Source organism: Solanum dulcamara, chromosome 2 (assembly GCF_947179165.1).
Source record: "Solanum dulcamara chromosome 2, daSolDulc1.2, whole genome shotgun sequence".
In the NCBI taxonomy this organism is placed as follows: domain Eukaryota; kingdom Viridiplantae; phylum Streptophyta; class Magnoliopsida; order Solanales; family Solanaceae; genus Solanum; species Solanum dulcamara.
Genome location: NC_077238.1, coordinates 17812229 through 17884317, shown reverse-complemented (window position 1 = coordinate 17884317; position 72089 = coordinate 17812229). Strand labels below are relative to the sequence as shown.

Genomic DNA, 72089 nt, shown 5'->3' with positions numbered 1-72089 from the left:
AAAACACATTGATATAAAAGAGCACTTCATTCGTAATTTGATTTAAAATAAAAAAAAATAGTGATTAGTTATTACAAGACTGAAGAAACAAATTGCTGATATTTATACAAAATCATAAAAACAAATTGCTGATAATTCGAAGGTCTTGATTTAAGGGAGGTTATATAGAAAATAAATCAAGAGTAGAAATTCTAAACTGTTTAAAATTTATTATTTTTATATTTATTTAATTAATATCTAATTATAATTTGTTTGTTCTAATATGTATTCAAAAAAGTTTTATAGTCCTAATCTGATTTGATTCCTTATAGTATTATAAAAAAGTCTCTTATCACATATTTTTATGTTTTGAAAATTCAAGAGCTTTTGAATTATTGTGTAAACTCTTATACCTCTTCTCTCTAGTTTAATCCTTTTCTTCGATCTTTTGTGCATATATTATTGATTTGAATGCTTTTACTTTTCTTTAATTGAACACCTATATTAGTCGGCACATATACCTATTAAAGGCAAAATGGTCACATGGCAAAAAAATGGTCTAAACTTCCCTTGCGACGTACATGAACTTTAAATAATAATTCTTTTTTTTAAGAAAAATTATACTTTTCTCTCCATTTATTTAAATATAGAAGAAAATATTTTTCAACTTGAGAGAAAAGAAAAAAAACTTTCCCCCCTCCCTTGCAAGTTGTCTTCTCAAAATTGCCCTCTTCATTAAAACCACATTCTGCAATTGGATTTTTTGGAGAGCACCGACACTCTTTTTTCTTCTTCAATGGAATTTTGGAAGTCAAATTTGGGGGAAGAAGTTGTGGAGAGGAAGGGAGATGGGAGGGTTTTGGGAGAGGGAGATAGGTTTTTTCTTTTGACAAATGTTTTATTTTGGATTATTAAATAGGTTTAAAATAAATTTAGTTTTTACTTTGTATTCAAAATTCATTTTTATAATGTATATTTTGTCCCAAGTGCCACATGTCTATCATTTAATTTCTCAATCCACCACAACTAGGAGTGTAATATTAAAATATATTGAAATAAAAATCGGATTGGATCATGACTCGTCTAAATTTACTTTGGGCTCAATTAGGCAAAATCTCAATAATTTTAACATATTATTATTTACTTTTTATAATCACAATTTAAATTTCAACTCTAAAAAAATCAAAATAAAAATTTATAAACTGATAGATTAATCTTAAAAGATATAAAATAGATAGTAATTCATATCTTTAATATAAGAACATACATTACACCAATGTAAATAAAGAGCCTTAAAATGGATTGAAATAGGAGATTAAGTTGAGTTCAATTGAAGATTCTTTTAAAATGGATTAAGACTTGAATGGGTTGAGACTAAATCCAATACAAATTATCTTGAGCCAAATCCATAAAAATTTAGACGGATTGGATGAATTACCTATATTTAAAGAGTCGATTTTCATCTTTTTCTGCTAAAAGCCTCATTTTGACACCCCTAACCACAATATTGAGTTACACCCATTATATATTTTGCATTTCATTTTGTCTTTAATAATACATATGAAGATTGGAATGTCTAATACTTTCTCACTTTCTATTTGTTTGATCTACTTTTTCTTTTAATCTGTTTTAAAAAATAATTTTTTCCTCTTTTTAACAATATCTTAATTTCAACTTTCCACAACTAAGACTACAAGATTAATGATTTTTTTGAATACATTTAGCATATATTTAAATTAATATCATAAAATTTAATTTTTAAAAAGATTGTCCTCAGTTGTCAAACTGAAATTATGGAACAAGTCTAGGGGCTAGCTCACCTATATATTTGACCTTTTCTCTATTGTGACTAAAATGATACTATTGCTATACTAAATTTTATTGCAGAGATAAGTTTGTAGCTATTTATATAATTATTGCCATGTTTTGTAAATATTGATGAAATTTTAATTTTGTGCCTATTGTTATATACTAGCCACAATTTTTTAAAATTCGTAATAGCTATATATGTGCATAAAATTGTAGTGAGAATTATGGAATTGAAATTAGCTAGTGTTTGACCTATGGGGAGGAGGGGTTGTTCAAGTTGCTATAGTCAAAAGCCAGGCACATGGCCAAATTTCTAGTTGCTTGTGGATTGTAAAAGGTGTAACCTTTGTGTGTGTTTATGGTTATATTTGTTTAGCTGGCACGAGTTGATTTTTATTTTTTTTAGCTTTGTTCTTTTATGTCTTGTGTTGATGGGAACTTGCTTTGACAATTAAAATATGTTTGCTTGCGGATTGTAAAGTTAAATGAGTGTGGATGCAGTGATGTCTTCTTGATTTTGCACAACTGAGCATCCTGTTTTGACTAGTATAAAAATCTATTTTTATGCAATTCTTTATAGGTTAAGAAAATTTTATCCTTCGAGTTTGTGTGTTGTGATGGAGGATGTGATGCTAATATCTTGAGACAAGGTAATTAATTCTAATTTGAACCTAAGTTTAGAGGCTCTTTTTTTTTTGCTTGATGGTGCAACTTTTCTGTTGATATTTCAGGTTCTTCGTGCCATTGTTATGTTCGCGCTCTCCACTGAAAGGTGGTTGATAATAAACTTACTTGGGGTTCAGTAAAGCTTATTTGACTACTTTGGTTGTACTTATCAGTTCAGATACTGTATTTAAACATGAAGAGCTTTGGACGCAGGTTCGTTAAATTCTTGTGATCATACCAAGTTTGTGATATTGTTCTTGTCTGTTCCATAATAGTTTGTCTAATTCTTGAAGCATGTTCTGCAGTTCCAGTTCCTTAATGTCAGCTGAAACTATGAGGCTTATTTTCTCAATAGCTTGTGGAGTTATGTTTGGGTTATTCATAGGAATTTCATTTCCCAGTAGTTCATTAACCAAGGTATGCATAATGTCATCCTTTTTCATACAATCATATAGTGGTTTTATTTGTGTAGTTTTGTAATTTCATATGTATAATAAAAATACTTCTTTTGGTTCAAATTTTGCAGTTAAAGATTACAGCCAGTATTGTAAGCAACTTCCCAATTGCTAGAGACAGAAATAATATTGTTTCATCTCAAAATCATACGGATTCTTCGATCAAAAATCGGAATGCTACAGATCAATTGAAGGTATATCTTTCTAACAATACAAAAGGAACCCGTTTCTTGCTATTTCCTTTAGAAAGAGTTTGTATGCACATTGTATGACGCATGCTATTCGATAGATCCCTGCTCGAGCTGAACATATGGTTATCAACAGTATTTTGTTTTTTAGGGATAATACACAAGTACATTTCAACTATAACCGAAATTACTAAGACACACTTTAATTATACATGAATTCTATTACCTTCTGAATTATTTTAAAATGTAATAAACACACCATAAAACCTATATAATTACTCACACGAAGGGAGGTGTTTTACACTCGCCTCCACGTCAGCGCATCGTCAGATCTAAAAAAAAATCGTCAGATATAAAAAAAGAAATAAAATAAAAAATCGTCAGATCTTTAAAAAATCATCAGATCTAAAAAAAATTATTATTTTTTTAAAAAAGGAATTTAATTTAAACTGTGCTCACCATATATTGCCTAAACTAAATCTCTTATATGCAATTTTTTTTCTGAATTTCATGTTAAGTGTTTGAGTAAAAAAGAAAAAGAAAAAGAAAAATTCTTCCGATATTATACAAATTGATGAAATATATAAAACAAGATCACCGGCAATTTAAGTATGTTGTGAAAAAATATTTATATTTATAAAAATGATAAAATTGGGCTCTATTTCATAATGAAAAAAAGAAATTTTAATTAAAAAGATATCAACTTAAGTTTTAATGTTAACTACTAATGTGTATTAATTAATAATGAAAATGTCCAATTAAAAATGGATATATGTCCAAATTAGTCAGATTTAATACTTCTTTTTCATCTCTTACTTGCCTCAAAGAGAGTGAATACACTCTCTATGCCACCTCAGCACTAAAGGATGTGTTTATTACATTTTAAAATAATTCAGGGGTAATAGGACTCATGTATAGTTAAGGTATGTCCTAGCGATTTTAGTTATAGTTGATGAGGTACTTGTATATTATTCCTTTTTTTATATATCTGAGAAATTCCTAAGGGCCAATGACACTCAATTCCAATTCATGATGTCAGAATTCTTGAAGGCCAATCTACACATCATGCACTACATTGTTAGAGATAGATCAAAGTCCGGGGGGTTGTCATAAACATTCCGAATTCAACCTTATCATTTATAGCAATTGATAAGAATCTTCCATCCTTTTAAATTGAAGTCGCGATAGATGCTTTTACCTACTGCCCGTTAAATGTTATTCTCTCTTTGTCTTCTACACTTTTCGGGGACTTTCAAGTGCTGTCTAGTCAACCTTCTTCAACTTTATCTTCTCTACTTCTTCATGTGTGTGACTATGTGTTTGATATTTGAGATTATGAACATTTTTCATCTAATAGACATCCTTGGTCTAATCAGATTTGGGTCCCTTCAAATCCAAAAGGGGCAGAAAGATTACCTCCAGGGCTCGTTGTTTCTAAGTCTGACTACTATCTCCGGAGATTGTGGGGGAACCCCGGTGAAGTAAGTGTTTTGTTTCCATTTGCAAACCTTAAGAATGAATACAATTTACTGACAAATTCAGAGCAAAAGAGTTTGGGAAGCGGCACAGCTTCTTATCATATTTTCTCTGCAGGATCTACCAAGTAAGCCAAAATGTCTAGTAACATTTACTGTTGGTGTTAAGCAGAAGCATAACATTGATGCTGCTGTAAAGAAGGTATATCAGTCTCTTTTGCTTTTATAGGGTCCTCCTCTCCTTCTCTCTATTCCCAATTCCTCCTCATATTGACCATTTGTCGTTGTAGTTCTCAGACGACTTCACAATTCTTCTTTTTCACTATGATGGTAAGACAACTGAATGGGATGAATTTGAATGGTCAAAACGAGCCATCCACGTGAGTGCTCGGAAACAAACAAAATGGTAAGTAATATGATAGTGTAGCTTTGGACTGAAAAAGTGATCAACCTTGTTATTGACAAGAACTTTACATCTTCATAAGGTGGTATGCAAAAAGGTTTCTACATCCAGACATAGTTTCCCCATATGACTATATTTTTATCTGGGATGAAGACCTAGGAGTCGAGCATTTTGATGCAAATGAGTGAGTTTCGTGTAATTTCCTATCATTAACAACCCGATTTGATTCAATATCTTAGTTTTTTATGAATTGGTCAATCCCAGGTACATTACGCTTGTCAAGAAGCATGGTCTTGAAATTTCACAGCCAGGTTTGGATCCCAAGAAAGGAACAACATGGCCAATGACAATTAGAAGAGGTGATGGTGAAGTTCACACGTAAGAGCCAGGACAAATCCGATGATATTATTTATCCAAGAGTCCTATTTCACTCTCATCCTTTTAACTGTCATGTACTTTCTGATGTTTTCTCTCTGGTTATTCTTTTTTTCTGATCAGGTTAACAGAAGAGAAATCAGGCAAATGCTCAGACCCTCATTTGCCTCCATGTGCAGCGTATGAATAGTTCTCCTGTTTTTTCTATTTTGTTTCACTTTTTAAGTTGTCCTTACCCCAGGTGTATTTTCTCTGTTTTCAGATTTGTAGAGATCATGGCTCCTGTCTTTTCCCGAGATGCATGGCGTTGTGTGTGGCATATGATTCAGGTACTCCACATTAAACACAGAAAAATAAGGTCTGTAAGACATTGTGCTTTATAATTGAGATTGACTATGTTATTTTGTCACTTGTAGAATGACTTGATCCATGGTTGGGGACTTGACTTTGCGCTTCATAAATGCATTGAAGTAAGTTCAGCTCATCTATTGGATACTTTCTTTCACATGCATTTTGTCTTAGCACCAAATTATTCAGTGTACATTCTCTTTTGAAGTCTGCTCATGAGAAAATTGGAGTTGTAGATGCTCAATGGATTGTTCACCAAAGTGTCCCTTCCCTTGGAAATGAGGTAACATATGTAGCCGATTATTGATATGTAAAATATATGTTAATTGGTGACATCAACGAACCTAAAGCAACCTTTTAACTGTCCGTTTTATATAGGGACAAGCAAAAGATGGGAAGGCTGCATGGCGAGGGGTAAGCAATTCTCTATCGCGTTGGTCATATAACCTCATACCATGTCTGTTTAGCTACTTTGTGTTTGTGTTTATAAATTGACGTGTGATTAATTGAGCTTGTGTTTGGTGTGGCAGGTGAGAGAGAGGTGTGAAAAGGAATGGTCAATGTTTCAATCTAGGGCAGAAAATGCAGAAAAAGCCTATTACATATCAAATGGACTTGATACTTCCAATTTCACTTACAAGTCAAATGGAATTTGATCCTTCCAATTTCATATCTCACTAAGCCTTTCGCAATTTTTCCTATTACTAGTCACACTTGTTAAGATTCATTAAAAAATTTAAAATAAAGAATATAATAGACATTCTTCAGTAGAGTATTACATGATTACAAATGTACTTTTCTAAATAAGTTAAAGAAAATATATAAGGTCAAATTTGATTTTTATGGTTGTATATAACATATAAATCCCCTTCACACGACTTAGTAGCTTAACTCAGTGGTCAAGGTTGTTTAATTCTAATTCGTTGTAGTGTTTTTTCTTATTTTAAGCTATGGTTAAATTTCCATTTTTCAAATTTCTTCTAATCATTAATAAAACTAAAGTAAGGCCCAAGTAGTTATTTACTTTATTGTCCTTTTACATTTAGTTGCACGATTTTGCATTCAAATGAGATGATCTTTATTTTTTTTCTTTATCATTTTGGGTGTTCCTCATAAATTTAAGGAAGAATACATAAACCGACCCCTGAACTTGTTGAGTTTTTCCTTTTAGGCATCTTAGCTATGGCATCTTAACTATGTCATTGTCACGACCCAAATTCGGGTGTGATGACACTCATCTCAACCCACCGAGACAAGTCAACCTAATATCCAACGAAAAGTAGATGCGAAAGAAAACGAAATAACTTAAAATTTAACTTAATCAAAAACACATAAAACAAACTCAAATTCCCCCAAGATTGGTTGTCACGTATACAAGCCACTAATAAATTACCAAAATACAAAAGAAAATACAGTCACAATGTCTTTGTCTCTAGAGTAGGACTAAAACATAATAAAAGAGTAAGAGATGTCCGCTAGATGATGTAACAACTACCTCAACACTCGAAATGATAGCCTCAGATGTGATGGAAACACTAGGAGATCAAGCAAGTGCGGGTTCACAACCTACACAAGTGTAGAAGCAAGGGGTGAGTACCAAACAATATAGTACTCAGCAAGTGGACAACTAAAACTAAGCAAAGCTCAATAGATACAAGTACTCCTGTCCTCCCAACCGAACCTCCTTAATTACAGCCTGCATAAAACCAACTCAACTCTATACTTGTACAATAATAACAGTAATACAGTCCACGAATACTCATTAATAGTCTCATCAATGAATCATATCAAGTCAAGTTCAGCATATACAGAGCAATAAAGGGGTAAACACGAATTCACAAATATCAACAAAATGCGATGCAATGCAATGAGATGATGCATGTCTGTCCTATCGGTACACATCCACTGAATTACAGTCCGAAACCCATGGGGGATATTTCTGTCCATGTAACCTGCAACGGAGCGTGTGGCCCATCTCCTCAATATAAATATCCTGACACAGAGTGTGTGGCCTGACCCCTTTATTTTATAATACCTGCCACGGAGCGTGTGGCCCGACCCCTTTTGTTTCATATCATTTTCAGTCTCACACAATATGTCAGAACCAATGCAATCAATTCATGTTCATATAATTCACGAGAATAACATGACAACAATAATAATTTTTCCTATCTCACATCAATATAGTCATTTCACATGTCCAAAGTAAATCCATAATCACAACATATCAATCCCACCAATAAATGTCATTAGATCACCATTTTATACCCCTCATCTCCATTTTTTTAAGGCCAATCATACAATCAATAACCCAATCTAATTCTCATTACTCCCCAGTAAACATAACATGGAAATACAAGCATCTACAAGCTTAAACTGAGGTTTAGAAATTCATTTGCCTTAATTAATCAAGTAATCACTTTGGGACTTGAGCCTTCCCTTTTCGTTGGGCCTCCAATTCAACGTAATCTAGTCAAATAAATAATCACAATAAGATTTCGAAACTAACAACACCCTTATTACCATATGTCTAGCCTAGACCCAAAAATTTAAGCAAATCTATAAACACGTTCCTAATCTTGATGCCACTTAACATGTCAACTCTCATATTTTTTGAATTTCAAAACTAGGGTTAAACTTCAATTAAATTGAATAATCACTTTAAAACTTGAGCCTTTCATAACGCTTCCGAACGATCAAAATCTATTCAAATACATAATCTTTATAATAATACGAATCTAATGACACCCATATTGCTATATTTATTTTCGGATCAAAAAGTCATTCTGAGTCATTGAAGTCAAATCTGATATTTTCTTTCTGATTATGTTCACTCATAATAAAATAAACACACATGTCAAATTTCAGCTAAAACGGATCGTTATTCGACCCCCAAATCAAGATTTTATGTGAAGAACCCTAGGGCCATATTTTCTTATTTCAGCGTTATTTCTCCACCAATATACCCTAAAAATATGTTCATAATCACATGAAAATTTAATGTAAAGGATGAGAATAATTACCTTGACGCTTTGGAATAAAAATCCCTATTTTTTCTCTTCTCCTTTATTTTTCTTTTCCCCTTTTTTTCTTTCTTCCTCTGTATTTTTTTTCCAGTTTTTTTCGTCGGCATCGCTGTTCTCTTTTTTTTTCTCGTTACATCTGATGGCATTAGGCCATCAGATTATATATATATATATATATATATATATATATATATATATATATATATAATTTCTTTTATTTTATTATTTTTTTTCCTTTTCCAAACTAATTATGTATTAAAATTTACAAGTCCTACTAACCTATTTTAATAAATATAAGAAAAGTGGAATAGGGTATTAAATAAATTAACACTTTTGCCCATTAATTAAATTAATTCTCTAAAATTATCCCTCAACTAATTAACCAAAGTTACCGAATAGTCCAAATAACCCATTAAAATTTTATGGGAAGGATCTCGTATGAAAGGAGGAGGACTCATTCTCAAAATGACCTAACGGGTCATTACAGTCATCTTCCTATTGAACCCCTGAACTATTTATAATTTGTAACTTTTAAACACACTTAGCTGACATGGCACAAAACTTTAGCAAATATTTTTCTTAGTTGTGCGCGTTAAATCCACAATTTTCCACGTGGAAAGTGCAATCAATCAAAACAATCAACCCGTTTAAATAATTTACACACCAGCCAACCTGAAATAAAATTCAAATAAAACCTAGAAAACCAAACGACACTTCATCTTCCCACCAAACATACTTTGATCTAATCCAAATGTCCTTGTAGACGAGAAAATTCAACAAAATTTGTGTGATTTCAGTGATTCTAGTGACATATTTATGCTATTTACAACTAAAATTCTAGGATTTCAAAGTGATTTTGAGTGTTTTCTTGAAGATAGCATCGAAGATTAATCACGATATTGGAGTTCAATCTAGTGATGTAGTTCATTCCCTATTTTATATGCCATTTTTTTATTGTTGTAGCGTGATATATAGTGCATTTTTAGTATTATATTAATGTGGTGGTATGTTTTAAATATTTGAAAAGAGTTAGGATTTTTTGGGATTTTTATTATTCATAATGTGTCAGAAATTTTTGGGGCTTTGAAATTTTGCAACATAGGAACCTACGTTCAGTGTTCGATTGTGTCCATGGGGTTTTCATTTCCACTGTGGCTACACATTGACATATCACATTTGCTATTGAAGAAGAAGAAATTGATGAGGAAGATTTGGTCGACATTGATATTTGATGACGATGCAGAAAGATACTTTGAGCAGCTCCAACTTAAAAATGGCAGTAAGGAAGGTGAGAAAGAAAAGAAAAGAGAAATAAGAGACAGAGGGGGAAAATTAGGGTTAAATAGATAAAAAAAAAGGGGAAGATGACCTTTGTGGATTCCACATCAACTTTTTAAAAATGTCTTCACACGCTCAAGTGGCGTGAGAACATGTTTTGTGCAATGTTAGTATCATGCCCCGAATCTACACCCTGAACGTAACATGGTACCTGGAACCATGAGTGGCCCCAAGACAACCCTTGGCCTAACATAAAACATACAAACTCAAACTGAAAGGAAGCATGAAAGCTAATACATGTGATGAACTCATATAGCATAGACAAATACTAAAAAGATATTGTGACTGAGCTATACATTTATTTGAAAAGTTAATACAATTATTGACTAACTGTGTATGAAGCCTCTACTAATACTGATGAGTAGTTGAGACAAATCCCCAAGCTACTCTAAACTATAGGTAAGAATAATATAAACTATCAAATCTGAATAGATTTTCCCTCGAAGAATGAAGGCTAACCATCTACTGATTGGAATCGCTGCACCCCACTAGTCAAGAGTTTGAGAACAAGCATCAAAATCTACATCATAAAAAGATGCAGGGCAGAGAAAATATGTGTCAGTACGTGGAATGTATTGAGTATGTAAGGAACACGAAAATAATCATGAAAATAGCATAGTGAGGATAGTGAATAAGGTTTTCAAAAATCATATACATAGTGAGAGAACTTGAAGAGAAAATAATTAGAGTTCATGAATGTTTAAATACCATTAAAAATCTTTTTTTAAAAGCATATATAGAGATAAGTCTTTTTCAGAAATCTTGCATACACATATACATAACATAGCATACTTAAAAATAACCATAATATGTGAAAAATGTATCATAAAAATACATAACTAGGGATTTTCTTTGTTAGACCACAAAATTTTGAAAAGTCCTAGAACGAGGAACAAAAAATGAAAATGTAGAAAACTGGCACAAGGTATCGACCATAGGAGGTCATCACGGGCCGTGGTATGCACTAATCCTCGTGTGAGCCACCTTGGTAGTAATTCATAGGCTCAGACTAGCAGGAAAGGGACCACAACGAGGACCACGGACCATGGTGAGCACCACGGGCTGAGAAGACCTTCGTGGCGACCCCTGCCAAAAGCCCTCAAACAACATTCCAAGTCAAGGACCACAGATGACCACCACATACTGTGGAGCTCTTCACAGAACGTGGTGTGATTCGTGATGGTCTCTCCTGCAAGTCCTCCTGCAGGACCTTCACCACGGCCATATTTCACGGGCCGTGATACCATTCACCGACCGTTAAAGTTTCCATGAAGAAATATCAGAGACCCTCTTGCAAAATCCCAAAAATGTTTTCCAAGTCAATCATCATGGGCCCTCGCCACGAACCGTGAAGGGTCCCTGTGAGGGCAGTCCGATTAGGTTTTTAAAAGGGGGCATTTTAGTCTTTTTGTATATTTTAATATTGAAGAGTGGTCATTTTGGGGATTGAATTTAACTGTCTAAAAGCCCTAAACTCTTAGAAACCCTCATTTCTTTCACTTAGACTAAATACACACAAATTCTCTCCTCTCAATTTCTCCTAAAAGTTTCAAGCCAAGTTACGATTTCATCTCAAGGAATCTTCAAGTCTCCATTCCCTCTCAAGCTTTCATTAGGGATTGTTTCCCCACAATGTGGGATTTCACTGGGTTATTGTTATTGTTGTTATTCCAAATGCATAGATTATGATTTATTTGAGACTTATTTACCTATATTGATGTATATTGACTCTCAATTTCATGAAATAGATGATTTGTCAAGTTTCTTATATGAAGACATGAAAGAAGTTTTAAAGTATATGTGGTGGGTTGTTTTAAGATATTTTAATTGATATATTTCCATCACTCTCATACATTCTAGCATTATTTTAAATGTATTTTGAAGGTTGAACAAAATGAATCCACCTAGTTTCCTTATGTTGAAATGAAATTGGATTGAAAGCTTTGACTCCGAATGAAGGTTTATGAAAACAAATATTATGTTTAAGGGAGTCTTATGAAATGATTGAATAATGATGAAAGGGCATCTTAGCCAAAGAAATGATTTAATGTGATAAAGACAATTCTCACATCTTTGAATCAAATAAAATATTTTAATGAGCTATTCCACTGAATAATGATTTGATATCTAAAGTTATATGAATGCTTATGCTATATGATATTTAAATGTTATTCAATGGGATTGGCCTATCACTGAATGTAGCATGTAGATTGGGACTTGACCTAAGGGGTCCTTAAGTAAAGTCTCTTGTTGCATTAACTATGCTCCAACATGGGAGCCCTTGTAGGATATTTAGGCTAGTGGATTCATAATTAGCTCTTAAAGTTAAAGTTAAAGGAATGATTAAAGTTGACGGAGTTTCACCCGGCAAGTAGTCTCCCCGTGCCAATGTAGGGGGTTATGTTAGATTCTATATAATATCTCACATGGTCTTAAATGTTGGTTACGGTCATCTTCCCACAAAATAAATGTTTAAAGGTTACACATGATTATTTCTTATGCATACATTCACTTATGCATTTTGCTTGTAAATATCTTAATGTTCTTCATTGTATTGCATGCTCACATACTTAGTACATTCAAAGTAGTAATACATACTTTTGCCTATATGATATCACAATGTTGGGACCGACATTGCTCCACACTCTCCTCCTTATGGCTAAGGTCGATTATTTAAGGCTACTACTATTTTGGTGAGTTCCCATATTTCGAGAATAATATTCCTATCTTTTCTAGCTTATGTCATGTATAGACTATTTGTTTATTTTTGGTACTTTTGACTTTTCTCTTGAGGGTGAGCTATTGACATGTCTTAGCCCCCGCCAAGTTTGTGATGTATATGGTATTGTTGGACATAGATGTATGATATTTAAATTTGACTTTGATTTTCTCTTTCAAATGTTAATTCCCTTAGTCCCATTATCCCCTCTATTTTCGCTTGTTGTATTGGATGTCATTACCTATAAAAATCTAGATGCATGCTAAGAGGTTTGGGTAAGGTACCTCCGGGTGTCTCATTCTCCATGTCATATCTAGGCCCTAGGCTTGGGTCGTGACAAACTTGGTAGCAGAGCTTAAAGTTTTGAAATGGTCCTTAGAGTCCAACATACTGTATTGAATAGGGTCTTGTTCATGATTGTGAAGTGTGCTACAATGATGAATAGGATACTATGGGATGTTTAGGAAAATTTTCACTTTTTTGAAATTCATGTCGTGCCCTAGAGTCCTAATACTTCCTCTAACTAACAACCCATTTTGTGTTCTCTAGTTAATGCCTCGATGAAGAGAACCTCCAAGATCAAGGGTTGATGATGAGGACCAACCTCCTTTAGTTCTCGATGTCCCACACCATGAGGAAGGGGTAACCCATGCAAAAGTTTGCAATATTATCACATTGTTGGCTCAAGCCGCAGCCAACTAAGAAAATCAAGGCATTTCTCTTCCTTAAGTGCAAAATTCCTCTATATGCTTCGTGATTTCAAAAGAATGAATCCTTCCAATTTTGATGGTTCTAAGGTAGATGAAGACCCTATGGAGTTCATCGATGAGGTTTACCAAATTATGGCTATCATAGATGTACCTCTAAATAAGAAGGTCGAGCTAGTGGCCTATAAACTCAAGGGTATGGCCCGAGTTTGATATGAACAATGAGTTGTTGAGAGGTATGAAAAAGTTGGGCCGATTGAATAAGAATAGTTCAAAGTGCCTTCGTAGACTACTTCTTTCCATTGGAGCTAAGGGAGGCCAAGATCCAAGAGTTCATCAACCTTCGTCAAGGGAGTATGAGCGTGAGGGAGTATGCCCTCAAATTAACTAAATAATTTAAGTATTCTCCTTTCATGGTCTCCAACCCAAGGGCAAGAATGAGCAAGTTCATTTCTAGTGTCTCTATCTTGGTGTCCAAAGAATGCAAAATGGCTATGTTGGTTAAAGAGATGGACATCTCCTGACTTATGACATATGTGGAACAAATTGAAGAAGAAAAGTTGAGGGAGAGGTCAAGAGGGTTCAAGAAGGCTAGAGTGGATGGTAGAGGTTTTAATCCTCAAAGGTCCAGTTATGGTGGAAGCAGAAAGGACCAAGGTGGGTAACGATTTGTGGAAAAAGTTCCACCAATACTCGTTCTCCAAGGTTCAATAAAGATAGGGGTGTTAACCCAATGGTCCTAATAGAGAATATTGGTGCTCAAGCTTTCCCCGCTTGCAAGAAGTGTGGAAGGACATACAAAGAGGAATGCTTAGTTAGATCTAATGCATGCTTCAAGTGTGGTAAACCAGGTCATCATACTCAGGATTATAGAAGTGGTGGTGTTAGGCCTCAAGGACAAATTACTCATGGTCAATAAGCTCAAGTAGGTGGCCAATGCAATAACCGCTTCTATGCTTTATACAGGAGGCAAGAGGTTGAGGAAGCACCAAATATTGTTACCGATATGTTAAAGGTCTTTGCTTTTGATGTGTATGCATTGTTAGATACAGGTGCAAATTTGTTGTTTGTTAATCCATTCTTAGCCAATAGGTTTGATGTATTATCCAAAATGTTAGTAGACCTTTATTTGGTGTCTACCCCCGTTGGTGAGTTGGTTGTAGCTAGAAAGGTCTATAAGGGATGTCCCATGTCTATCTTACATAAAGTTGTTCCTTGTGATCTCATTGAGCTTGAGATGACATATTTCGATGTTATACTTGGTATGGATTGGTTATATGCATCTTATGCCTCTATAGATTGTAGGACTTGTCGAGTCAAGTTTCAATTCCCAAGTGAGTCTATTCTTTAATGAAAAGGTCATGATTCAGTAATGAAGGGTAAGTTCATTTCTTGTCTTAAGGCCCAAAAGTTGATTTCTAAGGGTTGCATTTACCACATTGTGAGGGTTAGGGATGAAGACTCTGAAAGTCATTCCATTTGGTCGGTCCCTATAGTAAATGAGTTTCCCGATGACCTTCCCAGTGTCCTTCCCAAAAGGAAAGTTGATTTCAGTATTGATCTCCTCCCCAATATTCAATCTAACTCTATTCCTCCCTACCGAATGGCCCCGTCGGAACTAAAGGAGTTGAAGGAATAATTGAAAGACTTGTTAGAAAAAGGATTCATAAGGCTAAGTATTGTTTATAAGGAAGAAGAATGGGTCGCTTCGAATATGCATACATTACCTTCAATTGAACAAGGTGACCATTAAGAACAAGTACCCAATCCCTAAAATAGACGCTTTGTTTGATCAATTTCAAGGGACAAATCATTTCTCTAAGATCGACCTTCAGTCTAGATATCACCAACTAAGGGTGAGGGAGTGTGACATTCCCAAGATGACATTCTAGATAAGGCATGGTGACTTTGAATTTATAGTGATATCATTTGGGTTGACGAATGTACCAATGATATTTATAGATCTAATAAATAGGGTGTTCAAATCCTACCTTGATACTTTTATTGTAGTCTTTATTAATGATATCTTGATTTACTCTCGGGGTGAGGAAGAACATAAGAATCATTTGAGGGTTGTGATCCAAACCTTGAGAGATAGGAAATTATTTGCAAAATTTAATAAATGTTAGTTTTGGTTGAAGGAGGTGGCGTTTCTTGGCCACATAGTGTTCGGTGATGAAATCAAGGTTGACCCTAAGAAAATGGAGACGGTCAAGAATTGGTGTAGACCATTGTCTCCTTCGAATATTAGGAGCTTTTTGGGTTTAGCTGGATACTATAGAAGATTTGTTGAAGGATTCTCTTCCATGTCATCTCCTATGATAAAATTGACCCAAAAGAAGATAAAATTTATATGGATGGATGAGTATGAAAAGAGTTTCCAAACTTTGAAGGATCGACTTACCTCCACTCTTTTTTAACCCTATTAGATTAGAAGGGTTTGTGGTTTATTGTGATTGATCAAAGATTGGTTTGGATTGTGTCTTGATGTAAATGGCAAGGTTATTGCCTATGCTTCTAGGCAATTAAAATTTCGTGAGTGTAACTACCCTACCCATGATCTTGAATTGGCGGCCATTGTTTTTGCTTTAAAGATTTGGCGGCATTATCTCTATGGGTACATGTAGATGTGTTCACCGATCGTAAAAGTCTTTAATATGTGTTCACCTAAAAGGACCTCAATCTAAGGTAAAGGAGGTGGTTAGAACTCCTCAAGGACTACGACATGAGTGTGCATTATCATATGAGTAAAGTAAATATGTTTTCCGATGCACTTAGTAGAGTGTCTATGGAGAGTGTGTCTCCTGTGGATGAAAGAGGGAGTTGGTGAAAGATATTCACCGGTTGGCCAGATTAGGTGTGAAATTGAGTGGTTCTGATGATGGTGGTATGTTTGTTCATAACTTTCCCGAATCATCCTTGATGGTGGATGTTAAGTCAAAACAAGACCTTGACCCTACTTTTGTAGAGTTGAAGAGATTGGTAAAATAAAAAAAGTAGAAGTCTTTTAACAAGAGAGAGATGGGGTATTATACTATCAAAGTTGGTTATGTGTTCCAGATGTGGATGGCCTAAGGGGTTTTATTTTGAAGGAGACTCATAATTCTTTATACTCTATTCATCCCGGTTCGACGAAAATGTATCGAGACTTAAAAGAGATCTATTAGTGGAATGGTATGAAAAAAGATATATCAAGGTTCATATTTGAATGCCCGAATTGCCAATAAATGAAGGTCGAACATCAAAGGCCGGGTGTCCTAGCACAAGATATTGAAATACCTACTTGGAAGTGGGAAGATGCGAATATGGATTTTGTAGTCGGTTTGCCTCATACTCAAAAATGTCATGATTCGATATGGGTAATAGTTGATAGAATGACTAAGTCGGCTCACTTCCTATTGGTCAAGACTTCTTATAGTGCAGAAGATTATGCAAATTTGTATATTCGGGAGTTAGTGAGGTTGCACGGTGTGCCATTTTCAGTTATTTCGAATCGTGTCCCCCTATTCACTTCTCATTTTTAGAGATCGTTTCAATGAAGTCTTGGTACTAGGGTGAAGTTAATCACCATATTTTATCCTCAAAACAATGGGCAAGCCTAACGAATAATTCAAATACTAGAGGATATGTTAAGGGCTTGTGTGTTAGAGTTCAAAGGGAGTTAGGATGATCATCTATCGTTCATCGAGTTTGCGTATAATAATAGCTACCACTCAAGTATTGAGATGCCGCCGTTTGAGGTTTGTGTGGGAGATGATTTAGGTCTTTGGTTGGTTGGTTTGAAGTAGGTAAGATGAAATTGTTGGGCCTCGATTTGGTGTTTGATGCTTTGGAGAAGGCTAGAGTCATTAGAGAAAGGTTGAAGAAAGTCGTCAAAAGTCCTATTCTGATACTAGGAGAAGGGTTCTTATGTTTAATATGGATGATTAGGTATATTTAAAGATTTCACCCTTGTAGGTATGGTTCGGTTTGGTAAGAAATGGATATTGAGCCCTAGGTATGTGGGGCCTTATAGAATCTTGTAACGTATTGGCAAAGTGGCTTAGGAGTTGGAGTTTCCTTTGGAAATGACTATGGTTCATTCGGTGTTTCATGTGTCAATGTTGAGAAAATGTGTGAGTAATCCAATTTTCATTGTGCCTTTAGAAATAGTGAATGTTGAAGAGAACTTGACCTATGAAGAGGTCCCGATTGAGATTTTGGACCGACAAGTTAAGATATCTAGGAACAAAGAAGTTGCATCCGTCAAAGTCCTTTGGAGGAATTAAGAAGTCAAAAGTGCTACTTGGAAAACGAAAATAGATATGATGAAATGTTACCTTCATTTCTTTCTTTCTACTCAAGCCTAAGGTACTAAGTTAATCATGCTCAATTGTTTAAGACTCCCATATTTCAGATTTTCCTCAGTCTTCATATGCATGTTTCGTGAAGTTGAATTTTAAAGTTATGTTTTATGCTAAGTTTAAAGATCTCATGCGTTAAGCATTTAAATTATCATTGTATTCATGTTGGGTTGCTATTCCTCATGCCATGTCCTTCTCAATGCTAACGATTCTCATTTGAGGAAGAATGTTCCCAATGGGGAGATTTTGTAAGACCCCAGAAATTTGGAAAGTCCTTGAACGAGGAACAAACAATGAAAATACAAAAAACTGGCACCAGGTGTCGACCACGGGAGGCCATCACGGGCCATGGTACGCACCACTACTCATAGTGAGCCACCATGGTGGTGATTCAAAGGCTTAGACCTGCAGTGAAGGGACCACAATGAGGACCACAGACCATGGTGAGCACTACGGGCTATGAAGCCCTCCATGGAGACCCCTCCCCAAAGTCCTCAGAAAACATTCCAAGTCAAGGACCACGGATGACCAACATGGGCTTTGAAGCTCTTCACGAACTGTGGTTTGATACGTGATGGTTACTCCTGCAAGTCCTCCTACAGGACCTACACCATGGCCATGTTTCATGGGCCGTGATGCAATGCAAGGACCGTTAAGGTCTCCGTGAATAAACTTCAGAGACCCTTCCTACAAACTTTTCCCAAGTCAATCATCATGGGCCCTTACCACGGGCCATGGTGGGCACCACAGACCGTGAAGGGTCCCCGTGAGGGCAGTCCAATCACTTTTTAAAAGAGGCATTTTGGTTTTTTTCCTATATTTTAATATTAAAGAGTGGTCATTTTGGGGAATGAATTTAACTGTCTAAAAGCCCTTAACTCTTAGAAACCCTCATTTCTCACACTTCAACTAAATATACACAAATTCTCTCCTTTTAAATTCTCCCAAAAGTTTCAAGCCAAGTTAGGATTTCATCTCAAGGAATCTTGAAGTCTCCCTTCCTTCTCAAGCTTTCATTAGGGATTGTGTTTCCCCAAGGTATGTGGGTCTTATTCATGGGTTCTTTACCCATGGAGCCCAAATATTTTCTCAACCTAGTATTTCAATTTTAAATGATGAAATCTTATGGGTTTTTAAATGATTATTCCAAATGCATAGATTATGATTTATTTGAGGCTTATTTACCTATATTAATGTATATTGACTCTCAATTTCATGAAATGGATGATTTGTCAAGTTCCTTACATGAAGACATGAAAAAAGTTTTAAAGTATATATGGTGGTTTATTTTAAGATGTTTTAATTGATGCATTTCCATCAGTCTCATACATGCTAGCATTGTTTTAAATGTATTTTGATGGTTGAACAAAATGAACCCACCTAATTTCCTTATGTTAAAATGAAGTTGGATTGAAGGATTTGACTCCGAATGAAGGTTTATGAAAGCAAATATTTATGTTTAAGAGAGTTATAAAATGATTGAACGATAATGAAAGGAATTCTTAGCCAAAGAAATGATTCAATGTGATAAGGAAAATTATCACATCTTTGAATCAAATGAAAGGTTTTAATAAGCTATTCCACTGAATAATAATTTCATGTCTAAAGTTGTATGAATGCTTATGATATATGATATTTAAATATTATTGCATGGGATTGACCTAGCACCGAATGTAGCATGTAGATGGAGACTCGACCTAGGGAATACTTATGTAAAGTCTCATGATGCATTAACTATGAGCCAACATAGGAGCCCTTGTAAGCTATTTTGGCTAGTGGATCCACAATTAGCCCTTAAAGTTAAAGTTAAAGGAATGATTAAAGTTGATAGAGTTCTATTCGGGAAGTAGTCTCCTCGTGCCAACGTAGGGGGTTATGTTGGATTCCATATAATAGCTCTCATGGTCTTAAATGTCGGTTACGATCATCTTCCTACAAAATAAATATTTTAAAGTTACACATGATTATTTCTAATGCATGCATTCACTTATGCATTTTTCTTATAAATGTCTTAATGTTCTTCATTGTATTGCATGCTCACATACTTAGTACATTCAAAGTACTAATGCATATTTTTACCTACGTGATATCACCATGTATGGACCGGCATTGCTCCACACTCTTTTCCCCGCAGCTAAGTTCGATCATTGAAGGCTACTACTATTTTGGTAATTTCCCTTATTTCAGGAATAATATTCTTATCTTTTCTATCATATGTCATGTATAGACTATTGGGTTGGTATTTTTGACTTTTATCCTGAGGGTGAGTTAGGGACATGTCTTAGCCCCCGCTAAGTCTGTGATGTAGAAAGTATTGTTGGACATAGATGTATGAAGTTTATGTTTGATTTTGATTTCCTCTTTCAAATGTTAATTCCCATAGTCCCATTATCCCCTCTATTTCTGCTTGTTGTATTGAATGTCATTACCTATGAAAAACTTGGTACATACTAAGAGGCTTGGGTGAGGTATCTCGAGGTGTCTCATTTTCTATGTCACCTCTAGGCCCTAGGCTTAGGTCGTGATATTGTTATAATGACATACACCATGTGAGCTCATGATGTCTGACAACAAACCCAGTTGGTAGGTCTTTCCTAAATTTTGTCAGGGTATAGGATCATATTATATCTATGTGGATCCACTAATCTGTGCCTCTCAGGGCCATACAGAGTTGTTCGTTTAAACGGTATACTCAAGCCTTATGGTGGCACATAGTTATGGTTCTTAGGGATTTCTACCAAAGGTCCATGGACACTAACAAAAACCTTCATCCCTAAAGTGCACTCAGTGCTAATAGTCCTCCCAAAATAACATAAATACATATAAATGCTCATATGTATAAAAACTGTCCATATATCTGAGTCATATGTGAGACTAATCTTAGGTTGTAAATCATATCATGCTTGCTATCATGTTTAAAAGTTTTAAATGTATAAGAGACCATATAAAATTGTGCTAAACTTGGAAATACTCAAAAGTAGCTTTCATAACTTCATAAATAATATTGACACATGCTTGGAGAATCATAATTATAAAATAAAAGATGTAGTTTATGGTAATTCATTGATATGCATGAGAAATCTTTTATGAAAATTCTAACTTTTGCATATAATTCATATCTTAAGAAAGATTGGGTAAAACCCTAGATTTAAATATTTTAGGCATGAGAACAAAAGGAATATTTTCATTGAAACCTCACATACCTGGAAGGAAAACAATGACTTGAAACCTTGGAATGAAGCTTAAAGGTGAAGAACTCTGGTTCTTCCTTGAGAGAACTTAGAATGTGAAAATTTGGTTTGTATGAGGGTTGGGAATGAATGAGATAGACTTAGGGAAGTTAATTGAGGGTAAAATATCAATAATACCCTTCTAGAAACATAAGAAAACCATAAAATATTTTTAAAAAATGACCTTTTAATGAGTCTCGTTGGCCAAATCGACAATCTTAAAGTCCCATATCATGAATTGACTTAGGGCCTAGTTGTAACACGGTGATCAAAACCCGAAGGGCTTCAACCAAGACTATTGACATATTATTAAGCATACATCAGGTAAAGTAAACATACTAAGATAGCGGAAGAATCAACTCAACATAGAAGTCAATGAAAGTAAATTCAATACCAATGTCCAAAATGGACTCACATCAATTTAAACATCTATACATGCCTCTATTCTAAACTTTGATGGGGGCTTAGGACAAGCTCCTAGATCACCCGAATCATAAAAGAAGTCAAAGTAGCAATATGAGGGAAAAATTCATTATCCGCGATGAATGAGGACTCATAAACTTTGGAGAAACTAAGCAACTCTAGCCACGAATAGGATGGTGGTCGTCCGCTCCAACATTATGAGACAATGTAGGTAAAATATGTGTTAGTACATAGAAGGTACTAAGTATGTGAGTTAGGCATGAACAAGTAAAGGAACGTGAGTAATATGACATAAGATGCATGACCAACATATTGAGCATGAATTAAACTTAAAGCATTTGAAATATCATGTAAACTATGGTCAAAGCATCATAAACTTCATAATACCTTTTCATCTTTGCATATAACTTCAATGTGGGATAAGACCTTTAACAAAAATCTTAAGACCATGCGAGCAATAATATGAAATCTGATGTAACTCCTACATCGAGAAGAGAGAGACTACTTGCCAAGGTAGACTCCGTGAAAAGAAACTTTAACCTCAAGAGCTATATATGGATCCACTAGCTAGGACATAAAGGTAACCTATGTGGGGCAACGTAGTTTGGGACTTTAGGTTGCTACTAGGATTCCCTTGGGTAACAAACTACGTTACCGAACTTCTTAGTCAAATCCCAACGGAACCCATTAAAACATGATCATAAGCATTATAGGAAAATATAGTAACTACCTATCAATCCATCTTTATAAAACATGATAAGAGTATCTCATTAACTTTAGTGATTCATAGGAATCCATAACTTCGGTGAGAATTGTCCTTATCACCATTTTAAACATGATTATATGAGAATTGTACTTATTAAATTATAATAACTTTATTGGATCATAATTGATCATCATCTTAACTTTAATCATTCAATCATCAATCTGATCTTCATTCATAAAAGCTTTTTTTTGAAAATCATTGAATTCATCATCAACTTATGAAAACCCTCTTTGAACTTTATAATCCTAATTGAAATTAGATTTATGCATGGGCATTCATAATTCAACTTGAAATCATTCAATTCATATATAAACATGCTTATAATGATCATTGATAACATCTAAAATTGAAATTTAAACAACCCAATATAATTCATCAAAATTAGGGTTAATAGACAATTGGAATTTAAAGAAAAACCATGAAGAAACCTTGGGACTCCATAGGGAAAGAAACTCATGGATCAATCCCCACATACCTTGGTGAATTTGTTCAAAAATATAAGAAGAATCTGATTGCTTTTGAAACCCTAGCTTGGAAATTGAAGAACTTTGAGAGAATTTGTGATCTTGCATTAGGAGAAATTTTGAAGAGTGATTTTGAATAGAGGGAATTTCAAAGGTTTGAGTAGTTATAGACTTGAACTTAGTCATAATAGTGTCTAGAAACATTGGACCAAACTTTGGGAAAAGACAAGATTTCCCTTCATTAAAACTTAGATTTAGGCCTACAAGTCGACTTCTACAACTCATCCTCAAGTTTACAACTCGTAGAATTGAGTCGTGCTGCAGGACTGAAGAAAGTCTGATTTCAGGGCCTCTGAAGTTGAGTCTACGAGTTGCGGTTACGACGTGTCGTCAGGATTATGAGTCATCAGCTCAACTTTTCCTGTAGGTCTGAGAAGACCCTGACTTTGGGGTCTCTGATATTTTCTTATGAGTTGTGTCTACGACTCATAAACTTCCTTCTGACTCATCAAAGTCATTTGTCCTGCAGGTTTGAAAAACCTACAAATATATTGGTCTCTAAAGTTTTTGTATGAGTCATCCTTACAACTCGTCAAAAGAATGACGCCTTGTCCTGTGGAGTGATAGGACTTCTCCTGAGGATGGTCCTGAACAGTGCCCAAGAGGTCACTCTATGACTCATCCCTACGATTCATAGAAGTGACTACGAATTGTCTAGGGAGTCATAGAATCAGAGATAATACACTTAGATAAATTTTTCTGTTGTTCCTACTTTCCAGGGTCTTACAATATCTCTCCCTTGGGAAATTTGTCCTTGAATGAGATTCAACTAATATAGAAAAGGCAAGGAAAGAGGGATAGCAACCCAACATGAATATAATGACACCTTAAAATGCATAAAACATAAAAATTTCAAACTTAACAAAAAATATGGCTTAAAATCAACTTTCTTGAACATGCATGCATATGAATGACATAGGAGGGACTGAATATGTAAGAGTTTAATCGATTTAAATAGGAACAACTTATTACTTTAGGCTTGAGTAGAGGAAAATATATATGGGTATCATTTCATCATATCCACCTCCGCTTCCCAAGTAGCACTCTCTACTTGTTGATTTCTCCACAATACTTTGACAGACACAACCTTTTTGTTTCTTATCTTCTTCACTTACCGGTCTAAGATTTTCACTGGAACCTCCTCATAAGTCAAATCCTCTTCAACATCCACCCCTTCAATGGTATAATAGAATTCGGATCACCTACAAACTTTCTCAATATAGATACATGAAACACCGGGTTAACCATGGCTAACTCAAATGACAATTCTAACTCATAAGCCACCTTGCCAATACGCCTTAATATCTTATAAGGCCCAACATATCTAGGAATCAATTTCCTTTTCTTACCAAAATGCATTACACCCTTCATGGGTGAAACCTTCAAATAGACCCAATCATCCACATCAAATTCAAGTTCTCTTTTTCTAATATCCGAATAGGACTTTTGATGACTTTGACCCATCTTCAATCTCTTCCTTATGAGTCTCACCTTTTCCATAGCATCTATTGTTGACAGACAATTTTGGCCCTCCAAAATGTAGGAACAAACTTTCGTATATTTTATTGTTTTCAAATCACGCTTGTATAATTATGCTTAGTGTGTTATTATTTTATTGTAGTGTCCAAATCAATTTAGATCTTCATTATTTTATAAAATATGAGAGTTCTATCTTTTTCTCACCAGGCATAAATATTGAGTAGTTTTATCTACTCAAACTTAAGTAATTGAAAATAATTATCATGTTTTTTATAGAAATTTAAATCCTATAATTTTCTACTACCCTTGTTTATGTGTATGCAAACTCTTGTCTTTATTTTTCCTATAATTAGTAGTATTCTAATTTATTTTTCTTATTCTTGCCGTATAATATTTTAAGACTACATAATGTAAAAAGTCACTTTAAGAATTGAATTGAGCTTGTTCTAAAATTGGTCATCTAAAATTCTTCCACTCTTTATCTCTGTCATCTACGACAATTTAGTAGGCACACTTTAGCTCTTCAAAGCGCACATGCACAAGAAAATATCGAACAATGAAAAGACAGTATGAAAACATTTACTTATTATTTCATTATTTTATTTATTTATATATATATAATTATATACCACTTCTCCCCTAGGTAAAAACTGCTACTATTAATATACCCATCTCCATCAACAATACCCATCACCCTTTGTTCCCTTTTCAATATATATATATATATATATATATATATATATATATATATATATATATATATATATATATATATATATATATATATTTACACATATATGTATATTTCATATATAACCTTTAAAGACTATACAATAATAAAAAATATTTTATTTTATTTTCTCATTTGTATTCATGCATTTATCTTTCTAGTAATCAAATGCTTTGCATTTACTTTCTAGTTTAATTTATATTTTTTTTTATTTTTGATAATGACAAGAATGCATCTTCATGTTCAAGATGACTTGTATTTTTAATTAGTTATTATTATTTGAATAAAATATAATCAAGTATTGTCTGCCATATAATATTTGTGACCCTCACAAGAATAGTTTTTATCTTCTCCACACTAACCAATCTACTGCACATTCCACTAAACTAAAAACAAAAATAAAAACCATATACCCACTAGGAGATGTTCCCCAACAATTTCAAATGCTGACAAGATCCCACTACACTTTTTCTTTTCTTTATAATATATCCGTACATACACATCAACGCTCCTTGATTTGATTTTAATTTTTATTATAAATTTTTTGTTATTATTTATTTTCAAGACATTCCATTTTTTTTATTACTATAATACCCTCCCTCGATTTTTTTTTTAAAAAGAGGACATTACAACAACTTCGAAAAAAAAACCCCTTTTGAATTCCTAGTTCAGCCTCTATAAATACCAACATTTTGTGCTCATTGAAGGGGGAGGATTTTTTTTTAATCAGTTTTCAGCCATCAATATACAACAAGAGTTGTCTGAAACACCCCGCTTTCTCTTAGAAATATCTAGTGTTTATTTTCTTTTGCATGTTTGAGTTCTAAGTAAGTCGAGTTTGAGTGTAGATTTGGTGATCAAAGCATTTCCGTTCACTGCCCAGCAACAGATAATATTTACTCCGTTTTTCTTTTATTTTTCGTTGTTATTATGATAAAAAATGTTGTACTAAAATATTATCTTGCTAATTTTGTCATTTTTTTTACTTGCATGAACACTTTGGGAGCAAAAATGGAGTCTTGATTTGGGACTTTAAGAAATTCGAGTCCTTAAGACTCGATGAAATCATCACTTCCCTCACATGGAATCGATATCTTAGACCTCTCGAATAGCAAATAAAACAAGATGATCTCACTCGGATCCAATTCCACTTGCTTATATTTTTAGCATTTTTATTATTTATTATTATTGTTATGGTTATTGTCGTTATTATTGCTGCTACTGTTTTTATCATTATTGTTGTTATTTTTTTATATTATTTGTTTTACTGTTTCATTATTATTATTATTATTATTATTAGTAGTAGTAGTAGTATATTTATTTACTGTTATTATTAGTATTTTCGTTATTATTATTATCCTTATTATTATCATTATTATTAGTATATTTTATTTACTGTTATTATCATTATTATTATTATTATTATTTTCGTTATTAATATTATTAACAGAAGTAGTAGTATATTTATTTTATTGTTAGTATTAGTATTACTATTATTATTGTTATTATTATTATTATTATTATTATTATTATTACTATTATTTTTCATTGTTATTATTAGTATATTTTTTTTACCATTATTATTATTATTATTATTATTATTTTCGTTATATTATTATTATTATTAGTATACATATTTTATTACCATTTTTTAATTTTATTTTATTATTATTATTATTCTTATTATTTTCATTATTAACATTATTAGTAGTTGGAGTTATATTTTTATTTTTTACTGTTAGTATTATTATTATTATTTTCATTATTATTAGTATATTTATTTACTGTTAGTGTTATTATTATTATTATTATTAGTATTATTTTCTTTATCATTATTATCATTGGTATTTTTATTTACTGTTATTATTATTATTATTATTATTTTCGTTAATAGTATTATTTAGTGTTACTATTATTATTGACAATAATAATATTTACTGCCATTATTACTATTATTATCTCTATTATTGTTGTTATTATTATTATTATTATTGTTATTATCATTATCATTATTATTTTATTATTATTATCGTTATTATTATTATTATTATCATTATTTTTATCACTTTTATTATTATTATGGCTATTATTATTTTATTGTTATTTTTATTGTTATACTATTGTTATTATCATTATTGTTGTTATTATTATTATTATTATTGTTATTATTATTATTATTACTACTGCTACTATTATTAGTACTATTATTGCTATTACATATTAAACTTGCATATATGATTTGAATATGTTCTCACTCTTGAATGCAATAGTTAACATTATATACATTGTTTGGGTTTGAGTACCTCTAATTAAAATAGATCATTATAATGACAACCTTCCATTTTTATATATAAAAGAGACCAATATTTTTAGGCCAGGCTACTAGTAAAATCATTTTATTTAAACATACTTATTTTTTGCGTAAAACAATATTCGTATATTAATTTTAAGTTCGAAAATCTTTTTTTAAATTATTTAGCTTTGTTTTCAAAATTTTGAGCAACCTTTTTCTAGTTTAATTATTTAACCTAAGTTTTTTAATGAATCTTAAAGGATGCTTAACCCCTTCCCTTTAGGATAACTAGAACCCTTACCTAGAATCTCATAATTTAAGTAGACTACTAATCGGAATTCATTTTTCAGCAGTAAAATTAGTTGATCATTTAAGTATCCTAATTTACCTTAAAAATAATTAGGTGGCGACTCCTTAAAATTAAATTATTTAGGAATCATCAATATGTTGTATACCGTTTGACCTCGAGTTAAAATAGGGTATAACAGCTTGGCGACTCCGCTGGGGACTGTAGGTTCTAAACCATAACAGACTTAGGTTAATAATTTAAATTTCTTTATATTTTTTAGTTTTTTTTAATTGTTTGATGATTTATTTTATGATTATTTATTTGCTATTGCTTGATATTAATTGTATGTTTGCAATTATTTTGTTGCTTTATATATTTGAATATTTGTTACTGCTTTATATAAACTGTCATTCCGTTCATACTTCCTCCAATTATGGAAATTTGACACTATCACACGTACACGTGAGGTGTGTTTTGCGCACCCATAAAGTTTTTTCAAAAATCCCAAAATTTAGGAGAGTTGGCGTATGCGCGGGGTGTCCGGATCTTTTTCCGTGTGGCCGCATAGCCTTCTCACTCGAGTTGTCCACTCGGGAACCTTTTTTCTAGTAAGCCAAATCTTAGAAAAAACATAAGATAAAGCTGTGCTTCCCTTCGATCTAAGTCATGCATGCATACGCCTTAGGTGGATTGAACCAAGGTGCCAATTCCACATTTAAGAAACCACCCATACGTCGACGGGTTTCATGATCCAACGATCAATAAGCATATTTTATGGAATGTGATAATGATAGACCGATCCAAGCCAATTTTGACATAATGAGTTTGGAAAATGTGTCCTCATTTTTATTAATTTGTATTGTAGGATGGATTCAACTCCTCAAATACCCAAAATTAGGATGGTCGAGGGTGTCCCGTACAAATTAAAGAAATGGTGGGAAAATTTTAGCCCCATCGAGAAATCAGCAATTATGAAAAAATTGGGCTTCCTCCCTATGCTATTTAAGGTCTCCCCGAATAATCATGTGGTTAGCGCATTACTTCCATTTTGGGATCCAGATCGTATTGTGTTCGCATTCAAAGACTTTGAGTTAACACCTACATTGGAGGAAATCTACTATTTCACTAATTTGAAGTATCGAGGAAGAAGTCAAATTATCCCACACGGTCAATCAGGGAAGAAATTTCTTCGATACTTAGGATTGAAAAACACTAGGGAACTTGGGTGTTTCAAACACAATTGGGTTTCCTTGGATTACTTATATGGGCGGTATGGATGTTCGGACAACTACAAGTTATTCAGAAAAGAATTCTCTTGCACCTCCACCCTTTGGAAAGTTAACCGTCCTATTGCATTTGCTATGGCTTTACTAGAAACCTTGGTATTTCCACAGGAGCATGGAAAGATTAGCACTTGTATATGCTATGTGGCTAAAGCACTTTTCAAAGGAATCGACGGAAAGGGAATCACCTTGGTTCCTATGATTTTGGCTGAAATATTTCGAGCTTTAGGAAAGTGTAAAAGAGGAGAAACAAGCTTCTTTAAAGGTTGCAATCTTCTTTTGCAAATGTGGGCGATGGAACATTTTTACCAACGTGATGACATGGTAGATGTAATGACCTTGAGGGTGATTTTCGTAAATTTGTACAAAACACGCGTGAACAGTAACACGCGTGAACAGTAACACGCGTGAACAGTAACTTTTTGGGCAGAAAATGCCCCTTTCTTCTCATTTCAATATTTTTCAACATTTGTTTGAGTTCTTGAACTCCTTGAGGTGATTTGAGAAGAGATTTTCGAGGCAAAGTGTTGGGTAAGTGATTTTTGACCTAAAACCTTCCTTTTTCATTAAGTTTTTGACGATTTTAACTCTTAAATTTTAGTTTCAAACCCCAAAAATCCTTGTTTCTTCCCTAATCCGAATTTAAGGAAAATTGTGATTTCCAACTCGTTTTGAGCTCTATTTTTATGGGTTTTTCAACCATGAGTTCCTTATTACCAATAGAATGGGATTGTTCAATAAATTTCCAGATTTGACCCTTTTCGAAAATAGTTAATTTTTGGACTATTTTACCCCCGGTTCCGAAACCTATCAATATGGGTGTCATTGGACTCCTTGTGACGTGTATGTTTCATTGTTGATAGTGGGTTGTCATTCCGGGCGCTGAATTCGAGAGTTGCTTGTCCGGTGGAGGTATTCGAGTGCGGTTTCGGCAATTGAGGTAGGTTTGGCTATCTTTCTTTGAGATTGAGATGGGGTAATTAGTCATTCATATGTTATAGACTTTGGGATGGGGTTGTAGTATGAGTTGAGAATGTTATATATATTGTGATGTCTGTGTGGAGGCTTATTTATTAATGTGTTGCCGTGACGGGGTTTATTTGTATTACATAGCCCGTGTGGGGACCTTATTTGTTATCTTATTTGCTTTGAGAGCATGTGAATTATGATTTGCCTAAGAGAGAGGCTTGAGTATATTATTTGACTTGTGATGCCGCCTGAGAGATTGAGTTGGGGTTTTGAGCATACTTGAGTATTGAAATATTGTTGAGAAAGGGGTGAATATTTAAATGAAAGTGTGTTTTTCCCGTTACTATTTATTGAGGGTGAATATCATGTGTAGGTTAAGTTTTGAGAACTTTGAGCCTTATACCACATGTGAGTTGATTATTACTTCCATGCATATGTGTTTTGATGCATTCATCCTCATTCATCATATCATGAAACATGGGAAGTTGAGAAATATGGAAATTCATTTTGAGAAAGAAAATGAAACACCTTTAAACCTTTGTATCTTGAGTCCCTGACCGAGGTAGTTTTCCGGCAGGGTAGTGGATGCATTGTGATCCCAACATTTGTATCTTGAGTCCCTGACCGAGGCAGTTTTCCGGCAGGGTAGTGGATGCATTATGATCCTAACCTTTGTATCTTGAGTCCCTGACCGAGGCAGTTTTCCGGCAGGGTAGTGGATGCATTATGATCCCAACCTTTGTATCTTGAGTCCCTGACCGAGGCAGTTTTCCGGCAGGGTAGTGGATGCATTGTGATCCCAACCTTTGTATCTTGAGTCCCTGACCGAGGCAGTTTTCTGACAGGGTAGTGGATGCATTGTGATCCCAACCTTTGTATCTTGAGTCCCTGACCGAGGCAGTTTTCCGGCAGGGTAGTGGATGCATTGTGATCCTAACCTTTGTATCTTGAGTCCCTGACCGAGGTAGTTTTCCGGCAGGGTAGTGGATGCATTGTGATCCCTTGACCACGAGGAGGTGGCAAGGATAATGAGATATTGTGATTGAGTTATATGGTCTGCAAGACCCCCATGTGCCTTGCTTGGTAGCACAGCTCAGCAGGTGTATACGATAGTCTGTGCGACAGTCTTGATTCCACCGTACCACCACATCATTGCATCATCATATTGCATTGCATTGCATTGATATTTGTGCTGCTTGAATTATCTGATTAATTGTGATTATGAGCTGTTATTATGGGTTTACTTTACTCGCGTCAATATATATATAAATTGGCAGCACCGATGCCGGAGTGGGACTTTTCTGTATGCAGGTGGATGCGTTCCTTAGTTTATTTCATAGGTTTGATTAATTCCTTATACTCAGTCAACTAAAACCTACTGAGTACATGTGAATTGTACTCACCCCTACTTCTGTGTCCCTTTTTGATGCAGATACTAGTCGGGGTACCCCACGTGGCAGTTAATATTCTAGCGGATTATGTATTCTCAGATTAGTGGTGAGGTTCCAGAATTCGGATCGTCACTAGTCTATCTTTATTTTTCAGTCTTTTGTATCATTCAGAGACTTATGTTGTATCTTCAGATTCGAACCTTGTATTAGATGCTCTTTATACTTATGACACCAGGTTTTGGGATAATTTCTTCATTGTTTTTTTTCTTCTTTTTATTTAAATCGTGGCATCACTTTCCCCTTTGGGAGTCTTGTATGAGTTTTATTTTTAGGGTTACACATCAGATTGGGTTTTGAGATGTGTGCCATCATAACCTCAGTTTTTGGGTCGTGACAATTGGTATCAGAGCACTAGGTTCACCGGTCTTATAAGTTAAAGAGCAGGGTGTATAGTAGAGTCTTGCGAATCGGTACGTAGACGTCCGTACTTATCTTCGAGAGGCTACAAGATACTTAATAGAAGAAACTCTTTCCTTTGATTCCTTTCGTGCGAATTATTCATATTAAGTGTTGTATACCTCTAATCTATTCCTTCCGCATTAAAAGTAACTGTCGGGTTCGAAATAGCGGCTCTTGCTTAAGGATGATTTAGTGATGCCCATTCGAGCCTGATTATGAGTATGAAGATGTGGAGCAAAAACAAAAAAAAAGTATGGAAAATGGTCGGTTAGACTTTGACGGTTAGATTTCAAATTTTAGATATCTAATTAGCCCACTTTGGATTCCTTTGAGATCTGTGGTTCCACCTATGTCTTCTAGCATTGCTATGTTTACTTAGGAGCAAAAGAGATTTGGAGAGATTCGTCAGGGTATTGTCTCCCAAGTTTGAGGTTATCACTGTTGAGAAGGCTTATATCTTTTTGACCAAGTGTCAGGACAGGTTGTTCAAAATCGGGTATCTTGAAGGCACAGTGAATGTCTTATTTCTCTTTATAATTGCGGGAATGGCTAAGAAGTGATAGAGGTCTGTTCTTGCTCATAAACCTATCGGTCCTCCTATGATGAGTTGGGAGTAGTTTACTTGGGTTATTTTGTTATAGTGAGTTTGAATAAGGGGAAAATATATAATTCTTCTTCTATTCAGCTAGGATCACAAGTTGTCTGCAATACACCAGTTTTAGTTGTTTGAGGTGCTTCATGGAGTACTCGAGGTGGTGGTTGTAGTGGTTCACAGGCTAAGGGTGACCATTAATTATGCTATGCTATACCAGGTAAATTTGAGGCAGAGGCCTCTGATGTGGTTATTACATGTATTGTTCTGGTTTGCCATCATTTTATGTTAGTATTATTTGAACTAGGGTCTACTTACTATTATGTGTTGACTTATTTTGATGTGGGTATTGATTATATGAGTGATCTTCTTGCTGTGCCCATTACTAATTTTACCCCGATAGGTGAACTTTTAGTGGTGGATAGAGTATATAGGGAGTGTGCAGTGATATGTTTGGGTAGAGAGACCCGAGTTGACTTGATCTTATTAGACATGCTTGATTTTGATGTGATACTGGGTATGGACTGGTTATCTCCTTATCATGCTATATTAGATTGTTATGCAAAGACCGTGACCTTAGCTTATCCCGGTTTACCTAGTGTGGTATGGAAAGGTAATCCGAGTTCATATCCTAAGGGAGTGATATCTTATATTCGTGCTCGTCGCTTGATGGATAAGGGTTGTTTGTCTTATTTGGCTCATGTACGTGATCTCACCACGGAGTCATCTCATATAGAGACTACGAGGGTGGTGAGAGAGTTTATGGATGTATTTCCTACAGACTTGCCGGGAGTTCCTACTGACCGTGATATCGATTTTGTGATTGATTTGGAGCATGACACTAAACCCATCTCTATTTCTCCTTATCGAATGGATCCGGCAGAATTAAAAGAGTTGAAAGAACAATTGGAAGATTTATTGAAGAAAGGGTTTATTAGACCTAGTGTATCACCGTGGGGTGCACCAGTTTTATTTGTGAAGAAGAAAGATGGTACTATGAGGATGTGTATTGACTATCGACAATTGAACAAAGTCACTATCAAGAACAAGTATCCTCCCCCTCGCATTAATGATTTATTTGACCAGCTTCAAGGTACATCAGTGTTCTCAAAGATTGATTTGAGGTCGGGTTACCATCAGTTGAGAGTTCGAGAATCTGACATCCCGAAGACTGCATTCAGGACTCGTTATGGGCATTATGAGTTTGTGGTTATGTCCTTCGGGTTGACTAATGCCCCGGCTACTTTTATGGAGTTGATGAACCGAGTATTTCGACCTTATTTGGACTCGTTTGTGATTGTGTTTATTGATGACATCTTGGTTTATTCCAAGAATGAGGCGGATCATGTTAGGCACCTGAGGACAGTCCTTCAGAGATTGAGAGAGGAGAAGTTGTATGCAAAATTCTCCAAATGTGAGTTTTGGCTTGAGTCCGTGACATTCTTGGGTCATATAGTGACCAAGGATGGTATTATGGTTGATCCAGCCAAAGTTGCAGCGGTTCGTGATCCAACCTTTGTATCTTGAGTCCCTGACCGAGGCAGTTTTCCGGCAGGGTAGTGGATGCATTGTGAACCCAACCTTTGTATCTTGAGTTCCTGACCGAGGCAGTTTTCCGGCAGGGTAGTGGATGCATTATGATCCCAACCTTTGTATCTTGAGTCCCTGACCGAGGAGTTTTCCGGCAGGGTAGTGGATGCATTGTGATCCCAACCTTTGTATCTTGAGTCCCTGACCGAGGCAGTTTTCCGGCAGGGTAGTGGATGCATTGTGATCCCAACCTTTGTATCTTGAGTCCCTGACCGAGGCAGTTTTCCGGCAGGGTAGTGGATGCATTGTGATCCTAACCTTTGTATCTTGAGTCCCTAACCGAGGCAGTTTTCCGGCAGGGTAGTGGATGCATTGTGATCCTAACCTTTGTATCTTGAGTCCCTGACCGAGGTAGTTTTCCGGCAGGGTAGTGGATGCATTGTGATCCCTTGACCACGAGGAGGTGGCAAGGATAATGAGATATTGTGATTGAGTTATATGGTCTGCAAGACCCCCATGTGCCTTGCTTGGTAGCACAGCTCAGCAGGTGTATACGACAGTCTGTGCGACAGTCTTGATTCCACCGTACCACCACATCATTGCATCATCATATTGCATTGCATTGCATTGATATTTGTTTTGCTTGAATTATCTAATTAATTGTGATTATGAGCTGTTATTATGGGTTTACTTTACTCGCGTCAATATATATATAAATTGGCGACACCGATGCCGGAGTGGGACTTTTCTGTATGCAGGTGGATGCATTCCTTAGTTTATTTCATAGGTTTGATTAATTCCTTATACTCAGTCAACTAAAACCTACTGAGTACATGTGAATTGTACTCACCCCTACTTCTGTATCCCTTTTTGATGCAGATACTAGTCGGGGTACCCCACGTGGCAGTTAATATTCTAGCGGATTGTGTATTCTCAGATTAGTGGTGAGGTTCCAGAATTCGGATCGTCACTAGTCTATCTTTATTTTTCAGTCTTTTGTATCATTCAGAGACTTATGTTGTATCTTCAGATTCGAACCTTGTATTAGATGCTCTTTATACTTATGACACCAGGTTTTGGGATAATTTCTTCATTGTTTTTTTTTCTTTTTTTTATTTAAATCGTGGCATCACTTTCCCCTTTGGGAGTCTTGTATGAGTTTTATTTTTAGGGTTACACATCAGATTGGGTTTTGAGATGTGTGCCATCATGACCTCAATTTTTGGGTCGTGACAGTAGACATATGTTTCAGTAATACAAATCATATTAACAGTTTTTATGATAGGATGAAAAGATTTGTGTGTCCAGTTGGTACTGATGATTGGTATGCGTTCTTGATTTCCCGCACTAGTGACCAAATTCAATGGAAATACCCACTACTCTCATGCCCTATTGCCTACATAAGATGTAGAGGGTTTTACTACATCGAGCTCATTATATTGGAAGGACTCCAGCCATATGCCCCGATACGCGTGCTTCAACAGTTCGGTCAAGTACAAATGATTCCTCTACAAGCGAATATGAAATATTCTGAAATTTCCTTTGAATCAGACTTTAAAGTCCCTAGAGTTGATAAGATTCTTCATGAATGGGATAATATCATCACACTGAAGGTAGGAGATGGACCAGCAAGAAGAACTCCAGAATATCAGGCATGGCTTCGAGAAGATCGCAATAGCATAAGCCCGGAAGGTGAATAAGGCTTTGAGGATATTAGGACGACGATTTGGATACGACACTGTCATCTTGGAACCAAAATAGTTCCACCAGAAATATGGGCTCAAATGGTGAATATAATACAGATTCTGGATAATGTGAGAGCAGGATCTAACATTGTTGGAGCATCATCTTCATCCACTTCACCATTTTGATTAAGAGCAAGAATTAGGCTAAGTCTTTGTTTCCATTTTTTGTCATCTTTCCATGTATTTTGTTGTTATTGTACCCTTTTATTGTTGTTTAATGAAAATTGGATCTTCTGTCTTCCGAACTCAAATTATCTCAAGTTAATGGCTTGGATCAACCTATCATAAATCTCGTTATTTGGCATTTAGGCCTCCTTTGGCATAAAAGAGGTCCCGTGCATATTAGGTCGCATTTGTACTATTAATTTCTCTTCTTACTATATGATTTATTTGCTATGCGGTACATGTTCCCTTATTTGCCAACACTATTTGCCTAATTGATTATTCGATTTATACTAATATATTTCTTTCCTTTTTGTTTTACAGAGGTTTCTTTTTTCTTTCTAATTTATTTCCCCAAAGGTTGATTCGTGTTGACTGCGAACTGGCGGATCATCCATACTTCACTAGATCAAAAGGCCGATCACCCGCCGATAGGACTGGTTCAAGTGCATTCGATCAAGATGGTTTAGGATTTATCACTATCCCAAGAGATGAACCTGAGGCTTCAGAGGGAAGGGATCCTATTCCTTATAATGAACATATTGCTAACCTGATGCAACAAATGGCCAATATGCAAGGAGAGATCGATCAACTTCAAAACCTTACCAATTTATCCATTAGCCTAAATACACCACTTCCCGAACATGGGGCAGATGCAACTATTCCACCTGTTGACTCTCCCTCGCCCCAAGACTTCCCTCCAAATCCTTCCCCTTTCAAAACCAATATGACTGCTCCTAAACAACCCGTCAACCAACCACAAGTCAATTTCGCAAATATCAACTCAGAACATACCAATCCACTACCTTTCACTAACCCTTATATTTCCCAAACTCCAGTCCTCCAAACTACACTTACCCAAGCTCCACTCACCGAAACTAACCCACCTACCTAAAAAGCCCCACTCACCCAAACCAACCCACTCATCCAAAAATACCAAATAATCCAACATATACCTGTGACACATACTACAACTCCTAACATACAATATGTGCCATAAGTATATGTAACATAAGCTCAGCCTTTTGTTACTCCAATGCCAACCGTGCCAGAAGTTGATCCATATGAGGAGATAGAGAGAAAGGCCAGATCAAAAACAGATGAAAATATAGCTAGGGAGATTCATAATTTGAAAGAAGCATTCAAAAGTATCCAACTTCACAAGGAGTGCGAAGGGTTTGAGTATGAGGATTTAAGTGTTCATCCTGATGTCGAGTTGCCTACAGGATATAAAGTACCAAAATTTGATGTGTTTAATGGGAAGGGAAATCCACGAGCTCATTTAAGATCGTATTGTGACAAGCTAGTTGGAGTGGGGAAAGATGAGGCCATTAGAATGAAATTATTCATAAGGAGTTTGACAGGAGAAGCACTGGATTGGTATACAAGTCAATATCCGAAAAAATGGCATAATTGGAGTATTATGACATAGGATTTCATGGATAGGTTCAAGTTCAATACTGAGGCTATACCAGATAGATTCTATTTGATGAAATTAGAAAAAAAGTCGACAGAGTCTGTTAGAGAATATGCCATGAGATGGAGAGCAGATGCTGCAAAAGTTCAACCTCCGATGACAGAAAGTGAGATGACCTCTCTTTTTATACAATCTCAAAAAGATGCAACGTATTATGAAAAGATGATAAGCGTGGTAGGACAAAAGTTCTTTAAAGTTGTAAGGATGGGAGAATTCATTGAAGAAGGTATTAAAACTGGGAGAATCACTAATTTGGCAGCCTTGCAAGCAACAAGTAAAGCAATTCAGTCAGATTCAATTGGAGGAGCCTTTAAGAAGAAGAAGGACAGAGTGTCCGCTTTCATGACCATCCAGGAACGTAGGCCAAACCAAATGTTAACATACCAAAACCCTTTACCCCAACCTTTATACCATAGTCAGTATACCCAATTCCCTCAGCCATATTACCAGCCTTCTGTCGCCCCTTATCCAGTTTACACCACTCAGCCAATATATTATCCATCTAGAGCGCCTACTTATCCAAATCCCTCACAATACCAACCTATATACCCACATCAATCCCATTATCAAACACAAAATCGCCCATCAAATCCACCTAGGCCCCGCCCAAACTTTGAAAGAAGACCACCCAAAACCTATACACCTTTAGCCGAACCTTTATCCCAACTATATGAAAGGTTGAGAACTGCAGGGATACTCCAACCAATCCAGGCACAAATTCCCAACCCCCTTCCCAGATGGTATGATGACACTAAGCATTGCGTCTATCACTCTGGAGCTGCTGGACATGACACCGAAAACTGTCTTACTCTCAAGGATAAGATTGAGGCATTAATCAAAGAAAGAGTTATTCAACTCAGAGGTGTTGCCCCCAATGTAAATAACAATCCTCTGCCAGATCATGGGAATGTGAACATTATCACCATTGATGAAGAATGTAGTTTGGAAGGGACCATTTTGCCAATCAAAAAAGAGAAGAATGTCATGGCATCAGCCTTTATTGCTCCCATTATCACAATCCAGGCGCGAGCGCCATTTGAAGTGGAAGTTTTGGTTCCTAAACCTACGATTATGGTTTTGGTTGCTCAATCAACTCATTTTGACACTAAAGCAGTTCCCTGGAGTTACTCAACTGACACAAAGGACAAAGGGAAAGGAAAGGTAGTTGTAGAAGCTGCTGCTGCCGGAATGACAAGATCGGGGCGATGTTATGCCCCTGAAGGTGTTGCACAAGTCGGACCAAATAAGGAAGGTAACCAAAAGAGGGTTGTGATAGAAGCTGAAATAGAGGATTTCTGGAGGAAAATGCCAACAAAAGAATATTCTGTTGTTGAACAGTTAAAGAAGACTCCCGCCCAAATTTCCTTGATGTCATTATTGATAAGTTCTGAAACTCACAGGAGCGCTTTGGTAAAAGTTCTAAGTGAAGCTTATGTTCCAGCTGAGATCACAAGTGAGAATCTTTCAGCCATGGTAGGACAGGTTTTGGAAGCAAACAAAGTCTGTTTTCACGAAGAGGAATTACCATCTGAAGGTTTGGGACATAACAAAGCATTGAACATTACTGTCAGGTGCAGGGATAAGTTTATTTCTATAGTTCTGATTGATAATAGTTCAGCTGTCAATATCTGTCCTTTTATTACCCTTCGAGCTTTGGGAATTGATATCGGGAAAATTCGTGAAAGTCATGTGAAGGTTAGAGGTTTTGATGGGACACAAAGGGGAGTCGTTGGCAAAATTGATTTGCCACTGCAAATTGGAACCGAGGAGTTCGTGGTAGAATTCCAAGTATTGGACATACCTGCTAGTTACAATTTATTGCTTGGGAGGCCTTGGATCCATATGGCTGGTGCGGTCCCTTCTACCCTGCACCAAAATTTATAATTTGTTTGGAACCACCACGAGATTATTGTTCATGGAGAAGGTAGTAATTCCATGTATCCTGGCAATTCAATCCCTGTTGTTGAAAGTATGGAAGAACTGGATGGGTTTGTGTTCCATACTAAAGAGATTATGTGTGTCCATCAAACTGAAAGGGTAAAGTTGCCACGTGTGCTTATGATGGTGGCTTGGGAAATGTTGAAGAATGGTTTCATGCCTGGTCGAGGTCTTGGAGTGAACTTGGGTGGAATAGTGGAACCAATTCAATTGTCGGGCCAGAAATACACCTTTGGTTTAGGATACAAGCCTACTCCTGAAGAAGTCTCATTGGCCGATTTCAAAAGGAAAAGTGACATTTCATTGCCCCATCCCATCCCGCACTTGAATCAGTCATTTTCCAAGGCATATATTATAAAGGAATTAGAGGAAGACGCTGAAGACACCCTCGTGGAAGGACTCAAAAACTTATTTATGGAAGAAGTGGAATGCAACATGATCTTGGAGGATTGTACCGAGATTCCGACCATATGGGATGTGGACCCTGGAGATGCTTTGAACAATTGGACTTGTAACCCATCCCCGTTTTCTCGGAAATCTTGGTAGATGTTTGTATTAGAATTAATGAAATAACATGATTCAAAATTGAGGCCTGAATCATGTTTAAGAATCTTTAAATGTTTTGCCTCCACTTTTGAAATCTTAAATGCCACATCTAAGCCATATTTTTTGCTTTAAATTTCAAAATTTTGTACTTAATTATAAATTTTATTTATTTATTTTTACTCCCTTTCAGCGAGCAAATTAATGAATCTGCCAATACCGAGAATATGACATGTAATGAATCGAGCAAACAAATCTCAAATACCGAGCAATCTTTTGCGGAATATGAAGAAGAGGTGCAGCCTGAAGAGTTGACTGAAGATTTTGAACATTTTGAGAATAAAATAAAGCCAAATTTGGATGAAACTGAAACGGTAAATTTGGGTGATTCAGAACTAATGAAAGAAACAAGAATTAGCATCCATTTGACTCCGTCTCAAAGAAAGGAACTTATTGATCTTTTGGGACAATATATGGATGTATTTGCATGGTCTTATGATGATATGCCAGGTCTAAGCACAAACATTGTTTCACATAAGTTGCTGACTGATCCATCTTGTCCTCCAGTCAAGCAAAAGCCAAGAAAGATCAAGCCTGATCTGAGTTTAAAAGTTAAGGAAGAAGTTTCTAAGCAAATCGATGCCAACGTCATTCGAGTCACAAAGTATCCTACATGGTTAGCTAACATAGTGCCAGTGCCAAAGAAAGATGGAAAAATCAGAATATGTGTAGACTATCGAGACCTCAATAAGGCCAGCCCGAAAGATGATTTTCCACTTCCAAACATTCACATACTTATTGATAATTGTGCAAAGCATGAGTTGCAGTAATTTGTTGATTGCTTTGCAGGCTACCATCAGATTCTAATGGATGAAGAAGACGCTGATAAAACGACATTCATCATACCTTAGGGAGTGTATTGTTATCGAGTAATGCCTTTCGGACTCAAGAATGTAGGAGCAACATACATGAGAGTTATGACTACCATTTTTCATGACATGATCCATAAGGAGATTGAAGTCTATGTAGATGATGTCATTATCAAGTCACAAAATAGCTCAAATCACCTCACAGATTTGAAGAAGTTCTTTGATAGGTTGAGGCGGTATAATCTGAAATTAAATCCTGCGAAGTGTGCATTTGGTGTCCCTGCTGAAAAATTGTTGGGTTTCATTGTGAGTAGGAAGGGCATAGAATTGGATCCTTCAAAGATAAAGGCTATTCAAGACTTGCCCCCTCTAAAAAGTCGAAAGGATGTAATGAGTTTTCTTGGTCGACTAAATTACATTAGTCGATTCATTACACAGTCGACTATAATTTGTGAACCAATCTTCAAGTTGTTGAGGAAAGATGCTGCTATTAAATGGACTGAAGATTGTCAACAAGTTTTTGACAAAATCAAGGAGTACTTATCTAGTCCACCCGTCTTGGTGCCTCCAAAACCGGGGAGACCATTACTACTATATATGTCAGTATCGGACAATGCATTTGGATGTGTGTTAGGACAACATGATGAAACTGGGAGGAAAGAACAGGTTGTATACTACTTGAGCAAGAAATTCACGCCTTATGAAGCCCGGTATACTTTATTGGAACGCACTTGTTGTGCCTTAACTTGGGTTGCACAAAAGTTAAGACATTACTTATGCGCGTATACCACTTTTCTCATCTCAAGGATGGATCCACTCAAATACATATTTTAGAAGCCTATGCCAACGGGGAAGTTGGTAAAATGGCAAATTTTACTAAGTGAATTCGATATTATTTATGTCACTCAGAAGGCCATCAAAGGACAAGAGCTTGCTGATCATCTTGCTGAAAACCCTGTGGATAAAGAATACGAACCTCTTAAAACTTATTTCCCTGATGAAGAGGTGTTATTTGTTGGAGAGGATATTTTAGAAGAATATCATGGGTGGAGGATGTTCTTTGATGGTGCTGCAAATTCTAAAGGAGTCAGTGCTGGGGCAGTGCTTGTCTCAGAATCAGGTCAACATTATCTAGTCTTAGCAAAATTCAAGTTTCTATGCACTAACAATATGGCGGAGTATGAGGCTTGTATTCTTGGACTCAGAATGGCTGTTGATATGAATATACAAGAATTGTTGGTTATAGGTGACTCAGACTTATTGATTCACCAGGTACAAGGCGAATGGAGCACCAAGAATGTGAAGATACTCCCCTATTTGCAATGTGTGAAGGAAATATGCAAGAAATTTATCAAGATAGAGTTCAGGCATATTCCTAGAGCTCAAAATGAATTCGCAGATGCCTTGGCAACCATGTCTTCTATGATTCAACATCCAGACAAGAATTACATAGATCCAATCAAAATCAATGTGCAGGATCAACCGGCCTATTATTTCCATATGGATGAAGAAATGGATGGAGAACCATGGTACTATGACATTGTGAGGTATCTCAAAGAAGGAGATTATCCAGAAGGCATAAGCAATATTCAAAAGAGAACACTGTGGAGGCTTGCAAATCACTTTTTCTTAAGTGGAGAAATCCTTTATAAGAGGACTCTAGATTTAGGATTATTAAGGTGTGTTGACTCCCAACAGGCGAGCAAGTTGATTGAAGAAATACATGGGGGCACATGTGGGCCACACATGAATGGCTTTACTTTGGTGAAGAAGATTTTGCGAGCCGGATATTTCTGGATGACTATGGAAATATACTGCATTCGCTTCGTGAGGAAATGTCATCAATGTCAGATTCATGGTGATTTGATCTGAGTTCCACCGAATGAACTCAATGTGACGAGTTCTCCTTGGCCATTCGTAGCCTAGGGCATGGATGTCATCGGTCCTATTGAGCCAGCCGCGTCAAATGGACACAGGTTCATTTTGGTAGCTATTGATTACTTCACAAAATGGGTAGAAGCATCCTCACATAAGTCTGTGACAAAGAAGGTGGTGACAGATTTTGTTCGCAATAACATAGTTTGTAGATTTGGCATCCCCCATTCGATTATAACAGATAATAGGGATAATCTCAATAGCGGTTTGATGTATGAGATATGTGATAAGTTCAAAATTGTTCACCGCAATTCTACTCTTTATCGACCACAGATGAATGGAGCAGTTGAGGCTGCCAACAAGAATATCAAAAGAATATTGCGGAAGATGATTGATAATTATAAGCATTGGCATGAAAATTTGTTGTTTTCCCTCCTTGGCTATCGCACCACGATTAGGACTTCGACTGGGGCAACACCTTATCTTTTGGTTTATGGAACAGAAGCAGTATTACCAATGGAAGTTGAGATACCATCCCTGAGGATAATCCAAGAAGCTGAGTTGAGTGATGCCAAATGGATACAAAACCGATATGAACAGTTGATGTTCATTGATGAAAAGAGAATGAATGCAGTTTGTCACGGACAACTTTATCAACATAGGATGGCCAAAGCTTTCAATAAAAAGGTAAGACCGAGATAGTTCAAGCCGGGACAATTGGTGTTAAAACGGATATTCTCACACCAAGAAGAAGCTAAGAGGAAGTTTGCGCCTAATTGGCATGGGCCTTATGTGGTTCACAGAGTGTTGACTGGAGGAGCGGTGATTCTAGCAGAAATGGACGAAAAGATATGGCCGAAAGCCATCAATTCAGATGCGATTAAGAAATACTATGTCTAGGAGCCTTTATATTGTTTTCATGTAATATTTCATGTAATATTGAAGAACTAAGTTCTGACCTGATTCCCTTGGCGGGATACGTAGGAAACCCATATCGGGTCTGGTCACTTAGAAGAAATTATAAAGAAGATCCCATTGTTATGTACTATGAACTACGCCTGGCCTGATTCCCTTGGTGGGATACGTAGGCGGCCTGTATCGGCTTCGATCACATTATGAGGAAATTTTCATTTCCCTCCTTATTATTATTTCGTATATGATAATTACGTATAGTCTAGTTCATGTTGGATACATAGGCAACCAGTAAAGGACTCGGCTCATTTGTTTCAATTCTCAAGGAATGTATTCACGAATTACGTATGGTTTGGTCTTTTCGTTATCATGATGAAATATCATTATCTCTCTTTACCAAAACCGGGACAGTTTTGCGGGCAACATTACAAGAAGACATCAAGAAAATTGAAGAGTATGGGGAAATAGAATAATCAAGTTGAAGAAAGACTCCAGAAAAATGACGTTTGCTTCGTTTCACGACATGTCACAATCTAAAATTTTGCAGAAATTCTTTACTATTATATATATATATATATATATATATATAATTTATCTTATTACTTTTAATATGAACCTTTCCACCAAATATTTTCCTGTTATTTATTAGCCAAGATTTAGAATAGATGGGGATTGCAAGTCCAAACTAAGTTGAAGAAAGAAGGAGTATGAAGAGCCAAAGCTTCAAAGTCAATGCAAATCAACCTCCCCCAAAACTCATAATTTTTCTTTGAATGCAGGCTTGTCAGAATTATCGGCCAACAAAGGGGTCAACATATTCATAGCCTCGAAAGGATCATATGTTGAATGGTTTGAATTACTTATAAATTTATGTTTTAAATCAAGCTTCTCAAAAATTCCAAATATTTTGATACACAAATATTTTTAGTTGCACTACCTATGATATTAAAATGCTCCGCATGAATATTCTCAAATGCACCGCACTAATGCTTTCCAATAATTTTAAATGCGCTATACAAATGCTTTCAGATATTGTTAAATGCACTGCATAAATGTTTTCTTATATATTCAAGTGCACCGCACTAATGCTTTCCAATATATTCAAATGCACTGCACAAATATTTTCTAATATATATTCAAATACATTGCACTAATGCTTTTCAGTTTATTCAAATGCATTGCACAAATGCTTTCCAATATATCTAAATGCATCGCACTAATTCTTTGTATATATTCAAATACACTGCACAAATACTTTCTAATATATATTCAAATGCACTGCACAAATGCTTTCAAATATTATCAAATGCACTGCACTAATGCTTTCCGGTATATTCAAATGTACTGCACAAATGCTTTCAAATATTATCAAATGCACTGCACAAATGCTTTCTAATATATTCAAATGCACTATACAAACGCTTTTAAATATCATCAAATGAACTGCACAAACGCTTTAAACACAATTGCACAAAATGCTTGCAAAAACTGCAATATTTGCAAAGACGTCATTTTCATGAATCATTGACTAAAAAAAACCTCATTTTCATAAATTGCAGACTTAAAAGTCGCATTCTTCATAAATTATTTGGGTTAAGGCCTCATTTCATTAATCATTGCTGAAAGACATCATTTTCATGAATCATTGGCCAACTCCATTTTTCATACGCTTTGATTTTATTAAATTATTACTGTTTGCAAGGCCGCATTTTCATATACTCACACCCTAGAGGTGTCATTCCCATGAAGCTTATTGCACATTGCTTTATATTTAATATTTACTAATTATCTTATCAAGTTTAAGTTTTGCAGAAACCGCAGCATAACGTGGAACTATTTCTAAGCAGTGAACGGGGGATATTTGTTGGAAAGTTAAACTGACCAACGACGGTCATAAATCTACTCTCAAACTCTACTCGGCCTACTTCCCATAATTCAAGTTTTAAAATCCAATCTCGCCATAGCTCATTATTGAGATAATTTCTTTTGGTTAGGTTTTACTTCATTCTTCCCTATTATTCTCACCTTTGTTGATTCTGAATTTCAACTTCATTTGTTTTACCATCTTAAATGTCCATTTTTACTTCACTTCATTTTTTTTCTCAATAACTCTTCACTTTTTCAATTTTAATCTTTTCCTTGGCGGTCTTTATTATCATTCACTAATACCGACACAATTTTATAAATTAGGGCATTTACAAATTCACTCCAGCTTATTCTGGCATAACTTCATAACTGCATTTAGCTTGATTCTCGAGCAACTCGAAACTTGTTGGTAATTCAGAAACAAAGTTAAATCATAATTTTTCACAATTTTTTCTTATTTCCGTATTTTTATTAACTTCATTTCAGCATTGATGGTCGGGACAAAATTGGCTATTACGTCAATTTCTTTGCCCAAAAACTTTTTCATCGTCTCCGGTCAAAGAGGGACATCTGTTAACAGACAATTTTGGCCCTCCAAAATGTAGGAACAAACTTTCGTATATTTTATTGTTTTCAAATCACGCTTGTATAATTATGCTTAGTGTGTTATTATTTTATCGTAGTGTCCAAATCAATTTAGATCTTCATTATTTTATAAAATATGAGAGTTCTATCTTTTTCTCACCAGGCATAAATATTGAGTAGTTTTATCTACTCAAACTTAAGTAATTGAAAATAATTATCATGTTTTTTATAGAAATTTAAATCCTATAATTTTCTACTACCCTTGTTTATGTGTATGCAAACTCTTGTCTTTATTTTTCCTATAATTAGTAGTATTCTAATTTATTTTTCTTATTCTTGCCGTATAATATTTTAAGACTACATAATGTAAAAAGTCACTTTAAGAATTGAATTGAGCTTGTTCTAAAATTGGTCATCTAAAATTCTTCCACTCTTTATCTGTGTCATCTACGACAATTTAGTAGGCACACTTTAGCTCTTCAAAGCGCACATGCACAAGAAAATATCGAACAATGAGAAGACAGTATGAAAATATTTACTTATTATTTCATTATTTTATTTATTTATATATATATATATAATTATATACCACTTCTCCCCTAGGTAAAAACTGCTACTATTAATATACCCATCCCCATCAACAATACCCATCACCCTTTGTTCCCTTTTCAATATATATATATATATCCGCCATATTTATTCAAAAAAATAATAATTATATATATATATATATACACACATATATGTATATTTCATATATAACCTTTAAAGACTATACAATAATAAAAAATATTTTATTTTATTTTCTCATTCGTATTCATGCATTTATCTTTCTAGTAATCAAATGCTTTGCATTTACTTTCTAGTTTAATTTATATATTTTTTTATTTTTGATAACGAAAAGAATGCATCTTCATGTTCAAGATGACTTGTATTTTTAATTAATTATTATTATTTGAATAAAATATCATCAAGTATTGTCTGCCATATAATATTTGTGACCCTCACAAGAATAGTTTTTATCTTCTCCACACTAACCAATGTACTGCACATTCCACTAAACTAAAAACAAAAAAAAACCCATATACCCACTAGGAGATGTTCCCCAACAATTTCAAATGCTGACAAGATCCCACTATACCTTTTCTTTTCTTTATAATATATCCGTACATACACAGCAACGCTCCTTGATTTGATTTGATTTTTTATTATAAATTTTTTGTTATTATTTATTTTCAAGACATTCCATTTTTTTATTACTATAATACCCTCCCTCGATTTTTTTTTTAAAAAGAGGACATTACAGCAACTTCGAAAAAAAAAACCCTTTTGAATTCCTAGTTCAGCCTCTATAAATACCAACATTTTGTGCTCATTGAAGGGGGAGGATTTTTTTTTAATCAGTTTTCAGCCATCAATATACAACAAGAGTTGTCTGAAACACCCCGCTTTCTCTTAGAAATATCTAGTGTTTATTTTCTTTTGCATGTTTGAGTTCTAAGTAAGTCGAGTTTGAGTGTAGATTTGGTGATCAAAGCATTTCCGTTCACTGCCCAGCAACAGTTAATATTTACTCTATTTTTCTTTTATTTTCCGTTGTTATTATGATAAAAAATGTTGTACTAAAATATTATCTTGCTAATTTTGTCATTTTTTTACTTGCATGAACACTTTGGGAGCAAAAATGGAGTCTTGATTTGGGACTTTAAGAAATTCGAGTCCTTAAGACTCGATGAAATCATCACTTCCCTCACATGGAATCGATATCTTAGACCTCTCGAATAGCAAATAAAACAAGATGATCTCACTCGGATCCAATTCCGCTTGCCTATATTTTTAGCATTTTTATTATTTATTATTATTGTTATGGTTATTGTCGTTATTATTGCTGCTACTGTTTTTATCATTATTGTTGTTATTTTTTTATATTTTTTTTTTTACTATTTCATTATTATTATTATTATTATTATTAGTAGTAGTAGTATATTTATTTACTGTTATTATTAGTATTTTCGTTATTATTATTATCCTTATTATTATCATTATTATTAGTATAGTTTATTTACTATTATTATCATTATTATTATTATTATTATTATTTTCGTTATTAATATTATTAACAGAAGTAGTAGTATATTTATTTTATTGTTAGTATTAGTATTACTATTATTATTATTATTATTATTATTATTATTATTATTATTATTACTATTATTTTTCGTTGTTATTATTAGTATATTTTTTTTACCATTATTATTATTATTATTTTCGTTATATTATTATTATTAGTATACATATTTTATTACCATTTTTTAATTTTATTTTATTATTATTATTATTCTTATTATTTTCATTATTAACGTTATTAGTAGTTGGAGTTATATTTTTATTTTTTACTGTTAGTATTATTATTATTATTTTCATTATTATTAGTATATTTACTTACTGTTAGTGTTATTATTATTATTATTAGTATTATTTTCTTTATCATTATTATCATTGGTATTTTTATTTACTGTTATTATTATTATTATTATTTTTGTTAATAGTATTATTTAGTGTTACTATTATTATTGACAATAATAATATTTACTGCCATTATTACTATTATTATCTCTATTATTGTTGTTGTTGTTATTATTATTATTATTATTATTGTTATTATTATTATCATTATTATTTTATTATTATTATCGTTATTATTATTATTATTATTATCACTATTTTTATCACTTTTATTATTATTATGGCTATTATTATTTTATTGTTATTTTTATTGTTATACTATTGTTATTATCATTATTGTTGTTATTATTATTATTATTGTTATTATTATTATTATTACTACTGCTACTATTATTAGTACTATTATTGCTATTACATATTAAACTTGCATATATGATTTGAATATGTTCTCACTCTTGAATGCAATAGTTAACATTATATACATTGTTTGGGTTTGAGTACCTCTAATTAAAATAGGTCATTATAATGACAACCTTCCATTTTTATATATAAAAGAGACCAATATTTTTAGGCCAGGCTACTAGTAAAATCATTTTATTTAAACACACTTATTTTTTGCGTAAAACAATATTCGTATATTAATTTTAAGTTCGAAAATCTTTTTTTAAATTATTTAGCTTTGTTTTCAAAATTTTGAGCAACCTTTTTCTAGTTTAATTATTTAACCTAAGTTTGGTCGGTAATCGTTTTTTAACGAATCTTAAAGGATGCTTAACCCCTTCCCTTTAGGATAACTAGAGCCCTTACCTAGAATCTCATATGTTAAGTAGACTACTAATCGGAATTCATTTTTCAGCAGTAAAATTAGTTGATCATTTAGGTATCCTAATTTACCTTAAAAATAATTAGGTGGCGACTCCTTAAAATTAAATAATTTAGGAATCATCAATATGTTGTACACCGTTTGACCTCGAGTTAAAATAGGGTATAACATCTATTACCAAATATGGACCAATTAAGGCCATCTCACCTACTTCAATACATTCCTACTTCTTCTTAGATACAATGCTTCAAAAGCAGCTATTAGGATGCTAGAGTGATAACTATTATAGTAGGCAAACTCAATCAATGATAGATACTCATCCCAACTTCCTTTAAAATCAATCACACATATCCTCTCGAGTTTGAATTATTCTTTTAGCTTGACCATCAGTTTGAGGATGGAAAGCGGTACTTAACTTAACCTTTGTACGAAGAACCTTTTGAAATAACTTACAAAATTGTGAAGTGAATTGACTACCTCAATTCAATATAATGGACAAGGGAATACCATGAAGTCTTACCAATTAACGAGCATACAACTTAACATGGTCTTCGACACTATAAGAAGTCTTAACCAGTAGAAAATGAGCCAATTTAGTTATTTGATCCACAACAACCCAAATGGAATCATATTATTTCTTAGTACGAGGCAAACCCGTTACAAAATCTATATTCACATCTTCCCACTCCCAAGTAGGAATTTCAATGTCTTGATCTAAACCTCTAGGCTTTTGATGCTCAACTTTAACTTGTTGGCAATTTAGACACTTAGCCACGAACTCCGCTATATGTTTATTCATGACATTCTACTAAAACATTTTCCTTAAATCACAATACATCTTAATGGATCCCGAATGAATGGAATACCAAGAACTATAGGCTCATTCAATATTAACTTTCTCAAACCATCAACATTAGGAACACACAAACGACCTTGATAATGAAGTACACCATATCTCCCTTGGGATAAAGCCTCAGTGACATTTTTGACAACTGACTTCTTTAATTCAAACAACACTGGATCACTATCTTGCTTAGCCTTGACATCCGCAACAAGAGACTATTTTGAACCATTTTGAATAATAATACCCCCATCATTAGAATCAACTAAACGGATACCTAATCAAGCTGATCTACACACCTCTTTAACCAACTCTTTCTTACCCTCTTCAACATATGCAACACTACTCATGGACAATCTACTTAGTGCTTCGGCAGCCACATTCGCTTTACCCGGATGGTACAATACATTCATGTCATATCTTGTGCAAAATGTCATCTTGGAATAATCACACCCCCTCACCCTTAGTTGGTGATAACCAAAACGGAGATCAATCTTAGAGAAGTAACTTTCCTCTTGCAATTGGTCAAACAAATCATCTATTCTCGGAATTGGGTATTTATTCTTGATGGTTACTTTTTTCAATTGCCAGTAATCAATACACATATGGAGCGAACCAAGAGATATACTTGGTCTAATGAAACCTTTGTCTAACAAGTCTTTCAATAGATCCTTTAACTCTTTTAGTTTCGTCGGAGCCATCTGGTAAAGAGGGATAGGAATAGGTTAAGTATTGGTAAGAAGGTCTATGCAAAAGTTAATTTCCTTTTTGGGAGGAATACCGGGTATATCATTGGGAAACACATCCAGAAACCCATTAACAATAGGGACCGACTATAGAGTAGGGGCTTCAAAATTAATATCCTTAACCCTCACAAGATGGTAAATGCAACATTTGGAAATTATTTTCTAAGCTTTAAGGCACAAAATGAATTGATCTTTGAACATGGAATTACTACCCTTCCATTCTAGGACTGGCTCATTTGGAAAATGAAACTTAACCACTCTGGTTCCATAATCAATAGAAGCATAACATGCATATAGACAATCCATACCAAGGATAACATTAAAATCGATCATATCAAGCTCAATTAGAACACATAAGGTAACTTTTTGAAAAATCAAAACTGGACAATTTCTATAGACTCTTTTAGCTATAGCCAACTTACCTACGGGAGTTTAAACAGAAAAAGGCTCTAACAATATCTTGGGACTAACATCAAACCTCATGGCCACATAAGGAGTAACAAAAGAAAAATTTACACCCAGATCAAATAATGCATAAACATCATAGTGAAAGACCCATAACATACTGGTAACAACATCGAGGGTCTCCTCCACCTCTTACCTATCATGAAGAGAATAAAACCAATTATTGTGTTGACCATTCTTTGGTTGAGCTCGGGCATCTTGTTGCACTTGGCCTCCATGAGCAACTTGTCTTTGAGGAAACCTTACACTATTTAGCCTGATGACCCGCCTTGCCATATTAATAACACACATTCAAACTCACTAGACACTTCCCCTTGTGATTCTTTCCACATTTCTTGCATTAGGAGATAACTTGGCCAATAGGAGTACCCCTTTGATGTTTAGGGTTGGGTGCCCTATCTTTGTCAAATCTTGGAGTAATAGCATTTGAAGATCCTTGTTCGGAGTACGTTTGGCAAAAATGAGGACGCCTACCACTTTTGAACCTAGCATAAGAGGAATCACCACCATTGATCCTTTCTCTCTTAGACTCTCTAGTTTTCTCCCTTAGCTTCTCACTCTCTATTTGCTCTGTGTAGGTTATTATTCTAGAGATATCCATTTTTCGGATCAACATGGCTATCTTACACTCCTTAGAAACCATTTTGACACACCCGACACGAACTTGCTCAAATAATCTATTAGGTCGGCAACTATGAATGGAGCATAATCCCTCACACTCATACCACCTTACTTAAGATTGATCAACTGTTGTATCTTAGCCTCTCTAAACTACAATGGGAAAAAGCAATCAAGAAATACTCCTTTAAACTCATCCCAAGTCATGGGATTCACCTCTCTAGGCTTCTCTCCTTTCCATTGCAAACCAAATTTGAGAAACACCCTTCAATTGGTACTTAGCCAACTCTACCTCTCAACCGGGATAACCCCCATAATCTTCACAATTCTGTGAATGCCACCCATAAACTCTTGTGGATTTTCATCCACATTAGAACCCCAAAACTTTGGAGGATTCATCCTCATAAAGTCACGAACCCTCTTTTCCACCGTAACTATATTTAGGTTCACGGGAGATACGACTTCACTATTCACTTGGGCCATAACGGCTTGAGCAAGTACTTAAAAGGCCGCTCGAAACTTGGCATTGGAGACTTGGTCATTCAAGGGATCGTTCGGTCTTGTTGCTCTTTTTCAACCACATTCCTTCGATCAGGGTATCTTCATAGAGGTATTTTTTTAAAAATCATAAAGAACAAGCATTAGAGAAAAAGACTTAGAGTACCACTCTACCGCATGACATCGATCATGAAAGAAGTAAAATTTTCCTAAGATTCTTCTGTAATGAACCTCAAGATTATTTTTATCTTTTTTGATATTTTCAATATTTAGAGCTTTTTTGTAGTGACCCCAAGTCATTTATGACTTGCTGGCACTAACAGTTCGGTTACCTGGTCGTTCTTTTGGATTTTCTGCCCATTTCCCTATTTTGGAACTCTTAGAGTTTGAACAATTGAATTTGGTCAAAACTTTAGGAAGAAAACTTCATAATGGAATTTCGATGGTTCCATCAGCTCTATAATGGCCAAATTAGGCTAGTAGCATGGTCGGCATGAGCATCGAGCCTTACTGTACGAGCTTGAGCCATTGGGCATTTTAACATTTAAACTTTAGCCTAAGGTTGAATTTAGTCAACATTCTTGAAAAACATGCTTGGATTGGAATTCCATCAACGCGGTTACCTCCAAAATATTGAGTTTGGTCTAGAGCGACCTTTCGTTCGTGTCCTAAGGCTTCCGATCTCATTGTGAGCCTTTTTGTGGAAATGGCAAAATTTATGCTTGGGTGTGGGACCCATATTTTGTTGAGACAACCTCGGATGGAAATTTTGATTATTCCATTGAGTTTGGAGAGTCTAATTTGATAGGTTAGCATAGTCCGTTTGCGCGTAAGGGATTCCGAATGAATTCTGAACCCCCATCAGAGAATCCCAAATTCCCTTGCACTTAGCTGATGTAGGCCTACTGGTGCAGCCCACTCTTGTGCTTCGCATTTGTGGGCTTCTTGGCTGCATTCTCGGAAGCCTAGCAGCCAAGTGACCGCATTCGAGGGCATTTCTTTACATTCGCGGAGTGACAGTTATTAAACCTTTGTGTTTGCGGGAGGACTCTCTGAGTTTACGGAGGGCTAGCATGCTTGCCTACGCATTCACAAGCTTGTGTCCGTGTTCACGGAGAACAAATGAGGCCTGGCAGTGGTCTTATAATAGACCCGTTCAGTAGCCAAGTCTCATTTCGAGACTTGAGATTCTTGAGGTTTTGAGAGCAATTCTCAACCAAAATTCTTGATTCTTGTTCCAATGAGTTGAAGATTCTCATTGAAACATTCGGGACCCTTTTTCATCCTAAAAATCTTGTAAGTTCTGCGCAAATTCATTATTTCCTTGCGTTTTTTTACTATTCTAGGGCTTGAAATAGGTGGGGTTATTTTGAGCTCTTTCGATTCTCATAATGTGCCCATTTTGGGGGCACAAGTTCCTTGAGCTATTTGGGACCTTGTGACATAGTTGATTTTTTTATTTCGTGTGCGGGTCTCATAATTTCATTTTAGACCCAATTTTGGATCCGTCTCCGAAAAATATAATTTTAGTGTCAAAACATCCGTATTGACGAGGTGATCAACCTTTTGATAATGTGGAGGCATTTGAAATCATTTTTGGAGCTTAAAGCTATCAGAAAGTGGAATTGGAGAGTGCGTGTTCGGTTTCGAGGTAGGCTACGATCACCATTATTTTGATTGAGTTTCATATGGTATTTTTTTTGTATAAATTACTTGTGGGTTGGATTATATATGACGGGTTAGACTTGAATCCTAAATTATGGTCTTGTTGTGCTGGTATGAGACTTAGGATAGTTTACCTTTATTAGATTTCCCATCTAGTTGGTAAGATTGTGGACTATGCCTTAGTTTTGCTTTGGTTAACCTATTTTAGGTGATTTGTGCCTTAGACTTTAGTTGTGGTTTGAACCTTAGTTGTTCTAGCCATTGTTGGCGGGAGTTTATGATACTCAGTATTCTTCATTATTGAAGTACTTACGTTGGAGCCTTGGTGTAGTGATTTCCACCCGGTTTGGCTTGTGAATTACCATTAGGTTCCATTTATGGATTAAGAGTTAGAATCCCCTATGCTTTTCTATTGCCGTTTGGCGGGGCTATCGGTGGTTATAAATCTTGAGGTAATATTTCCTAGTTGGATCTGGAGGTTTTGATTGACTAGCTGAGCACCGTTCCCTCACTTTCCTCTTCCTTGTTATCCAGTTAAGGTTGAGTTCCCTTTTGGGCCTTGTGGTTGAGTTAGAGGAGTAGATTCGAGCTTTAGGCCATGATTAGAGGTCGGTGGTATTTGTAAGCCTTGTTTGTATGCTCTAGAGGGTAAGGTGCTTGTTGAGTCATTATTGTATATGATTGTGCGTGTTGTTTTGGTGCTAGTGATGGCATGCATTGCATTGGATCATTTTTTTCTCATGGATGTAGTCGACCCCGGTGCATGCATTAGTTCTAGTATTGATTTGAGAAAGTTGAGTTGTAACCCAAACTATTTTATACTGATTTTTGAATGGAGGTCGTACTACCTTTATTATTACTATTTTTAATAGACTAGAGGCATCGAGGATACACTTATTTTATTATACATGATTTGAGGCATCGAGGATGTGCTCATTTTATTATATTGATTCGTGGCATTGACGATGCACTCATTTTATTATACTGATTTGAGGCATCGAGGATGAACTCATTTTATGACATTGATTCGAGGCATCAAGGATGCTCTCATATTACAGATTGATATACAACCTGGATCGAAACCAAGTGGTATATAGGGGCATTTCCGATCCCCCTATGTTGATCCCACAGAATCACATAGGTCCTATTTTCTAGCTGGAACTGGAAGTAAGTGTATATATATTGGTATGAGGTACTTGGCACAGATGGTACTATTGGTTTAACTACATTACTTTCATGCATATATGCATTGTCTATCACTAGCATAGATGTTTGTACCTGTCTATAGTATGGGATGCCATACGGGTTTACCTATTTTTGAGTGAACTTACTGGACACATAGGCGCTCAGAAAGTATTAACTTACTATTTGTGAACTTTTCATGGTATAAAGGGTGGTCTCTTGTTTGAAGGTAGTTACTGCCCTTGTTCTTATTTATCTAACTTTTTATGCAGGGATTTAGTTGATACGATTCTTTGGGGCCTTTATGTGATATCTGTGATTAGTTTTGTTAGTAGTTTGTCACTTAGTTGTCCTCCTTCGTAGTGTGTCTTCGTGTTTAGGTCTTGGGAGGGCGCACCAGGTACACCATTAGTTTCCTTGCTTGTTTCTTACCTACTCTCTATTTCCTATATCTGATGCTTCTTATTGCAGACTTTCTTACTATCCTTATTAGTTACTTGTGATATATACTCCCAGCCTACATGTTCATTATACTTACTTTATCTTTGTAGCTCAGTCTGTCGAGGCCTACTGAGTGCCACTTATTGGTACTCATACTACACTTATACACCCTGCAGGTCCTACTATGGGTTTTCTTTACTGATTTGGATATCGTGCAGAGCAGATCTTGAATTTTGGAGACTTGGGTAAGCTCTTGATGTTTGGAGTTGCCTATCTCTCTCTATTTCAGCCTGGACTAGTCTTTATTTTGTATTCGGAGACAGTTGCACTATTATTGTATCGATATAAACCTTGTACTTCCTTATTTGGTTTAGTAGCTCGACTATCGACTGATACCAGGTCTTAGGGGTTATCTTGTTGTATTTATTATTCTTCTTTTCTCATTATTATTAATATTATTATCAGTTATTTTCTTCTGCTTGTGATGGACCGTTGCCTATAGTTTCGGACTATAGGGTTAGGCTTATCTATTAGTGAGTTGATAGTAGGTGCCATAATAACCTGAGAAATCAAGTTGTGACAGCTTCATAGCCTTCTATTTATAGATGTGGTGTGCTTCACACTGATGAACAAGAATCTACTTAACACGGCATGATAGACTCCCTAGGACACTCCTAAACCTTCTACTCTGATACCAAGTTTATCATGACCTGACCTAGGCCTAGTCATAACACAATGATCGAAACCCAAAAGGCTCAAACCAAGCATCTTGACATATTATTAAGCATACATAAGGTAATGTAAACCTACTAAGATAGCGGAAGAATCAACTCAACATAGAAGTCAATGAAAGTAAATTTAATCCTAATGTCCAAAATGGACCCACATTAATTGAAACGTCTAACATGCCTCTATTTTAGACTTTGATGGGGGCTTAGGACAAGCTTCCATCTCACCCAAATCATAAGAGAAGTCAAAGTAGAAACATAAGGGAAAAAGTTATTGTCCTCGATGAATGAGGACTCACCAACTTTGGAAAAACTAAGCAACTCTAGCCACGAATAGGATGGTGGTCGTCCGATCCAACATTATGAGACAATGTAAGTAAAATATGTGTTAGTACATATAAGGTACTAATTATGTGAGTTATGCATGAACAAGTAAAGGAACGTGAGTAATATAACATAAGATGCATGACCAACATATTGAGCATGAATTAAAATTGAAGCATTTGAAATATCATGTAAACTATGGTCAAGGCATCATAAACTTCATAATACCTTTTCATATTTGCATATAACTTCAATGTGGGATAAGACCTTTAACAAAAATCTTAAGACCATGCGAGCACTAACATAAAATCTGATGTAACTCCTACATCGAGAAGACAGAGGCTACTTGCCAAGGTAGACTTCGTGAGAAACAATTTTAACCTTAATAGCTATATATGGATCCACTAGCTATGGCATAAAGGCAACCTATGTGGGCAACGTAGTTTGGGACTTTAGGTTGCTACTAGGATTTCCTTGGGTAACTAACTACGTTACTGGACCGAACCCTACCTATAAGTCCTCTTAGTGCTTAGTCAATATCCCAACAAACTCATTAAAACATGATCATAAACATTATAGGAAAAGACAGTAACTATCTATCAACCCATCTTTATAAAACATGATAAGAGTAGCTCATTAACTTTAGTGAATTATAGGAATCCATAACTTTGGTGAGAATTGTCCTTATCACCACCTTAAATATGATTGTGTGAGAATTGTACTTATTATACCATAATAACTTTCTTGGATCATAATTAATCATCATCATAAATTTCATCATTTAATCATCAATCTTAACTTCATTCATAAAAGCTTTCTTTTGAAAATCATTGAATTCATAATCAACTCATGAAAATCCTCTTTGTACTTCATAATCATAATTGAAATTAGCTTTATGCATAGGCATTCACAATTCATCTTCAAATCATGAAATTCATATAGAAACATGCTTATAATGATATTGATAACATCTAAAAATGAAATTTAAACAATAAAATGCAATTCATCAAAACTTGAGTTAATAGACAATTGAAATTTGAAGAAAAACCTTGAAGAAACCTTGGGACTCCATACCCATGGATTAATCCCCACATACCTTGGTGAATTTTCTCAAAAATTGAAGAAGCATCTGATTGATTTTGAAATTCTAGCTTGGAAATTGAAGAACTTTAAGAGAATTTGTGATCTTGCCTTAGGAGAAATTTTGAAGAGTGATTTTGAATAGAGGGAAATTTCAAAGGGTAGGGTAATTGTAAGCTTGAAATTGGCCATAATAGTGTCTAGATACATTGAACCAAACTTTGGAAAAAGATAAGATTTCCCTTCATTAAAACTCAGATTTAGGCCTACGAGTCGACTTCATAGTGTAGGCCCGAAGAAAGTTTAATTTTAGGGCCTCTGAAGTTGAGTCTACGAGTCGTGGTTACGACCCATCATCATGATTACGAGTCTTCAACTCAACTCGTCCTACAGGTTTAAGAAGACCTTGATGTGATGACCCCCTTCTCAGGGCCCACATACTCAGGTATTGTCTATGCTAGGGTCAGCTAGTTTGCACCTTCATCTCTCTTCACGCTGCAGCGCTATGGGGTATCGAACCCGGAACCTCTGGCTCCTTTACATGGGGATGTAAAGGAGCCAGAGGTTCCGGGTTCGATACCTCGTAGAGCTGCAGCGTGAAGAGAGATGAAGGTGCAAACTGGCTGACCCTAGCATAGACAATACCTGAGTATTTGGGCCCTGAGAAGGGGGTCGTCACACTTGATTGTGGGGTCTTTGATCTTTTCTTACGATTCGTATCTATGACTCATAAACTTCCTTACAACTCATCAAAGTCGTTCATCTTGCAAGTCTGAAAAACCTATAAATATATTGGTCTATAAAATTTATGTACGAGTCATCTTTATGACTCATCAATAGGATGACGAATCGTCTTGTTGAGTCGTAGGACTTCTCTTGAGGATGCTCCTAAATAGTGCCTAAAATTCACTCTACAACTCGTCCTTACGATTCGTAGAATTGACTATGAATCATCTAGGGAGTCGTAGACTCAGAGATAATCATACTTCGACAAACTTTTCTTTTGTTCCTATTTTCCGATTTCTGGGATCTTACATCCCATCGCTGACCTATTTGGCAAACCGCTGAATGAGAGCTTCAGATCACCTATAATAACAGTTTCTAAAGGTTTTTGGGTCCATTCGATGAGCTCAATCGGGGATGCGCCGAATCCATTCAGCGAGTAGCCAAATTGACACTTAGCTCAGCAAATTGACTTGTCCATACATGCTTCGGTAAAACAACTATAACTTTCTACTCCAAATAATGTAAATTTGGTGGTGTTGGAAAGAATACTCATATACCTTTAATTTGATAAATCATGGGTCACCTAATTCTTTATAGTTTGCAATATATGGTCGTTTAAAGTTGACCCTTATATGAACTCATGCGAAAACTTAGCCGATAGAAATGCTTTGAACTTGACTTGGTGTTAGAGATCCCTTATGACCCTAAACCACATCTAATACATTTTAAATACTAAGGAATTGATCCTAAAATACATATACAATTTAAAGTCATCGAATTCGGGCCTATACACATGAAAAGTAGTTCGAATTTTAGCGTAAATTGTTTTGGGGTGTTAAGTCAGGCAAGTGTGCTCAAAAGCTACACATTATAGATGGCTCTGGGTAGGGGTGTGCAAAAATCGAACGACTAAGAAACCGAGCAGAAAAACATATTATTGGATTATTGCTATTGAGTTATTGGATTAATGGGTTTTTAATAGTTTTATAAAAAGAATTGCCGAGTTATTGGTTCGATATTAATTTTTAATATTGAGTTATTAGGTAAATCAATAATCCATTAAGAAAATAACAATTTATTACTTTACCCCTAAATAAATAATAAATATTAATATTAATACCTTATTAGTTACTACCTTTGCCATTTTGCATTCAATTCACATTATTGTCCTAATTCTTTTATTTATGTTGCACTTGTAGAGTTCTTTTCATTTTATTCACTATTGTTTCTATTTTATGAGCATTTCGTAAAGTTATATTATTGTTTGTCGCGCCAAATTATTGGAGAAGTCATATAACTATTTGATGAGTATTTTTTTATTGGTTAAATCGAAAATTGAACTGTTAAGGACCAAAACCCATAAACCAAAAATTTATAAAAAAATATCTTATTGGTTTAGCATATTTCAAAATCGAAAATCTATAAACCGAATCGATAGTACATAAAACTAAAATGAACTGACCGATTCACACCCTTAGTTCGGGGGTTCAATAGGAAGAGAATGTTATTGAGGTGCCTAAAAGGAAAAATTCAACAAGTTTGGGGCCTGTGAAAGTTATAAATATTGCAATAGATATTTACGAAGGATTGAAGTTTTTCAATGAAAAATTTGATGCTATGAAAATTTAATATTATGAAGATGTAATTTTATAATAAACAAGAAATTCTTTGTAGCTGCTAACTCACACCGTAAAGACATTACAATTTACAGACAATTTCCAAGATATAAAGATATTAATGGTAATATAAAAAGCATTAAGGAGACTGTTATTTGCAAAAAAAATACATATTTTTTCTAATACATGTGTTAACAAAACTGTGGAAAAGAATAAGAAGGAATAACAACGTTTTAACGTGGTTTGGATTAGAATGATCCTACGTCCATCAAAGAAAAATTATCTTTACATTAGCAAAAAAAGGGAGAGATATCAATACATCTAAGAGAGTTGATCTCTCAACTCTCTACTCTTCTAATGTATTTTTCTATGAGTTTATGGATGATTTCAACAATGAAGAATGACCATCATTTTATAGGTGACGAAACTTGGGCTCCAAGCACAACATGACAAAAGAAAAAAGAAATACAAAAATTGTCCTCCACAGATTTTAGCTTGCTCTCTAAGTTCAATTCCTTGCCAAATAAATTGGCACATGAAATTTTCTTCCATTGAGTTTGACCCCACATAGACCAAATCAACTCTTCCAACTTCTACCTTGGTTTGCATTTTGAGCATGCGTATGAACAACTCCATCCAAAACTACTAAGCTTACTGGGCAATCTCATTGTAAGAAATAAGAAAAATCAAATCTTTATTGAATACACTAGCTCCACCTAGCAGTTGTTCTCCCAGAGTTGCATTAGTTGATACATACTCCCGCAAAGTCATTGCAATGTGCAAACTTGGAAAATGGAACTAGCTTGTCAACATGTGTGCAGCGTTATCATCTATGATAACCTTCTCGACCTTGACAGATCTCTTTTCAATGACATCTCGAATGAAATGGAATCTGACATCAATCTGTTTGGTGCTCTCATGAAATCTTTGATGTTTAATCAAATGAATGGTAGTTTGACTATCACATCTTAGAGTTAATTCCAACTGAACCAAACTCAATTCTGCCACCAAACTTTTCAACAGATAGCTTCTTTCACTACCTTCGTTGCTTTCATATATTCTGCCTCTGCTATAGACAAAGCGAAAATCGACTGTCAAGTCAATTTTTAATTAAAGACATTGCCAACAAGAGTAATTTTGTATCCAGTTGTGGACCTTCTTCTATAAAGATTTCCTACATAGTCAGAATTCACATAACCGAAAACTAAAATACCTTCACTTTTTTGAAAGATTAGGCCAACATCAAAAACTCCTTTGAGATATCTCAATATCCACTTGATAGTTTTCCAATGTATTTTTCTAAATTGGCCATGTACCTTCTTACCACACATAGAGATTGAGAAATATCTGGATGTGTACACACTATATGTAATACTATCAATTGCGCTAGCATAAGGAACCTTTGACATATGTTCCACTCCATCCTCAGATTAAGGCATTTGTGACTCTAAAAGCTTAAAATGAAAAGCTAATGATGTACTTACAAGCTTTCTCATATGCATATTGAATCTCTCAAGAACCTTTTCGATGTACATCTTCTGAGAAAGATGTACACCATCTTCTCTTGAAATCTCCATTCTAAGGATTTTCTTTATCGCTCCCAAATCTTTCATGAAAAAATCCTTGCTTAACATTTTCTTTAAAATATTTATCTCATACATCTTTTTGTGATATACACAGATATAAAATATACTCTTCGAGAATTCATGTGTAGTCATGAATGTGTCAAACCTTTTATACCACTGTCCTCAAAACATACAAAGACTTCTTCAGTTAGCATACATGATCTTTTTTTCTCTTAGTTGGAAACCTACAGTCTGATGCATATAGATTGTCTCTTCTAGATCAAAGTAAGAAAATAGTTTTGGGATTAAGTTGTTGAAGCTCCAAATTAAATTGTGCAAACAATGCTAGTAACACACAAATTGAGATATATTTCATGATAGGAGAGAAGATCTCATTGTAGTCAATTTCCTCTTTCTAACTGAAACCATTTGCAATCAATCTTGCCTTTAACCTAGAATCTTCCACTTTTGGAATACCCTTTTTCTTTTTGTAGACCCATTTGCATCCAATTGCTCTCTTCCACATTTAGATTTTCAACTAAGACCCATTTCTCATTTTTGTGAAGATATTCCATTTTTTATCATGGCTAATCTCCATTGTGCATCATTCTTGCAAGAAGTTGCTTCAACATAAGATGAGGGCTTGAGATCCTTAATCTCTTATTTTATAGCTACAAATGCATATGCAATCAAATTTACTTTCTCTATAAAATGTTTTGATTTACGTATCTGCCTTTTGTCCCTTCCCTTCGCAATTGTGTATGGTTCATGGACAACAAGTTCTTCAAGATGTGCATCTTTTGACTCATTAACTTGAGTCTCTTGATTCGTTTCCTTGGTAATCTTCACTGATAGTTCCATCTGCTCATTGTTCTCATTTTTTGATAACTCCATGGAAATTTTACGAGGATCAAATATAGAGCATTCATCAAAGATAACATCTCTACTAACTACAAATTTTAATAAAAACAAACACCAAATTTAATACCCTTTTACTTCATCTACATACCCTATGAATATGACCTTCTTAGGCCTTGGTTCAAGCTTTTCTTCATTAACATGATAATATGTTAGACACCAAATATTTGCAAGTATGAATAGTTAGAGGGTTCACCTGACCATACCTCATTCAGAGTCTTAAAGTCAATCGCTAATATTGGAGATTGATTGAAAATATGAGAAGCAGTGTGAGTTACTTCAGCCCAAAATACTTTGGACATTTTTGACTTGTAAGAACATATAACGAGTCTTCTAAAGAAGAGTTCTATTCATCCTCTCGGTAACTTCATTCTGTTGTAGTGTGTGCCTGACCGTCTTATGTTTTACGATCCCATGATCCCTACCGAAATTATTGAACCTTTCACTGCATAATTTCAAGCCATTGTCTGTGTGAAGATACTTGATTTTTCTCTTTATTTGATTCTCAATCAAAATCTTCCATTATTTAAATGCTTCAAAAGCATCACCTTTTGCCTTTAAGAAATTCACCCAAATATTTTTTGAAAAATCATCAATGAATGTGAGATGATGCCTCTTTCCTCCATTCAATGGAAGATTAGAGGGACCCCATAAATTTGAATAGATGTAGTCTAGCACCCCCTCCAGTCTTGCGCTTGACTCCTTGCATTTTCTTGTGTTTTTAAGAGGAAAAAAATAATCTCTCTACTTGCTGAAGGTGACGTTCTTCTACTTTCCTAGGATGCAGTGCTCACATAATCAAGTGTAATGATCATCTCATAATTCAAAAGTTTTTGGTAGCTCAATATCTCTAGTCCTCGTGCGCTCATATGACCTAGTCTCATGTGCCATAATATTGCCTTACCATCATCAAATAACTGCACTATAGATGCATTAATAGGGCCAATAATGGTGCTTCCTGCTAGTGTGTAGAGGCTATCGTCCAGCTTGGCCTTCCGTATGACTAAAGACCCTTTAGTCACTTTTATAGTTCCTCTTTTATTTATGTACTTGTAGCCTTGTTTATCCAGAGTACCCAGGGAGATAGAAAATGACAGACTTATGTAATAGTCCTCATGATTCCATCATGGAAGTTAACTTGAATTTAACCAATGCCAACTATTTTACAAGTTGCATTATTGTCTATTACTACGGTTCCTTCACTTGTCTCATAGATGCTGAACCAATCTCTTCAAAATTTCATATGCAAAGTACAACCAAAGTCTATCATCCATTCATTGCTATATAATCCACTATTGCATGGTGTTGTTAGTACATATTCATCATCAAAATCATGTACCTGCTCAACAATAGATACAATGGCCTTTTTTTTGGACTTTGATATAGGGCAATTTCGTTCAAAGTGTCACTTGTTATGACAACCCTAATACTCCGTATTCTTTTTTTTCACACGAGACTTTGATTTATGCTTTGATTTGTTCCTTTCATGTTAGCTAGTATGGCCTCTCACAAAGAGTGTCACACCCTGGGAGGGTACCCTAGGCATGGCCGGCACTCGAAGGCCATTTCTGACCTCTAAGGGAACCACCTGGTCCAGTCACTCATTCATTCAATCACATTCTCTTAGCGGAAATTCAATTAATGAAAATACTATTCATATATGGGGCCGAAGGCCAAATATTTACAACCCAACAAGACAATAAAATAAGACTCCTCAAAATAACAGTTCGACCTCCCCACACTCCAGTCTATGAAGCCTCTATCAAAGTCTAAGAGGTGTCAATGACAAGTCCATGGCTACCAACAATCAAAGTAAAGAAAATGTCAACAAAACTGTACATAAAGGCTCAACATCCTCCGGAAACTAGGAGGACTCACCAACTAGCTGAGGGTGTATGTGGATCTTCAACGAAGCGCCGGTTGATGATCTCTAGTACCTGTCTCTGTATCATGAAACAATACAGGCCAAATGGCATCAGTACATGGAATGTACGAGTATGTAAAATGGCCGAATACAACGAACATCAAGGAAGAATTAATCAACTCGGAAGCTCAACTCAAGAGGAATGACAACTCAATCAAATGTCATAAGTCTAAACAAGAATATGATTTAGACGGGACCAATCACATACAATTCAACTCAATCTGACTCAGAGTACTATCAAGACCTATTTGGGAGTTTCTCTTAACCGACAACCATCACTTATGAGCCAGTGAAAGTACAACAAACCGACGTTGTTGCTGCGTCCGTTCATACCTTGCCAGGGTATGAACGAATCAACAAATCATGGATCCAATCCAACCAGGTCCTATAATGTCAGGACAAATCTCTCGGGGAAGCATTCGACTTTAACGATTCTATCCCCCCTACGATTGGCGACGCAGTTATTGGGTTCGAGTATGGACTATACTCTTGCCCAATTCGGTGCTCGATACTCCTTCCAAGACTCAATGCTCATAAAACTCCATCCAATCAACCCAATCAAATCACATCAACAAGTCTTATTACAACCTTGTCAACTCATCAACTCTATCACAATCGAATCTCTTCTAATCATACTATCCGATCAATCTCAATCATATCTTCAAAAGAAATTTAAATGCACATATATAGCAACATCTAGATATAATCAATCATTTCTTCCATCCATATAAGAAATCTTTGAGACTCATCACAATTTCAAGACTTTAAATTTACATTTTTATAATGAGCAACATTTTTAAGAAAATAGCATCCTTTATCAAAATCTACATAGTCAAGAAGATCAATAGAACATATTTAACAACCCAGTTTCATCAACTCCTACTCACATAGAGGCTCATTTTGGGAACTTTTTAACTCAACAACATCAATACATATAGAATCAAATAAATAGGGGACAAAACTCATTTAAACTTAGACCATACCAAGAAACTCCATTTTCATGAACATCTAACCTCAAAGCAAGAATAGGGCACATGGGTGGACTCAACCCATGTTTTGGATAGCCTTACATACCTTAGTGAAGACTTGAAGAAACCCTTGTGGTTGGGTCTTCAATGGAAACTCAAACCTTGAAGCTTTTGGAATTCTTCTTGTTGGGAAAGGATTTGGAGAGGAAGAAGAAGAGAGGGAGAGAAGAGGTTTCTAGGGCTTTTAGAGAGAGAGTGGGGGCTAAAGAAATGATCCCAAAATAGTCTAGGGTGATACATATATAATTTGGGGTAATTCCCAAATTGCCCCTTCTCAAAAGTTATGAAAAATAGGCAAAAATGCACCTGGCGCGATAGTGGAGCATCGCACCATTGCAGCGCCAGGCTGAAACATGCCTAAAACCCGCACACCTCGCAGTGATACGCCGCGCCAGAGACGAAACTACTGAGGCATGTTTCTGGCGCGATAAGGGCGCGTCGCGCCCTTACAGCGCCAAGGCCAAATTTTCTGGGTTCTGGAAATTTGGCCTGAAAACCCTACACAACTTTTAGTGGCGTGTCGCGCCAAGGAACAAACTACTGAGGCATGTTTCTGGCGCGATAGTGGCGCGTCGCGCCCTTACAGCGCCAAGGCCATTTCCCCAGCAGTTGCAACCCAGGCCAAAAATGAAATTCCTGTCGTGCTAGTTCATCTTAGGATCGTCATATCTTTTGACTTCGAACTCCAAAATTTACGTTCTTGGTGGCGTTGGAAAGAAGACTCGACGACCCTTAATTTAATAGGTCGTAGGCCACCTAAATTGACGTCCTTCAAAAGATAGGGTCATCAAAAGTCGACCCTTATACGAACTCATCCTAAACTTAGCCACGACGGATCTTTTGGGCTTAGCTCGGTCCTAGGGGTCCTTGGTGACCCCACATCCCCTCTAATACTGCTCAGTCCCTCAGAGACTCATCTTAACTCACGAATATATATCAAGATACTCGGGTTCGACCCCTCCCGAACACAAGAAGGGTTCGAATCTTTGGAAAAAAATTGAGGGGTGTTACATTATCTCCCCCTTGGGATCATTCATCCTCGAATGACGAGAAATCAAGAATAGACTCAGGGTGCAAATCACAATCAAAACTCAGTCATTCAGTCAGTCAAATTCTCAATTAATTATCAATCAAGACTCAAGAAGGCACAAATGAATTCAAGTCAAGGAAATGGTCATTACCTTCAACATTCTCCTCGGTAAGCACGAATAGATGGGGATATTTAGATTTCATGGCTTCCTCTGCTTCCCATGTGGTTTCCTCAACAAATTGGTTTCTCCACAGGACTTTGACTGAGGTGACTTCTTTGTTCCTCAGTTTGCGAACTTGGCGATCAAGAATTTGGACCGGAACCTCTTCATAAGACAAGCTATCCTTAATTTCAATGCTATCAATGAGGACTACCAATGAGGGATCGCCCAAGCACTTTTTCAACATCGAAACATAGAATACCGGATGAATAAAGCCTAGATCTGAAGGCAACTCCAACTCATAAGCAACACTCCCAATCCACCTCAAGATCTGGTAAGGACCAATATATCGAGGACTAAGCTTCCCCTTCTTTCCAAACCTCATGACACCCTTCATGGGTGACACTTTCAAATACACCCAATCATCCACCTCAAACTCTAAGTCTCTCCTCCTCACATCGGTGTAAGATTTTTGGCGGCTTTGGGCTATCTTTAGCCTCTCTCGAATAACTTGCACCTTTTCCATGGCTTGATGAACAAAATCGGGCCCAATTAACTCGGCTTCACCAACTTCGAACCACCCAATGGGCGATCTACACCTCCTCCCATACAAAGCTTCATAAGGAGCCATTTGGATGCTTGCATGATAGCTATTGTTATATGCAATGAGAGGCAAGTGATCATCCCAATTCCCTTTGAAGTCAAGCTCGCATGCCCTCAACATGTCTTCCAATATCTGAATGGTATGCTCTGTTTATCCATCTGTTTGAGAATGGAAGGCCGTGCTCAAATTCACTTTCGAACCTAATCCCCTCTGAAAGGATTTCCAAAATTAGGAAGTGAATTGAGCTCCTCTGTCTGAGATAATAGACAAAGGGACCCCATGCAATCTGACGACCTCTTGTATATACAACTTTGCATAATCTTCTGCGGTATCAGTAGACTTAACTGCTAAGAAGTGAGCTGATTTTGTCATTCTATCCACAATCACCCAAATGGAATCATGTTGCTTTCGGGACTTCGGAAAGCCTGTAATAAAGTCCATGTTGATCATCTCCCACTTCCATTCTGGAATTTCTATGTTTTGGGCTAAACCACATGGCCTTTGATGCTCAACCTTCACCTGTTGGCAATTCGGGCACTTGGAAACAAATTTCGCAATATCCTTCTTCATCCCACTCGACCAATAGATTTCCTTCAAGTCATGATACATTTTCGTAAAGCCTGGATGAATGGAGTACCTGGAACTATGCGCTTAGGCCATAATCCTCTCTCGCACATCATCGACATCCGGCACACATAATCTATTTCGGTACCTCAACACACCATCTCCCCCTTTGGTGAAAACCATTACCTCTTGTTTGTGAACAACTTCCTTCAATTGGAGAAGGATGGGATCGTGGTCTTGCTTTTCCTTTACCTCTGCCACAAGTGAGGACGTAGACCCATCCTGAATAATAACTCCGCCTTCATTGTTCTCTTCGAGTTGAACTCCCAATCGGGCTAATCGATGTACCTCCTTCGCCAATTCTCTCTTTCCTTCCTCCACGTGGGAAGTGCTACCCATAAACAGCCTGCTAAGAGCATCAGCAACAATATTAGCCTTACCTGGATGGTAGAGGATGCTCATGTCGTAGTCCTTGAGTAGCTCAAGCCATCTTCTTTGCCTCAGGTTGAGTTCTTTCTGGCTGAAGACATATTGCAGGCTCTTATGGTCGGTGAATACATCAACATGCACTCCATACAAGTAGTGACGCCAAATTTTTAGCGCAAACACCACAGCTGCCAGCTCAAGGTCATGAGTTGGGTAATTTCGCTCATGAACCTTAAGCTACCTCGAAGCATAGGCTATCACCTTCCCCCTATGCATTAACACACAACCCAAGCCAATTCTGGATGCATCACAGTAGACCACAAAGCCCTCTATTCCCTCAAGCAATGCTAGAACAAGAGTAGTGGTTAACTTGGCCTTCAATTTCTAGAAACTCTCTTTACAAGCATCGGACTATTCGAACTTAGCCTTCTTTTGAGTCAGCTTAGTCAATGGTGATGATATGGATGAGAATCCCTCTACAAACCTTCGATAATAGCCAGCCAAACCCAAGAAGCTCTTTATCTCTGTCGGGGATGTAGGTCTAGGCCAACTCTTCACTACCTCAATTTTCTGAGCATCAACCTGAATACCATGTCCAGATATAATGTGGCTTAGGAAGGCCACTGATGCAAGCCAAAATTCACATTTGGAGAACTTTGCATACAATACCCGGTCTCTCAAAGTTTGCAAGACGACTCTAAGATGATGGGCATGCTCCTCCTCATTCTTGGAGTAAACCAGAATATCATCTATGAATACAATCACAAACATATCAAGATATGGTTTGAATACTCGGTTCATGAGATCTATAAAAGTTGTAGGGGCATTAGTCAATCCAAAGGACATGACCAAAAATTCAAAGTGGCCATAACGAGTCCGGAAAGTAGTCTTCGGAATATCACATTCTTTCACCTTCAACTGGTGGTAACCGGATCTCAAGTCTATCTTTGAGAAACACGTGGCACCCTGAAGCTGATCAAATAAATCATCTATTCTGGGGAGAAGGTATTTGTTCTTTACGGGGACCTTATTCAGCTGCTTGTAGTCAATAAGCATTCTAAGGGACCCATCTTTCTTCCGCACAAATAGGACTGGAGCACCCCATGGTGAGATACTCGGCCTAATGAATCCCTTATCTAACAAGTCTTTCAACTGCTCTTTCAACTCTCTCAACTCAGCTGGGGCCATTTTATATGGAGGAATTGAGATAGGCTGGGTATCAGGAAGAACATCAATCCCGAAATCAATCTCCCTATCAAGAGGGACTCCAAGCAGATCTTCAGGAAAGATATCTGGAAACTCGTTGACAATCGGAACCGACTCCAGGGATGGAGACTCAATATCATCATCTTTCACTCGGACAAGGTGATAAATGCACCCTTTTGAGATTATCTTCCTGGCCCTAAGGTAAGAAATAAACTTACTCTTAGGCATAACAGGACTGCCCCTCCACTCTATGACAGCTTTGTTCGGGAATTTGAACTTGACAACCTGAGTTCTACAATCGATAGAGGCATAGCAGATATTCAGCCAGTCTATGCCAAGGATCACATCAAAATCAACCATGTCCAACTCAACTAAGTTGGCCAAGGTATCCCTATGATGAATTGACACCGTGCAGTCTCTATAGACTCTCTCAGCTAAGACAGAATCACCGATAGGAGTAGCCACACTAAAAGGCTCAAGAAGACGTTCAGGAATTCTATTGAATTTACTAGCCACATAAGGAGTCACAAAAGATAGGGTGGCACCCGGATCCATCAAAACATAGCAATCAAGAGAAGAGACTCGAATCATACCCGTTACGATGTTTGGAGAGTTCTCCTGAACTTGGCGATTGCCCATGGCATATAAGCGGTTTGTACCTCCACTCGTACCTGAAGTAGCGCCCCTCTGATTACCCCTAGCTGGTGGTGCGGTGGTAGAGAACTGGGCTCTGTTCCCCCATGCTGGACACTCCTTCTGAAAATGGTCTATTTGGTCGTATTTATAACAACCCATCCTTCCCACTCTGCACTCTCCCAAGTGAAGCTTAGCACACTTGACGTATGATGGCTTCCCTTGCATACCTTGACCCATGCTAGCTTGGGATTGAGAACCCTGGGGTCTAAAATTCTAGCGACCTTGTCCCTGCCGATCACACCTGTTCTGCGGCATCGGTGCACTGGCAGTAGATGAGGCATAGTTGGAAGGCCTCTTCTGGAAGAAGGACCTGTTGCCCTTGCTTTGCCTCTGCTCATTCTCATGCCCAGCTGATCTTGCCTTTTTGCTCAGATGTTCCTCTCTGTCTTTCCTCTTCTCCTCTTCCACATGTTGGTCGTACACCATTAACCTTGAAATTTCCATATCGGAGATTAACAACGCCGCTTTGCATTCTTTCTTCACATGTCTCCCCAAACCGGAGACAAACATCCTCATCCTTAACCTCATATTTGGGGTTATTTCGGGAGCATACCTGGACAGTTGGATGAACTTCAGGCCGTACTCCTTAACAGTCATACCTTCCTGCTTCAGATTCACAAATTCCTCCACTTTTGCTTCCCTCAATTCTCGGGGAAAGAAGTGGTCTAGGAAGGCTCCCTCAAATTCATCCCATCTAGCAGGTTCAGCATCCTCACCCCTACCCTTCTCCCATTGATTATACCAAATGTTTGCCACATCTTTGAGTTGATAAGACACCAACTCGACCCTCTCGATTTTCGTAGCATGTATGGCTTTCAGAATCTTCCACATCTCATCAATAAAGTTTTGGGGATCTTCATCGACCTTAGAACCCGTGAATGCCGGTGGATTCATCCTCAGAAAGTCTCTAATTCTAGTGGCAGCAGATGTCTCCTGGGAACTAGAGCTGAGAGTCGGCGAACTCTAATTACCACTTCGGGCAGCTATTAATTGCGTGAGCATTGCAATTGCCTCTCGAAATTCTGCCTCTGTTGTGGGCGCAGGTGGAGTAGATGGCACTTGGGGTGCCTCCGAGTATCTCGCAGGTCGGCCTCTAGCCCTTGCCGGGCGTGCCTCGAACTGGGGCATCTCGGCGTTATCAATATTCCTCTGGCTGGCAGTACGTTTAGGAGGCATTATCTGTAACGTACAAACGCATGAATTAGAAAGGAGTTTTATAGAGTTTAACTCTATCGCACGAAGTCAGAGTATGAAAGAGGTGAAATAATTCCTAATGTCCTATAGCCTCCTGCTTATAAGTGTGGTGCACAACACACCCATAAGCAAGACTCTACTAGACATGGCTTCATAGACTCCCTAGGACACTTGAACTCTATGCTCTGATACCATGTTTGTCACGCCCCGAGAGGGTACCCTAGGCGTGGCCGGCACTCGAAGGCCATTTTTGACCTCCGAGCGAACCACCTGGTCCAGTCACTCATTCATTCAATCACATTCTCTTAGCAAAAACTCAATTAATGAAAATACTATTCATATATGGGGCCGAAGGCCAAACATTTACAACCCAACAAGACAATAAAATAAAACTCCTCAAAATAACAGTTCGACCTCCCTACACTCCAATCTATGAAGCCTCTATCAAAGTCTAAGAAGTATCAATGACAAGTCTATGGCTACCAACAATCAAAGTAAAGAAAATGTCAACAAAACTGTACATGAAGGCTCAACATCCTCCGGAAACTAGGAGGACTCACCAACTAGCTGAGGGTGTATGTGGATCTTCAACGAAGCGCCGGTTGATGATCTCTAGTACCTGTCTCTACATCATGAAACGATGCAGGCCAAATGGCATCAGTACATAGAATGTACGAGTATGTAAAATGGCCGAATACAACGAACATCAAGGAAGAATTAATCAACTCGGAAGCTCAACTCAAGAGGAATGACAACTCAATCAAATGTCATAAGTCTAAACAAGAATATGATTT

General features: G+C 36.0%; 4 protein-coding genes and 1 long non-coding RNA gene across 5 annotated transcripts; all 5 read left to right on the top strand.

The window, feature by feature from the left end:
* Positions 1–2385: 2385 nt before the first annotated feature.
* Positions 2386–6407, top strand: LOC129875756 (uncharacterized). Its single transcript, XM_055951005.1, has 15 exons — positions 2386–2438; positions 2520–2667; positions 2760–2871; positions 2981–3103; positions 4474–4578; positions 4691–4774; positions 4863–4978; positions 5058–5159; positions 5240–5353; positions 5474–5530; positions 5613–5679; positions 5767–5820; positions 5907–5981; positions 6077–6112; positions 6229–6407. Exons 2-15 carry the CDS (start codon positions 2648–2650, stop codon positions 6352–6354), a joined length of 1191 nt encoding a protein of 396 aa, XP_055806980.1. The 5' UTR covers positions 2386–2438; positions 2520–2647; the 3' UTR covers positions 6355–6407.
* A 23302-nt stretch (positions 6408–29709) lies between these two features.
* On the top strand, positions 29710–34879 carry LOC129875750 (uncharacterized). The gene is made up of 3 exons (XR_008763220.1): positions 29710–29788; positions 34548–34576; positions 34669–34879. It is a non-coding gene; the product is annotated as an uncharacterized LOC129875750 (long non-coding RNA).
* A 196-nt stretch (positions 34880–35075) lies between these two features.
* Positions 35076–39057, top strand: LOC129870548 (uncharacterized). The gene is made up of 4 exons (XM_055945370.1): positions 35076–35481; positions 36023–36459; positions 36718–37076; positions 37143–39057. The coding sequence occupies exons 1-4, from the start codon at positions 35076–35078 to the stop codon at positions 39055–39057; spliced, it is 3117 nt and encodes a 1038-aa protein (XP_055801345.1).
* A 1529-nt stretch (positions 39058–40586) lies between these two features.
* Positions 40587–42395, top strand: LOC129870542 (uncharacterized). Its single transcript, XM_055945357.1, has 2 exons — positions 40587–41189; positions 41433–42395. Exons 1-2 carry the CDS (start codon positions 40587–40589, stop codon positions 42393–42395), a joined length of 1566 nt encoding a protein of 521 aa, XP_055801332.1.
* A 57-nt stretch (positions 42396–42452) lies between these two features.
* On the top strand, positions 42453–43282 carry LOC129870532 (uncharacterized). Its single transcript, XM_055945346.1, has 2 exons — positions 42453–43085; positions 43202–43282. Exons 1-2 carry the CDS (start codon positions 42453–42455, stop codon positions 43280–43282), a joined length of 714 nt encoding a protein of 237 aa, XP_055801321.1.
* Positions 43283–72089: the final 28807 nt, after the last annotated feature.

Coding starts and splice junctions, on each gene's coding strand:
- LOC129875756 (XM_055951005.1), top strand. CDS start 2,648: ATGAAGAGCTTTGGACGCAG. Junction 2,668..2,759: donor ATGAAGAGCTTTGGACGCAG/GTTCGTTAAATT, acceptor CATGTTCTGCAG/TTCCAGTTCCTTAATGTCAG. Junction 4,775..4,862: donor TTGATGCTGCTGTAAAGAAG/GTATATCAGTCT, acceptor TTGTCGTTGTAG/TTCTCAGACGACTTCACAAT.
- LOC129870548 (XM_055945370.1), top strand. CDS start 35,076: ATGAAAAGATTTGTGTGTCCAGTTGGTACTGATGATTGGTATGCGTTC. Junction 35,482..36,022: donor CAATAGCATAAGCCCGGAAG/GTGAATAAGGCT, acceptor TGTTTTACAGAG/GTTTCTTTTTTCTTTCTAAT. Junction 36,460..36,717: donor AACCCGTCAACCAACCACAA/GTCAATTTCGCA, acceptor ACATAAGCTCAG/CCTTTTGTTACTCCAATGCC.
- LOC129870542 (XM_055945357.1), top strand. CDS start 40,587: ATGCCTTTCGGACTCAAGAATGTAGGAGCAACATACATGAGAGTTATG. Junction 41,190..41,432: donor AAACTGGGAGGAAAGAACAG/GTTGTATACTAC, acceptor TATGTCACTCAG/AAGGCCATCAAAGGACAAGA.
- LOC129870532 (XM_055945346.1), top strand. CDS start 42,453: ATGGATGTCATCGGTCCTATTGAGCCAGCCGCGTCAAATGGACACAGG. Junction 43,086..43,201: donor CCAAAGCTTTCAATAAAAAG/GTAAGACCGAGA, acceptor TGTGGTTCACAG/AGTGTTGACTGGAGGAGCGG.